This window comes from Vitis riparia, chromosome 12 (assembly GCF_004353265.1).
Source record: "Vitis riparia cultivar Riparia Gloire de Montpellier isolate 1030 chromosome 12, EGFV_Vit.rip_1.0, whole genome shotgun sequence".
NCBI classification, from domain to species: Eukaryota; Viridiplantae; Streptophyta; class Magnoliopsida; order Vitales; family Vitaceae; genus Vitis; species Vitis riparia.
In genome coordinates this window covers 6,764,696-6,836,784 of record NC_048442.1, presented here as the reverse complement: position 1 = coordinate 6,836,784, position 72,089 = coordinate 6,764,696, and the positions used below count along the sequence as shown (strand labels likewise).

The 72,089-nt window shown below is 32.9% G+C and overlaps 5 protein-coding genes across 9 annotated transcripts in view; 3 read left to right on the top strand and 2 right to left on the bottom strand.

The window, feature by feature from the left end:
* The window catches only part of LOC117927150 (3-isopropylmalate dehydrogenase, chloroplastic-like), a 20,187-nt gene extending 15,582 nt beyond the window's left edge, over positions 1 to 4,605 (bottom strand). Inside the window, exons 1-4 of the mRNA XM_034846568.1 lie at positions 4,515 to 4,605; positions 4,110 to 4,352; positions 3,381 to 3,510; positions 3,166 to 3,277 (exon numbers count right to left, since the gene is read on the bottom strand). Of these exons, the coding sequence (XP_034702459.1) occupies positions 3,166 to 3,277; positions 3,381 to 3,510; positions 4,110 to 4,352; positions 4,515 to 4,533 (504 nt within the window). The 5' untranslated portion in view covers positions 4,534 to 4,605. The remainder of the gene's footprint in view (positions 1 to 3,165; positions 3,278 to 3,380; positions 3,511 to 4,109; positions 4,353 to 4,514) is intronic.
* A 21,297-nt stretch (positions 4,606 to 25,902) lies between these two features.
* LOC117927231 (transmembrane protein 87B) lies at positions 25,903 to 32,630 on the bottom strand. Its single transcript, XM_034846682.1, has 5 exons — positions 32,336 to 32,630; positions 30,196 to 31,132; positions 29,930 to 30,025; positions 27,238 to 27,374; positions 25,903 to 26,366 (listed from the first exon to the last, which is right to left on the bottom strand). Exons 1-5 carry the CDS (start codon positions 32,560 to 32,562, stop codon positions 26,225 to 26,227), a joined length of 1,539 nt encoding a protein of 512 aa, XP_034702573.1. The 5' UTR covers positions 32,563 to 32,630; the 3' UTR covers positions 25,903 to 26,224.
* A 1,096-nt stretch (positions 32,631 to 33,726) lies between these two features.
* On the top strand, positions 33,727 to 41,354 carry LOC117927346. 5 transcript variants are annotated; one of them, XM_034846836.1, is made up of 5 exons: positions 33,727 to 33,835; positions 38,675 to 38,854; positions 38,971 to 39,480; positions 40,068 to 40,257; positions 40,939 to 41,354. In XM_034846836.1, the coding sequence occupies exons 2-5, from the start codon at positions 38,808 to 38,810 to the stop codon at positions 41,140 to 41,142; spliced, it is 951 nt and encodes a 316-aa protein (XP_034702727.1). In that variant the 5' UTR covers positions 33,727 to 33,835; positions 38,675 to 38,807; the 3' UTR covers positions 41,143 to 41,354. The 5 variants fall into 5 exon arrangements, with proteins under 5 accessions (XP_034702727.1, XP_034702725.1, XP_034702728.1 ...); XM_034846834.1 differs by having other exon boundaries at positions 38,665 to 38,854; XM_034846837.1 differs by having other exon boundaries at positions 33,728 to 33,835; positions 38,665 to 38,885.
* Positions 41,355 to 46,730: 5,376 nt separating this feature from the next.
* On the top strand, positions 46,731 to 53,405 carry LOC117926268 (uncharacterized protein C227.17c). Its single transcript, XM_034845354.1, has 3 exons — positions 46,731 to 46,897; positions 49,432 to 49,550; positions 53,110 to 53,405. Exons 1-3 carry the CDS (start codon positions 46,807 to 46,809, stop codon positions 53,221 to 53,223), a joined length of 324 nt encoding a protein of 107 aa, XP_034701245.1. The 5' UTR covers positions 46,731 to 46,806; the 3' UTR covers positions 53,224 to 53,405.
* Positions 53,406 to 65,102: 11,697 nt separating this feature from the next.
* LOC117927087 (anthocyanidin 3-O-glucosyltransferase 2-like) lies at positions 65,103 to 66,620 on the top strand. Its single transcript, XM_034846492.1, has one exon. The coding sequence runs from the start codon at positions 65,118 to 65,120 to the stop codon at positions 66,489 to 66,491; it is 1,374 nt and encodes a 457-aa protein (XP_034702383.1). The 5' UTR covers positions 65,103 to 65,117; the 3' UTR covers positions 66,492 to 66,620.
* The last annotated feature ends 5,469 nt before the right edge of the window (positions 66,621 to 72,089 follow it).

Here is a 72,089-nt window from a genome sequence, read left to right as displayed (position 1 = left end):
TAAGTAAATTTTATTTTTTTTTATAAGTAAAAGTATTGTATAAAAACCACCAAAGCAATGGAAAAAGAAAAACAAGAAAGAACACACACCCCACTCCCTAGCTGAAAGCCAAGGTCAAAGGAGCAACCCAACACACACCCTTAACGGGTTCCCACCCAACCAACAAAATCAACTAAGGTCGAGGGACCATCTTTTATAGACAATTTCGTCTCCGACCAAAGAAAATATACAAACGAATACTTAAGCCTTTGAATAGACAACTCTTCTTCCTCGAAGGCAATTTTGTTCCTTGCCTTCCAAACCATCCAAAAAAGACACAAAGGACTTGCTCTCCAAACACCCTTCCTCTTTTTTCCCACAAAAGATCCATTCCACCCCAAAAGCGTCTCCTTAACAGTGGCTGGCAGCACCCATTGCACCCCAAACATAGAGAAAAGCAACGCCCAAAGAGTCATTGTCTTTACACAGTGGAGGAGAATGTGATTTATTGATTCTTCATGCCTTTGACATAGGTAACATCTGTTCACTAAAGCCCATCCTCTCTTTTGAAGTTGATCCAAGGTAAGAGCCTTCCCCCAAGTTGCTTCCCACCCAAAAAAACTCACTCTAGGCTGCAAATAGACTTTCCAAATGGCTAACGAAGGGAAAGAGGCTAGAGGGCCTAATACTAATGATTTGTAAAGAGACTTAACTGAAAACTTCCCACATTTAGTCTCTCTCCAAATCACCCTATCATCCACCGCTTGCTGAACTCTCTTCCCATATAAGGCTAGAAAAAATCTGCAAACCTCATCCAACTCCCAGTCATTAAACAGTCTAGAAAAAAGCGGGCTCCAACTCCCCTCACCCTCATTGCTACACCACACATCTTTAACTCAAGCATCCTTGAAAACAGCCAAAGCAAATAAGGAGGGAAAAGAAACACAAAGAGGTTTGTTCCCACACCAAAAATCTTTCCAGAATTTTACCCTTTGCCCATTCCCCACAACAAAAAATAGTCTACTTCTTACAACATCCCAATCCTTCCTAAGAGATTTCCACAACACCCCCCTTGCTTCCTTAGAACACCATCCCCCTTGTTCCTCCCCATACTTTCCCCTCATCACTTGATTCCAAAAAGCCTATCTGTCAATAGCAAATCTCCAACTTCACTTACACAAGAGAGCCTTATTGAGGATAGAAAGGCACTTTAACCCCAACCCCCCATTACTCTTCTCAAGGCAAACCAAGCTCCACCGAACAAGATGAGGCTTCTTTTCAAGGGCCCCACCTCCCCACAAAAAATCCCTCTAAATCTGCTCTAACCTCAATCTGACTTTTTGGGCATAGAAACCATAGACATATAGTAAATGGGCATACTCGCCAATGTCCTCTGAATCAACGTGATCCTACCTCCTTTGGAAATGTATTGGCTCTTCCATCTAAGTAAATGGACATATAAGTAAATATTGCACATATCACTGGACTCATGGGCATGGTATAGAGGACTGCACAAGTCTCAAGCACATGGTTGAAATCTATTAAGAAAGGAGGCAGCTTCAGCAGTTTCGATTCAAAGGTCAAGGTTGACTTCAAGAATCCCACCGGCCTCAAAAGTCTCCTAACCAATTTGTCAACAAGGAGCAGAGGAGGTTAATTGCAATTACACATGGCGGCGACCCAAGAAGCAAAGTTACCAAGATCAAACAAGTTAATTAAGTTCGCATGAAAGTTTGTCTTGTGGGAATCCATCAACCATGTTCTAACAAATTGATTTTTTAGGAAGCACCCTTTGCAATGTCAACTTTCCACACAACAATACATTGGTGGTCACATTGCCAATGGCCAACTGCAAAGTTCAAAAAAAATCCTAATAAATGCCTGAAGTTCAATTAATATTTTGTTTATGTCGACATATCAAAGGATGGGAATTCCAGTGGAGCAGTTGAAATCTAGCAATAGTTTGCTTGTAGATTTTAATGGGGAGTCAGTGATGGCAAGAGGAGAAGCGATTTTTCTTGTGATAGTTGGCCCAACAACTTTGATGGTCGAAATTTTGGGCGTAGATATCACTTTTGACCTTATAGTGTAATCCTGCATGAAGTTATATAGATAGCAGTGGCAGAGACAAATATTTCGGTTAGAGGGGCATATTTCAGGGCAGAGATAAATATTTTCATTAGAGAGGGCATGTTTCAAGGCAAGGTTCAAATATGCAAGACAAATATTTTGGTTAGAGGGGGCATATTTCAGGGCATGGTTGAAATAAGCACAATAAGGGAGCATATTTCAGGGTGGAGACAAATATTTTGGTTAGAGGGGGTATATTTCAAGGCAAGGTTGAAATATGCACAACAACAACAACAACAACAATAACAACAATAATAATAATATGTAAGTGTTGGCAAAAGCAAAAGGCAATAGGACTCCTTTTAGTCTAAAGCAAAAGGTGATATCATAAGAAACATTATATTGTTTAGAGAAATTCATCTTTTCTAATTACATATTCTAATTTTCCAAACATCTAAAAATCAAAATAAAAAATAGATAAACATCCTAGAGAAGCTTTAGGCATCATAAATATAGTCATCATTGAAATTAAAATTGTAATCACTTTCATCAAGACTAGATTGATAGCCCTCCATCTCATCATCACTATGATTGATAGTATGATGTTTCCTCTCATACAATATTTTAATCTAATCTTAGATTGAATCAAATTACAGTCTAATTATGTTCAATGCTAACTCATGGATATAAGAGGTCATCTTGTGTACTAGTTTATACATAGAAGTATCAAATGGAAAGGGCATCTTTCAATTGTAATTGGCTACTGGTTAATACTCAAGGCTTTAAAGCTCCTACAGTCTTAATTCTCTAATCATTGCTATTGATCATGGTATTTTCCATATGCAGCTTACCTAAGATTGATTTTTAAGAAATTAAAAGAGTACACCCCAAGTCCTCCAAACCCATTTGGAGTTGACCGGATCCAATCCCACAACCATATTAAGTATTGATATTCTCAGTTCATAGCATAAGCCTTACAACTTGGCATCAATGTATAATAAAAACCTCGAATTAATGTTATGCATTTTTACAAACAATTTACAGTAAAATACATATCATTTACACATGAAGCGAAACATCAGAGATTGTATTCTACTGCATTATAACAAACATTACCTGTGGTAGTACAGATGCTGGCCTCAAATTTGCAAAGACCTTAAGACCAGATCGTAGCTGAAGCAATCCAGTCTCTGGCTTCAAATGCTTTTCATTACTGTCCCATTTGTACCTTGACCCACCAAACAAATACACAAATAAGGAATACCCACACATTAAAATTTTCTGAAAATAAATACTAACTGAATAGAACAAGGTTGATGAAAAATTATTACCCCCCAATGGCTCCAAGAAGAACTGCGTCAGATTGCTTAGCCACCAAAAGGGTCTCCTCCGGTAGTGGAACTCCAGTCAAATCCAAGGCACATCCACCCACAGGCATCTCTTGGAACCCAAATTCGATACCTAATATTGTTTTTTAATTTAAAAGAAAAATAAACTCATCAATATTAATTTTTTTTCCTAGGACCTCGAGAGAACAAAAATGGCAGTAGCAATAACAAAAATAGTAAGTAAAAATAAAAATTCACAAGGCTACCTTCTTTTCGTTCTTTTATTTTCTTTTGTTTTATATTGCTCCATTAAAGAAAAAAATCAAACAGAGAGGAAAAGTGAATATAAAGATGTGTTAAAAAACAAAAGGAAAAATCACTCAATTCAGCGAAGCACAAACTTTTCTTTTCATTTCCTCCATTTTTCTCATCAATCATAAGGGAGTGAAAAGAAAATGAAGTTGGGATTTTTTAAAAACATTCCATCCGAGTAAAACGATCTTCTTTGTATTTTCTTCCGTTTTCTCGGCAACCTACCGAAGGACAACAACAGCAGAGACGAAAATCGAACTAAATTAGAATATGGTACACATTCCCATTCAATTGATCGTAATGCGACCTTTTGTCTTATTTTCCATCGTTTTCCCGGAAACCAAATAGAGAAAAAAAATGTGGTAAAAGAAAAGGCCAATAAAATCAAATGTGTGGTATTGAGAAAAAGGCATGAGATACCTTCAAGAGAGCCAGCAAGCTTGAGAACGTTCTTAGCAACAGAGATGACTTCAGGGCCGATGCCATCGCCGGGAAGGAGAGTGATGGAGTATCGCTTTGGGGGTGTTGCGGCGGAGCAGCGGATAGTAGCCAATCTGATAGAAGAGGGTTTGGAGAGTGATTTTGATTGAAAGTGAGGTTTGAATGGCCTCGCGCTCAGTTGCAGAGAAGCCGCCATTGGCGTAGTCTGTACCTTCTTCTGCCCTACACTCAACAAAAACGTTACAAGCCAGCAACTAAAAGGAGAAGTCTATGGTACCCACGCGGCAGTACCGAACTTTGATTTATTACCGTTGGATTTGTAGATTTAATCATGACCATCCATTCATTTGAATTTGAAAATGAAAAAGGGAAGAACTTGCTTACGGCGGAACCGGTTTCTCATCAGGGGCTTCTTCCTTCAGCAACAACACTGGAGGGATTGTCAACTATGACTCCGACGGATTATCCCTCCTTAATTTCGCCGAAGAAATCATCACCGGTTAGAAAATCTTCGTCATCAAGCCTGACCAGCGGGCACTCCCTAAACCATTCTTTTTTTTTCTTTTTTTTTTTTTACATGATAAAAATTTTAATTTAAAAGAAGCTAAATTTTCCGATAAAATTATTTAATAATAAAAATATTTATTTATAAAATGGATAAATATGAAATCAAAAGGTTACATAACTTTTAAAAGAAATTTATTAAATTTGAAGGTCGTAAATCAATTAAAATAAATATTTTATAATTTTGATTTTGTTGTATTAAATATTTAATAATAAAATGTTTTAATTTAAAAGCACTTTGAACAATGCAATATTCATATTTTGGACTCATCACTACTACCATCATGGGAAAATGACCACTTACGAACTACATTTGTTAAAACTATATTTGAATCAGTTTGATTACTTTTAAGTACTATCAATTCTTCACTGTCTTATTTTACTAAAAAGTATAATGATACGAATTGAGTTGAGACATTATAGACCCCTTCAAAGACCAATGGTTTTCCATTTTGGTTTGGGACCACTCGAGAGAGTTTTTTTTCCCATTTTTTGAAGTGAAGAGGGGGACCCCTTTTCTGCCAGGAAGAAGCTGCATTGGACATGTAGCGGCAAAGGGGGATGGTCGACCATGAGGGTGGTTGAAGATGCCATGCTTGTTGATGGAGGAATAGTAGAGCTAGTAATGGTTTGTTGCGGAAGATAGAAACAGGGGAGGAGCTAGATATCTGTTGGAAGTTTGCTGGTGAAGACGGAAAGCAGGGGTTTCAGGAAGACAGGAGGGAGTTTTGAACTGAGGGAAAGAGGGTCTTTACAGAGGAAACGAAGAGCAAAGGAAGGTGGGGTCCCAGATCATCAGGTAAGGCCACCTTGAGCTTGAATGGTTTCGCTTTCTGGATGCACTGTTTCATTTCTCTGTTGATTTCTGAGCATCGTTTGTTGTTGGTTTTGGTTGAACATATTTGTTTGCATGTAATGCTCTGTTTTTGTCTTCTTGGATACTCTTTGTTTTTCCCCTGTAAATGGTTGGTTCTTTTTTGAGTTGATGGTGGATGCATTTGAGAGGGTTGTGTACTGTAGTCTAGATGATTACCTTGATGCGAATGGAGCTGCTGATCTTTGTGTGGACCTAGGTAGCAGGGAAGCCATATCATCCGTGTATGGTTATTAGATGAAAAAAGGAAGCGGAAACGTGGATCACTAGTTAAGGTTCTCCAAGAACATCACCCAAGGAAAGCTCAGCTGATTCCAAAACTTGTTCTGCGTAAGAGAAGATCATTCAGCGGACGGGCAAGCAAATTTGGAAGAGGCAACCAACTTCATTGCCCAGGTTGTCATCATGTGCTGCCTGGGTCAGATCGGAAATGGCCAAGTTCACGTTCTTGGCTGCTATTCCTTACCCCACCTTTCCTAATCCCCATACCCGTTTCCTGCTTGCATGCACAGGAGCCATGCGTGCATGGCCACCCCCCACTCCCTTCACATCTTTCTCCATCCTTCCCATTTCTCATTCGCATGCTTTCTCTTTCTACACCACATGCCATCTCCAACCCGTTTTCTTCACTCACTAAACCCATAAGATCTCGCCACTTTTCATCTCTCATTCCATTTATGCCAATCTATGTTTTTCATTTCTCGATACCTATTCCACTAACTTCCCAACATCCATGCCATTCATGAATAACACCACTGAACCCATGTTTCTCTCACTAACCCGTTTGCCATATCCATTAACCCACCCATTTCATACCCTCTTACCTACACCGTTCTCACTTCCATTCCCTACTCATCTCAATACCCATTAACCCATTCCACCAATGGAAACTCCATGCGCATGGTACCACGTGAGAATGGTGGATAGGTAAGAAGGTGGCTGCGTTATGGAGTGGAGTTTTTTTTTTTTTTTTTCATGAAGAAAAATAGGTTTGTGGTGCTCTCAGGAAGTGCATGGTGGGTTTGTTTGAGACTTGCATGAAAAGTGGGTTTTGGGTGGCATTATTGTAATACGGGGGTAGTCTTGTGGCATTCTTTAGTATATTGGCAGCATAGGGAATGGGTTGATTTCCACTTTGGACACGTGGAGAAGTCTTGCAAATGAAGATCATCACAAGCCTTTTCTTTCACTATTTCTTTATATTTTGATATTAGGACAATTTTCTAACATTTCAATTTCCGAAATTTAGTTTTTTTTTTCTTTTCGAAATGCCATTCTCAAAATGATTTTCCAAGACCCCGATTTTTGAAATTTAATCTTTTGAAATTCTCTTCTCAAAATTCACATTTTTTTAAAAAAAATAAAATAAAATAAAATAATTTCTCAAAATCCTAATTTTCCAATATTTTTATTTTTATTTTTATTTATTTATTTATTATTATTATTATTATGATATTTATTTATTCATTCATTTATTTTTAAATTCCATTCTCAGAATAATTTTTCAAAATTTCTTTTTTTTTTAATTAATTTAATTTTCCGAAATACCATTTTCAAATAATCTTTCAAGATTCCATCTTCTAAATTTAATTTTCAATCTCAAAAATTCCATTATTCACATTCATTTGTTTAAATATTATTCTCGTCATTATTATTATTATTTCATATTTATTTATTTATTTCTCTTAAAAATTCTAAATCATTAAAGTTCAATTCTTCAAAAAAATATGACTTCCAAATTTAATTTTCAATCAAAATTTTTTTTTTCACTATTCACGTTCATTTGTTTAAATATTATTTTCGTTATTATTATTATTATTCTATATTTATTTACTTATTTCTCTTAAAAATTCCAAATCATTAAAGTTCAATTCTTCAAAAAAATCTGACTTCCAAATTTAATTTTCAATCTAAATTTTTTTTTTCACTATTCACGTTCATTCGTTTAAATTTTATTTTCGTTATTATTATTATTATTTCATATTTATTTATTTATTTCTCTTAAAAATTCCAAATCATTAAAGTTCAATTCTTCAAAAAAAAAAAATGACTTTCAAATTTAATTTTCAATCTAAAATTTTTTTCATTATTCACGTTCATTCGTTTAAATATTATTTTCGTTATTATTATTATTATTATTATTATTATTCCATATTTTTTTTATTTATTTCTCTTAAAAATTCCAAATTATTAAAGTTCAATTTTTCAAAATTCCGTCTTCCAAATTTAATTTTCAATCTAAAATTTTTTTTCATTATTCACGTTCATTCGTTTAAATATTATTTTCGTTATTATTATTATTATTCCATATTTGTTTATTTATTTCTCTTAAAAATTCCAATCATTAAAGTTCAATTTTTCAAAATTCTGTTTTCCAAATTTAATTTTCAATCTAAAAAATTTTACTATTCACGTTCATTCGCTTAAATATTATTTCCGTTATTATTATTATTATTTTATTCATTTATTTATTTACTTATTCATTTATTTAAAATTCCGTCTTTAAATAATTCTTCAAATTTTCGATTTCCAAATTTAGTTATCTGAAATTCCAATTTTCCTATCTCCGAACTTAATTTTCAATTTCCAATATTCCAATTCTCACATTTATTTACTCATTTATTATTATCATTTCTAAAAATTCCGCCTTCGAACGATTTCCAAGATTTCCAATTTTTATAATTCAACTTTCATAGTTCCAAACTCTTAAATAATTTTCAAAATCCCAATTTCTTTCAAACTTAATTTCTAAAATTCTCATTCTTACATTTAATTCCTAAAAAGCCAATTTTCAAATAATCTCTAAGAGAGATCGGCGATTTTTCCTTGATATATTCGCATGGTCAACGTGGGTCATCAGTGTCCCCGCTACAGTGCACCTCCCCAAACAAATTGCTTCCGAGGGGATTTGAACCCCAAACCAAAAGGTTTGGGGGTCAGTCTCTTACATTTAATTCCTAAAAAGCCAATTTTCAAATAATCTCTAAGAGAGATCGGCGATTTTTCCTTGATATATTTGCATGGTCAACGTGGGTCATCAGTGTCCCCGCTACAGTGCACCTCCCCAAACAAATTGCTTCCGAGGGGATTTGAACCCCAAACCAAAAGGTTTGGGGGTCAGTCTTCTTGCTATCTGGGCTAACTCGCCCTTATGATATAAAGTGCATTAAACATATATATACTTAAAGTCATTATATTAAGAAAATGTTAAAAGAATATTTTAAAGAGCAAATTAATTATAATTATTTTATAATTAAAAGAAAAATTTTCTTTTAATTAATTACCAAAAATATAAAAATTATATAATTTTCTTCATAATGTTTTTAATATCATTAATAATTAATTAAATATTAAAAAATTATATATATATATATATATATATATATATATATATATATATATATATATATATATATATATATATATATATATTATAATTTATTTTATATTATTTAATACAATTGAATTAAATGGATCATATTTTAATATTAATATATATTTTAAAATTAGACATATTATAATCAAATATCATAATATTATATGTAATTTAATAATAAATGTACACTTATAAAATTCATATTTTTATCAATGCATACGATATTATTATCAAATATGATAAATCATGTTATACATATATCAAAATTTTCAATAAAATAACTTTAAAATGTCTATTATACTTCTAATTATATTATTATGAGGTTTTCTTTACATTTTCATGAGTTTTTAACAATTTTAAGCACCAATATTTTTTTCCAAAATATCCGTTGATATATCTCCAATATATCCGATATATCCGTAAAATCGAAGTACCGATATATCCGTGATTACCAATATTTTCATCCTTGGCACTAACTCCATTTTTATGATAGTGCATTGCTCGTTCGTGGCCCAGGTACGCATCCACTCCTATTCTGGTCATTCTTTATGCATGTTTTGATTCTCATATGTGCATAATCGATTTGAGTATCCATTGATTTTCCTATTGATTGCCACGTCAGCTTCATTTTATTAGTAGAGACCCGATTTTTAGGGACTTAAAGGGGTGTCACGGCCTTTACCGTACCTTCCCGATGAGTAACCTGACCCCCGAGCCCGATCCGGTTTTTCATAGACCACCTTTTCCAAAATAAGGAGTCGCACTTAGGGTTTTCTTTCTTATTTTGTTTACCCTTTTAAAAATAAAACAAAAATAAGTGGGCGACTTCAAGTCATTTTCTAATAAATAAAATCATTTTCAAAATAAAAATCGAGCTTGCCATTGAGTGGAAAGCGCATGAGCCGAAATGCGGGGTCCATGAACGTATACATTTTTTAAATTTCAATATACATGACAAGGAATTATAAAGTTTTCCGGTTGAAAGACCTACTTGGGCACATCTACAAGACACTAAGTAAACAAGCATAGCTATTTTAATAAAATATAATGTGTTTAAGACAACATTTCTATTTATTAAGGAAAATTTTTCTCGTTTTCTATGTTAGATGGGGTTGTAGAATACATTTTGTCAATCACATGCAAAGATCAAAGTATATGGAGTCAAATTCAATCTTCATTCATGAGGAGTCTACACTCACAAGGTACAAGTTGGTAATTGAATTAGTGTTTGATAATGAAAATAGTGAGAAAGTCATAATATTAAATAAAATTCATATTCATGCAAAAAAAAAAAAAAACAAAAGAAAAAAAGTATAGAATACAATCAAGAGTTTATTTTTTATCTATATGATGAGCAAATGAAGTCATTGATTTTTTACATCATAGTACTATCCATTGGTTCTCATATGAAGAACTTGATCCTAAAAATCCAGATGTAAAGTGGTTCATGGTAACCTATATTGAAAATATTTATAGTTATACATAATATTTTGAAAGGAAAATCATATGACTAAATACTAAATACTTAGAAACTTTACTCAATATATGGATAAATGACATATGGTGTAGGCAAGTTATGCTATGACTCTTACTTGGTTTATAAAGTAATTTGGTGAATGTAACCCGAGCCATCCATAATATAAGCTTATTTCTAGACCATTATAGAATGTATCAATCATTTCTTATAATATGATTTATTTTTTGAATTACTCTCATAAATAATATTTTACATGTCTTAATAAAACTTATAAAAAAATTACATTTTGAGAAAACTCATTTATCTCATGTCTTGTTCCACTTCTATGTTGTGATTTAGTAATGAAGACATGTCCTTTATATTAACATCATAAAATTCAAAATATTTTCAATCAACTTATCAATTGAAAATAATTGTAAAGTGAATAATGAATGAATTCAATGAGGAGTTTGACCATACATTTTCCTCATTGGAATCTTCAATGTGGATCTTTGCATTGTGAGTGTTATTGAACTCTGGACATTTTTGAAGAGTGAGTCCTACTTTCTTACATTTTCCACAGTGCCTTGGTTTCTAAAATTTGTCTTTTAAGATACCTTGATTACCGTTGGTCTTCACAATGTTAGGATCTCTTAAACATGGTAACTTGTAGCTTTTTAATTTTCCCATGCAACTTATTTGACTAAATTTTTACAAAGTTCTTTTATTTGACAAGTGAACCTTTAAATTTCACATCTAACGTCTTTAAAAACTTTTTTTGATTGAGATGCAAAATAAGATATATGTGAGCACATAAATCTATGTGCACCATATCATATAATATTAGCCGCATCACCTTGACTTTCATTGCCATGTTTAACTTGGACCATTTCCTTTGCTAACTTAGACCACCTTTTCATAATACAACTTCAATTATTTCTTTAAGGTGTTCTATCTTCATTACAACAATCATGTGGGGACATGAAAAACCAACTAACTCAAACAACATACAAGTACATTTCTTAGACCAATCACCATTACCATAGCATACTTTTCAAAACTTGTCCAAGACTTCTAAATTTGGTCAATGCATGGACATGATAATCTTCATGATTTTCTATACTAAGAGGGAAAAAAAACTTCATCTCACCCCTAAATTTGAGAAAAAAAATCGTCATGTGAAAACAATCTCCGCATGTTTCTTAATTGCATAAAGTTTGGTTTTTATAACATATGAAGAATGTTGTGTCTCAAACTTTGCATTATCTTGATTAATTATGATGAATACATGAGAGTACTCTATTAAAATGCTTCATAAACTCAAACAGCTTCAAATGAGTTTTACAGAAATGATTCAAGTATGCATTCATGCTTTCACACCTTTGTGTTCTTCTCATACCTGCAAAAAATGTCTCCTTAGATAAGCCTTTAACCATCTGGAATGCTTAGCATATATGTTTGTCACCCACTTATGTCTATGAAGATTCTACATTTCCACCATGTTACTCCATGCACATTCAAATTCTTCAACGATGCCTTCCATAAACATGCACCTAGAAAGCTTATTAGTTAAGTCTTTGACATAGACATTAGTGAATGCATTACATTGAATATGTCAAGCACATAATTGATGACAAGACTCTAGAAATATTCTCTTAATAGCTTAAGGCATTCCTTTGTCCTCATTGGTAATAATGAAAAAATGCTTCTTGTTATTCATTACATTTAGATGTCTCCGAAATTCATGTATAAGTGTTAACACTCTCATCTACCAATAATGCACATCCAATCACTAGAGTTTGATGGTGATGGTTAATGCCAACTAGTATAACCAACAATTTTCTATAAGCATTAGTTTGATAAGAGTTAAACCATTTTCCATTTTCCATATTCCATTTTCCATACATCTGCAAGTGTTAAACCATTTAAAATCTTCTATGAAACTAGCATGGACTCTTCGTCAAACTCAATATTCGCATTGCCATTATATTGGTAATCAAAATCTTCATTGTTCAAATCGATAATGAATTCCTTTACTTTGCCTTTGCCCATCATATCCATGAAGGAATTCAAATATAAAAGAAAGAGTAGTTAGAATATTACATTATTTAATCATACTTGTTATCAATTTGGTATTTAAACAATTCAATATTTTTATATCATTTTCTTTTTTTTTCTTTTTCTTTTTTTGTATTTAAGAATTATAAAACAACATTTATTGCTTGTGAGAGAAGAAGATACAACGAAAGTGAAGAAAGATACAAAAAAAAAAAAAAATAAATAAGGGAAATGATGTTAAAAATATAAAAAATGGTATGAATAATGTGAAGAAAGATTCCATCGTTCATACCTTATTTCACATTCTTCATACATTTTCTCATATTTTTCATACCTTGTCTCACATTATTTGTACATTCTTTCGCATTCTTCATATCATGTCTCACATTATTTTCTCTTGATTAAGTTTTTCCTATTATCTATCTGCACTTGTCAATAATTAAAAATTATAATTCAAGTTTAATTATCTTCCTTGAATATTTAATTTAAACTTAATTATCTTTAGTTATTTCAAATACCAACTTATTTTGGCCCTTTTAACCAAATAACCCATTTTATTTTTACCTTACACTATCAAAGAACCATGTTTTTAACAAAAACGTTGATTAAAAAAAAGGGTAAGGAAGTACTTAGGCGTGGAACCCAAATATATATATATAAAAACAAAACAAAACATAAAAAAGGGAAAAGGGAAGAAAGAAACAAATAAATAAATATCTAATTATTATGATTATAAATCATTAATAATTGAAGAAAAATAATTGGTAACTCCATGATGTTTGTTTTTTATTTATTTAATTCTAAATATAACTTAAAATTGAATATTATTTAATAGTGTTAAATATTAAATTTTTATTTTTATAATATTTTATTTTAATTAATTATTAAAAAGTACATAAAATCAACATGTTACTTTTTTCATTTTTTAAAAGAAGGGAGAATTGTGTTTTGGGCCCAAAAATTAACATTTGGTCTATAGATGTTACAAAATTAATAGAAAGGCTATGAGATATTAACTGACCAATATACCCTTCAATATTTCCAAGTCAGATGGTTGTAAATTAAAATGGGTTTCACAGGTGTTAAACTTGAAATGCCATGTCACCTGACTAAAAAAATCTGAAATAAAGGGCAAAAAGGGTCATCACCCTCCTAACTCTTTCTCTCCTTCCGTAAACACCATGCTCAAAGATGATGCCAATTGTGAATGTCTCCCAATCGGTTTCTTCAGCAACGAGGATTGTGAGTAACTCAGAAAAGCCTTTGCATGTATTTTATCATCATCATTTCCAAATCGAAATGACGGTGGGTGTGGATTATTTTTTCTCACATTTTGATTTGATCATGTGGGTTCATTTGATGATGTGGTGGATGTTTGTTTATTGGATCAGTACAAGATTTGAGGAAAGACATTCGTTTTGATCTCGTGTTGGGGTGTTCTTCAAAATTTTGAACTTAATAATAGAGTGTTTTTGGGTGCAAGGTGGGGTATAAATGAAGCTTTGATCATATCCATCTTGGCTTATAGGAATGAAGCACAACCTAAGTAAATTGAAGAAACTTACAGTTAATCTTTTGGAAAAAAATCTCCTAAAAAATGGCATTTCACCTGTTTGAAAATTCTTCACTTTATAATTTGGTTGTTGGGTTTATAGTCTAGAGAATAAATGGGTATGGCGCAGACGGTGAGTTGTGGGGATTAGTTAGTGCACTTATGATGAATAGGAAACTAAATTGGGTTTCATTTTCCCCCTTTTCACTGAGCCATGACATTGGGAAGTGGTTAACCCGCCCATATGCACTCGTTAAGTTGTAGCGAAGTCGAATTCCTACAACTGTACAAGGCATTTACACCAAGTGTACAAGGCCAATGTACCAAATGTACAAGGGAGTATATCTTAAGGGTTTTCAAGTGATTTTGAAGAACTTAATCATTTACTTTTTTCGATCATGGGGGACATTCCTCACATATATTGCTTGACAACAAACTCATTGCACGCATTTTATTTGATGTCTACCATGTTAATTCATTCTATTAGCTCCCCTACTAATGATCTATGTGAACCGAAACGAGGGTTAACTTTTTCCTCATTTTCCCTTATCCATGAGAATGGAACCATTGTTTACCCACCCATATGCACTTGTTAGGTTGTCCCTATGTTGGATTTCGTTACTGTACAAAGCATTTATAGTAAGTGTACAATGCAAATGTGCTAACTGTAAAAGTGTGTACAAGGCTACCTATCTTGAAGGATTTCAATTTTTTTTTCAAAAAATTGCTTGCTCATTTTTTTTTTTCATAGGGGGACATTCCTCATGGTCATTCCTCATTTCCCTTCGTACACATTCATTGGAATGTGCTAGCACACTTATGATGAATAGGAACCTAAATTGGGTTTCATTTTTCCCCTTTTCACTCAGCCATTTCATTGGAATGTGGTTAACCCGCCCATATACACTCATTCAGTTGTAGCTATGTCAGATTTCTCCAACTGTACAAGATATTTACACCAAGTGTATAAGGCCAATGTACTAAATGTACAAGGGTGTACAAGGGTGTGTATCTTAAGGTATTTCAAGTGATTTTGAAGAACTTAGTCATTTACTTTTTCCAATAGTGGGGGACATTCCTCACACATATTGCTTGACAACATACCATTGCGGCATCACCTAATGGTAGATGTAGCTTATGTTCCTAAAAGTTAAAAGAGACATCATTTATTGGATCCTAATTAGTAGAGCAACCTTACAAAAATATTTGTATGACTGGATCTTTTTGTCATACAATCTTTGGTGATTTTGAGATCTGTTAAGAGTGTGCATGCAGATAGTTTAAAATTTCCTTTTTTTTCTTTTTTTTTTATAGGAGCAGATAGTTTTAAAACTTATCCAACCATATTAGTTTTGGTGACATGTGATCATTTGGGACATACTGGTTAGTGTGTCTAAGTTATTAGAAAGTTATGTCATATGCTTATTGACAATTCAATAATGGAGCAATGATGTCATGTTTTACCATGCCTCATTGAGCGTTGAATTTTACATAGCCTCCAAAATTAAGTTCTTGTAGTTGTAAAGTTTCCATTAGTGTTTACATAACCATGCATGCCTTCATGAAGTTCCTAGAGTTTACACCTGCAAAGGCAATGGTTTGTGTGTAACTTAGTGTGCTGTTGTTCAACTTGTGCCTAGAATCATGAATTTTAAAATAAGTTGTTTGTAGGTTTAGCATATCACCTTGATGCTTTGGTTGGTTATTTCTAGATTAATGGTTAGACCAAGCTTGGTTTACAAGCTAGACCATATTGTAGCATCGCACCATGCCCAAATTGTCTTAATTGAGCTTATTTAAGGGTGGTATAAAGTACTGAAAACTTCCAAAACATTGTAATGTACCTTTGATTAATTAAAACTATATTCTTTCAAACCTCCCTTCTTCCTATGTTCATCTTCCTTAGCTTCCATGTTACATAATGTTGCCTAGCATGACAAACTAATTTTGAGTGATTTAGTAACTTCAAAATGCCTTGATTTATCTAAGTGCTATATGTGTGCTTAAAAAAGGCCAAGAAAACACCCAAATTGTGACAGTAGGCCATATTAATTTATTATGACTAAGTTATTCCTACAGTTTCAAGGCACCTTAGAGGATGCGAGATTGACATTACCTTCTTTGTTTTGTTCCTTTTCAGATTGAAATTTTGCTTGGAAAGACGGAGAACTTTGATGAGTTGATGGCTACTGCAGCAGAGGAAAGGGAAATTGGAGACTACAAGGAACAAAACTAAATTAAGATGTTCTGATCATACTTGTTTTAGGAGTTTTTAATTAAAGATTAAAAAAATAGTATCAATTGATATAAAAAATTCAGTATGTTTTTTTCATTATTACCATAGCTTCAGTCTTCACATTTGCATTATTAATAAAGCTTCAGTCCCACATAATGGACATGTTGATTGATTACTTGCTGTATTTAGAATCTTGAAAATTTATCTGAATACATTCTATAATCATACTATAACTGGATATAATTGGAAGGACCCCTTCCATATACGATTGTATAATTGAAGTAACTCGTAGCCATCGTGTGAGGGTAGTGATAACTTTGGAATGGTGCCTTGTATTAACCCCTTCACCGGCCCTGCGTCAGGCCTTTCTGACATGGATCCAAGGCCAATCATGTCCCAACCATAGAACTGGTCTGATCCTAGTACTGTGCATACGCTGTTGCCCACAACCAGAAAAATAAATAGTCATTTTTAGTTCTTATTTCTGTGTCATCACAACCATGGTAAATCAATCATCACTTCATGAGGCAAGACCACATTCTAACAATTTGTAACAAAAGCATGTAATAAATTATTGCATAGCATCTGTCTTACATGGAATGGTTATAACTTAAAAAGCCATCTCATTTCAACAGCCATTGACCTTCATCACATTTTTCAATTACTAGTTCATTATTTAACCTAATAAAATGCAAAACCAAAGGCATAAAATACTTACTCAATCGGACAGCGACCGAAACTCGACCGGTTGTCAACCGGGAAATAGGGCACTCCAACCGAGAAGAGGAAGCTACTGGATGAGAGAGAGGGTTTGTGGCACATTCCTCGACCGAAACTTGACCGGTCAAGGGTAACCGGTCAAGCCGATTGCTCATATTATGTGTGACATGGCAAGTATAATATACTTAAAATGCGTTGCAATCAATTTAAACCTAATTACGGACTGCAACGTAAACACTCACTTATTTGGCTGGCATGGTACGTCTGGCATGACAAAACAGAACATCTTGAAGTCTACATCCACTATTTCTTTCTTGTAGGCAACAAGCCATAGAACAACCTTCACCTTAAACAATCAAACAAAGTACATTCAAACTTCCCATCTTATGTACAATGCAACAAAGATTACGGAACTACAAGCTACTTTACCAAATTTTGTTGTATTCCACTCATACAGCTCTTTTTCCTTCCAGGTTGAGAATCCAAGAGTTGGATTCTTTTGTTATGCAAGTCATACACATAAAGCATCCAATAGTTTTTGACAAGAACCGGTAAGTAGACCTGCATGATGCCACTTACAATGGATTCCAATATATATTGGGTCAATGAGATTACAAGTGTACAAACATAAAACAATGCATTTCAGCTCACCTCATTAACATTCTAATACGAAACATCTAAGGAATACAAATATGGCTCAAAACGGGCAATTACTGCATCGTGCGTCAAATGTTTAGTGTTGGAGCGCATGACCATTTCCTGCATATCATATGTAAAAAGTTAAAGCTTTAAAAGATATCCAAACTTGTGGATATGTTATAACAACAAATCATTCAAATGTAGTGTCCATGATCATTACAGCTATGTATGGCGAAAGAAACAGTTTGGTCCTTGATACATCGTCGAATTGCAACATTCTACAATATGCATCCACAACCTAAGAGAAGAAATGATTAATATGTAAGTAATATTCAGATTGACTAATGACAAGATGTTACATGAATATTAAACTAAAAATAATGCAAACTAATGGAGAAATTGATATATTAACATCATTGCCAATCCAATTGTCTCCTTGGAAAGAGGCAAGGTTGCCTCTGCTTAAACTCGTGTCATGCATTGAAACAAGATCCTCGTTGTCAACAAAACCATATATGTTAGGGTAATACCAATTTTTGCAGGTTCATACATTTGAAAATGGAGTATTATATGCTTTAACATACCTCGGGTCTAAGTCCCCATCAAATACAATTGCAGTTGCTTGTTTCAGGTCCATCTTGATGGCAGACTGTCGGGTTTGTCGCTACACTATGAATGATGACAACAGATTAGGAGCCATCCAATGCACTCTTCGTCGCCTCCCACTCCTATCAGATGGGGCCACAATCATAGAACGCAAAGGAAAGTGGTCATAGACGAGTACTTCTTCATCAGCTGTTAGTTTGGAGTAACAATAGATTAGTTAAATGAAGGGCAATATAATATGAGTTATTATGTACGCATTGATGCAGTAATGAATGTCCCCCAAAATGTTACCAATAACTGTGGGATGCCGAATTGGAGTGTCTGGTACGTCTTCAGTGCTATGGCATGCCATGTTATCTCGGGCATAGTGTGAATGTTGTTCGAGTTGGGGAAAGTCATCGGCTGCATAGCCTAAGTGACCAGCTACAGGCAAAGGTACACTTCTTTCTCTTTGGGCATCCAATCTATGCATCAGACCACACATGATGCCAAGCTGCTATTGAATGCCCTTTTGATATGCATTTATTACGTGTTCTGCTGCATAGTACTTCTCCAATATTTCCTGTGACATGTTAACGAATTTCCAGAAGATAAATTACTCTAAAACTATTCAAGAAAATATTTTATAACCAGTGATTTACAATATTCCAGTAAGTAAACCTAATTCTAATGGCATTCAGACGTATTTAATTTGTAAAATAACAAACAGTATGCGTACATGACTACTTGTCGAGCCACTCTCAGCCTCCACATGTGTACGGGGCGGTGATGAATCGTCAAACCCCTACAGTTGAGAACATGACGCTTGTTAAGAACACATAAACCTTGAAAGTATTCAATTTGCATGTCATCAAATTACATAACAAACTGCATGTAGAATAAATGACTACCTCGCCATGTCCAAAACTACCAAATTCACTGATCTTAGCAGCTAAGCGCTCCTTTATCAACTCATCTGACCATGCGGAGAGGAGGGCACTGTCATGGAAACATGAATGAAAACAATCTTGAATTTAATTACGTAATGGAGCTGCACCATGGAAATAAACATATGTGCATTCGTTACTTACTGCTAGTGATGTTAACAATTAAAAAGTGACCAAGTAATGAATGTAAAAAAAGAGCAATACCTGGAGAAAAAGGATGCAACCATGTACCCAGACACTGTTCCGTTGCATAAATAGTCTTATACCCTCAACAAGCTGGTCAACAACAAATTGGCCCCAATTAACATCGTTTTTGAAACCATCTTCATGGATGGTATGCCACAAATTTCGGCATCCATCTATCGTTGAGGTGGGCGCCAATATCGTCGCACATGCGTAGTCAAGGAAGCATCTACATAACTCTTCCCCGACAGGTAAGTTGAGGAGTCTATCCTCACATGTGTTGAGTGTACCGAACGGATAATTAGATGGGGTTGATGCAATTTGTAGAATCCATCCGGTTGTCGGGAGGCCAAAGACAAGGCTCACATTAGCAGCTGTCAGATCATAGCTTTTGTCGGATGATGTCTATGGGTCTGAAGCCAACGTTAAAATGGTCGATCAGCCATAGACATATATTATGTCGTATCTCCTTGCAATTTAAGTTTAAAAGAGCTCCAAGCTGAAGGTCTCGAACCACTTCCAATTTCTCAACTGGGAGCCTGTTGCATAGTTTTAGGAATCTTGAAGATGAATAACGTGTGAACAATCTGGTGGCCTGCATTAAAATTGTTGGAGATCATTAGTATCTTACACATGAATTTTAGTAATTAACAAAAAAAATAAAAAAATCAATATGAATACATAAACGTGGTAAAAAAAGCAATACAATTGAATTAACTAACAAACAAATTAATGTGGATGAATAATTTACTAGTGGATGTTTATGTAGAATCTTTAACACCCAAAACAAGTAACTGCCTTAAGTAGGTTAAAATATCAAGTTCCCAAAATAAGTGATGAAAATTAAAAAACAAGAAAGAATGCATTACCTCCGCAGTGGCCATTGAATAATGAAATTATTGTTGTAAGCTTGAACCTTGGAAAAACCGATAACTTCAAATGGGTGCTATAGTAGTTATCGCTCACCTGGAGAAACAAATAATAAAGGAAAAGGTCATTTGACCATTCGTACCATTAATCGGTTGGATAAATTTGGTAATGGTATACCATATTCAGATTTATAAGGTAAAAATAAATGAAATAAATAACAATATGGCAATTTAGGAAAGCGCTTACAGTTTGGAAGCAAACATGTGTATGAACTACTATCCTACCGACAATTGACCATATAAATTACTAGATAATAACTGGAATGGTTACAAAGTGCATAACAAGTATATCTCATTGAAAGACAATTTTTATTACGTGTTAGGAATTCATGACACATTCAAATAAGTGCAACCAGAACATGATGCGATAAGAAGCAAAAACAAAAAAGTGGAAATAACAAAGGGGAAGTTTCCCTTTATTGAAAAAAAAAACAAAAATTGTGAACCCCAATAAGTGAATAAATTAATAATAAACCGTCATCCTCATTTAGGCTCCAAACAAGAAATGCTTGATAATGTAGACACACTGATGAAATTAAATAACAAGTGAAAAGAAACCACATTCAAATTGCACTTTCAATTAATTTAGTTAATCAAAGCAACTCTAAATCATGAAAATAACAAAATAGGGCATCGTGCCTATAACGAGGCCAATACATAAGAATGAAAATCAACAACCCCTTACCATATACCCTATAATAGAATGTATGGGATGATACAAAATATTGGAATCGTACAAGCACAAAAAAAGCACATGTCACGACAACGAATTATTATATTTAGAGCGGTTGTGACCTATGCCATTGCATCGAGAGCAATGAATTGCTCTCTTATGACTAAACTGTGACTCAATGCGTCTTTGTCGGGGTCTTCCTGGAGGACGTCTCACATGAGGGGTTGGAGAGCAAGAAAGAAGTTGTCTGCGCAATCTTGCAAATTCCCATCGTCACAAACTTTCAGCATATTGTGTGTTGGTAATGGTTGAAACTGACCCGAGTAAATCAAATGTTGTGTGGAGACAGGAAAACATGGGTTGATATACTCATACACGTCGTGTCTCAGTGTGTGGATGACAGCACATACGTGTGAACATGGCAAGCCGGACATTTTCCATGTCATGCAAGTACACGTACGTTGATTCATATCGACAACCAAATAAACCTCCCCAGTAAACACCTTAAACGTCCCCCCTAAATAGGGCAACACACTAATCAGATCAGACCTTATGATATTTGACATTAGTTTCTCTTCAGTTTTCGGTCCGACCACGCTCTTCCACTTTTGTGTACCACGCATATGGGTGTCCTACATGGCTACAAGTTTATCCATGTGCATTAACAATAACGTTTAAATTGTTTGGTGACGTTCATCTCTTAACCACGCATTGAAGGACTCTGCAATGTTAGTTGTCATTTTATCCCATTGTTTTTGAAGAAACTTTGACATTGCCCAATGTTCAAGATTGTTTTCCGCAACCCATTTTGCTAGGTTGTCATTGAAGTGCACAAGTTTTTCAAATGCCTCGTTGTAGTCTATATCCAACCTAGCATATGCAATGCTGTCCAAAAGTAACAAAACATCTTCTTTCCTTTTCTTTCCTCTAATGTTTTGCTTATTCAAGAAGCTAGAAAAGTTTTCCTTCACATGTCGATAGCAATATGCATGATTTCCTGTCTCGAACAACTTGAAACCCTATGCAAGATTCCCTGAAGACATATGATATAATAACAACTTCTTTACCATCTAAGACCCCCTTAATATCTCCAAAAACCAATATCAGTCCTCATAATTTTCTAAACTGACCACACCAAGGGCTAGAGGGAACATTCCATCATCTGTATCATATGCAATGGCGGACAAAAGAGCTCCCTTATATGGACCACTTAGGTGGCAAGAATCAATAGCCAATACCGGTCAACACCCCATGATGAACCCTTGAATTGAAAATGCATGGGCAATGAACAATTGCATGAAGTGACCTTCATGGGAAGTGTACTCTGCAATAGTGGCGGGGTTAATTTCCCTTAACCTATGGCATAAACAAGGGACAAACGTGTAGGACTCACGTGGAGCTCCATATATGCGCTCTTTTGCCTTCTCTTTAAGGTGTCATGCTTGGTTATATGTCAATTGAACTCCATGATCACGTTCAAAATCCTTACAAATTTGACGGGGAAGATAGTCTGGAGTGGTTCTAAACACATCTTCAACAACAATCGCTCCTCTCTTTGAAGAAACCTTGACCTTAGATGAACACTCATCCTGAGCTATATGATTATGATTCACTTGGTAAGTATGAACTTCGCAAGATGACATTTCCCTCTACAGCGTGAGCTGTTATCTTCCAAGGACAACCCTTAACCGAACACTTTACAGACGTATGTGTAGGGGAATTTTTCTTGCACTTGTATTCAAACCTTCCACCTAATGACATCTGGTAAATTGCATTGCGAAACTCCTCAGCATTTTTAAATGTATGTCCCGACCTTAATATTGCTTGACAAAAACGAATCGATTCCAAAGAGGTGTACTCATTATCTGCACAACGCGACGCAAAACCTCTTGATAGCATCATAGTATTACGAATTGCATCACATGATGCATTAGAGGAAGGAAACGTGGCAGGTGAACCTCTGCATTTACATACATTAACATAATTAGACTATGTGATGCGTAAAATTGATATTCATAATATTTTAAATAGACATTCATGTTAAAGTCCATTACCCAAATGCCAACTCTGTATTCAGTATATTTGCTTCAATGGCTTCCACACAGGGTAAGTCTACTAGGTATACATTTGCAAAGTCATCACTATGGGAACCACGTTATCCAAGTCATCCTCATCTTCTAAATCTTGGATGACTCTGGGGTTGAACTTGAGGGTGTAGTGCATCTTCATCGCATCAAAGGAGATGTCGAATTTCTCTAAGATTTTTTTGGTGAATTCTTCAAATGACATTTCTTTATATATGTGAATACCTTTGTTTCTTCCACCCACGTATTCCCATTGCCCATCATTTTTTTGAACAAGTTTGCCTCCCACGAAAATGTAACAATATATCCTATTAATTGCGTCCATCAACCTATACAAACATAGCACAAATTTCATATTATAGAACAAACAATATGCATATTATAGAAAATGGGGTTAATATTTTCTCTCATGTGGGCTTTTGCTTTGAAGTTGACATTATTATTAGTTGTCATGTCCAGTTTATCAACCATCATTTATACATATACTTTTCCTTTTGTTACTTCACTTATTCTGTTTTTTTAACAAGTTGGTTGACTCTTTCTCTGTTTTTGCAGATTGCTATGACCCTCTGGATCCCAATGGGAACATCACACTTATTTTTTACACTCATAAATGGACAGATGATGGCTATGTGGTTAGTGTTTTGGCTCATGCTCAATAGTTAGCTTCAAATTTCTTTGAATTTCATTCTGGTTGAATTGTATGCTGAAAATAATATTGACTTGCATGCGTTTGATATTCAGCATCAATGAATAGTAAACATGGAAGAGGTGTTTGGGCACTAGAATGATTGTTGGAAACCATTTTGGATTTCAATGAGAAATCCCTTAATTGATTTGTTATGTATTGAATCCCTAATTGTTGGTCTGATTTAATAGAATTAAGGGTCATTGAACTGGCTTTGAACCGATTTGTTTCTTTATTTGCCATTTATATTCATGTTAGCTACAAATTTCATGAAGTTGGAAATGATAATCTATCTACACATACTAAGTAGCCCACAATATCTCATACTATAGGGTGACCAGAACTTGGGTTTTATCGAAGAAAGTTAACAAACGAACTATCGTACTGAACTAGACTGCCATAGGAGGAAGTAAATATAATGCTAAAAGATTTGATTTGAACCAAAGGAGGAAAAATATGTCTGCAAAAGGAAAATCAATTTGGATTGACTAATCATATATTAGAATCAAATTGCACGTATAAAACAAAATTCTAAAATGAATATGCAATGCTAAATCAAACAAACATCAGTGAACCAAGTAAAATGCAGGCAAAATCAAAATATATTTTTATGTCATCTTCATCATCACTATTATTGTTCATGCCAATCGGGGGTTGTCATATTGATGGAGAAACAAGTCAATCATGGTGACATCACAGGTTAATAAAAAGAAGTGGGTTTTGCAAGGCTATCAATCATGTAAATTGAACACAAACATAATTATCTAAACAAAAACTGTTGATACCATGACATGCAGCTACAATTAACCCATAGAGATCCTCACTATTTCAAACTGTGAGCCATGTCTTAGAAACACCATAACCCATAATGAAAGATGGCTATCAAGAGATCAAGTTATCCACACAAAATAAAGAGTTGACAATCATAATGCTAAATAAAAAAATACCCATAAAAAATATATATGTTAAACCAAAAAACATCAGTTATGGGGTTTAAGCTTCAAAAAAAAAAAAAAATTGCTTTACCTGATGGTAAGAAAAGCTCCTTCCTCAATTCAAACAACAAGCAACCTCCAGAAAGTCCCACCTAACCTCAAATATCCAACAATGCTCAGCACGGAGGGCACCGTCGGTGGGGATCGATGAAGGAACAATATATGGCAAACTGAAATCGCGAGATAAATTAGGGCAATGTATTTGGGTTGAAATCAAATGGTTCGGATAGCCGAAATGAAGCATAAAATGAAATTGTTGAACCTACTAACCTCAACTATCAACTACTTCACCACGGAGGCCAAATCCAGTGGTGATCATCGACAGCAACAGATCGATAAAGATGAAAAACTCCACTGCCTACACCTAAAATCAGATGGCCGGGAAAGACGAGATCGAGAGATAACAAGATTGACATAGAGGATTAGGGCATTCTTTGGGCGGAAGTGAAGGACAAAGTCGGGAATGTGAAAACGCCTAATGCAGACTCTTATTTGGGGAAAACAAATGGAGAAATTCAACATGGATTTTAGTTTTTTTTTTTTTTAATACCCAACAAAGGGCATTTTCGACAAATTATACATTGTATATCCTTCTTATCAATTTTGAGACTTTATTTGGGTGTTGGGCTTAATTCTGTAACATCTATGGACCAAATGTAAATTTTTGGTCCAATTGGGCCCAAAACACAATTCTCTCTAAAAAAAGTTAAATAATTTGACTTTTTCTATTCAGTAAAAAATTTATAATAAATCATAAAAAATAAAAAAGAAAGCATCATAGAATTTAAAAATAATTTGAGTTTAGTAAATAGTTAAAAAAAACAAACACCCTCTACAAGACCAATTGTTTTTTTTAGCTTTTTACTCAAAACAATTTGTTTTTAAATTTTAGGTTGTTTGTGTTTTTACTTTTTCATAACTTATTATAAACTTTTTGCTAAATAAAAATAAAGTCAAAATATTTAACTTTTTCTAAATGAAAAAAAAAAATAACATATTGATTTTTCTTTACTTTCTAATATTTAATAGAAAGAAAATATTTAAAAAACAAACAACCTAATACTTAATACTATTAAGTTTTAAAGTTCTATTTAGAATTAAGTAAAAAAACAAACACCACCATATGTACCTATCTTAATCTACTTTCTCCTTAGCTTATTAACTTTTGAATAGAATTATGAAATAAACTTATGATATTTCAGACACCAAGAAATCAACCTTTTAACAATGATTTTCTACTGTCCTTCCGAATGGAGGGAAAAAAAGAATAACTGGCTAACATCACAATCATATACATCGGCCTACACCTCACTCAAATCATCAATGTCCAAGATTTTAACACTCTTCTTCACAAGATTTCATTAACCTTTGTCAATAAGAGCTCACTGCAGCCCTTATTCACATATACAATAAACCAAAATTGACGTAGTGAACGATTACATGGCCTCTTCACTTCAACAATTTTTGGCTAAGCTCGATGACTCTTTTGCATGAATCTCATCAGCAAAGGGTACCTAAGAGTGAATTCTCGGTTCTCATTCCCTCTTGTCCTCTTCTTCCTCATCCTCTAAATTATCTTGCTTAGCAAGACTGATATCGCCTTCCGGCTTTCCTCTAGTTAGAGATTGAGTTTCTTCATCATCAAACTCTTCTCCCTTTTCATCTGAGTAGGCATACCTGCAAATAAATGATATTACAAGTCAGCTAGATGAGATGACGGAGCATCACCAGAGATGTTGGATCTAAGTTCGGGATTAAGGTCTGTCTGTGACTATAATGCAGAGAAGAAAACCTTTTTTTTTTTCTTGTAACAAGTAGCAGCCCTTTATGAACAGTAACGTTAACCCTCACCCAAAATCATTCCATAAGCAGGGTGAGAATTAAACCTATGATTCACAAACTGCCAACTACTTCAAAATTTTCAATTTTTGTTTTGATATAAAAGTTCAGATGGCAATATATAAATATATGCATACAGGTTTTGAAATCTGGAGTTACCCTGGCTCAGTCCTTCAGAAAGGGGTGTCTTAGCATCCTACAGACAACAGAGTTTACTATAATGCATTTTGGATTTTCAGCACAGAAGGAAATCCTCAAATAAGATTCTTGAGCTAAGAAGGGAATTTGGTAAGATGGTCAATCTGAGAAAAAGAATATGTTCACTGAGCTTTTATTGGACCAAAGTCTCAACCAACATTGCCATGGATGTGTGATATGTGTTGGTCAGGTGTGTCCAACAAAGTAAGGAAAGAACAAAATCCTAATTCACTATAAATTCCACTAAATAATTTTCTGAACTGACTTTTTTCATGCCAGTTATATTTCTATATGAATAAAGGACCCATGTTAACCATGCTAATCTACAGATGTAATTCACTTTGCCTTGAAAGATATAGAAAAATCGAATATCTCAATAATTTGATTGTACCCATGTGCTTGATTTGCAAAAATGACTAATATGACCCAAAACATGGATTTATATTTTAGTAGTTTACAGTTAAGAAGAACCTCCCTATGACCATGTGAAATTTATAGAAATTTAACGCACCGTTGGGAGCTCTGAGATGGAGCCCAGAGATAGCAGATGACACAGAGCAATCCAAAAGCAAGAATGTCCCAAAAAGCAGTAATGATCCAAGCACTCTGCCACCGCTCATTGAATGGATCCGTTGCCTTAAAGTAGACCTGTAGGAAAGAGCTTATTACAACAACAATGAACAGTCTTCAAGAGTAAAGTGACAAATAAAATCATGTCTTATAATATAATATGAACAGTTAATGAAGAAAAAAGGAGAAATATAGCATATAAAATGCAACTGAAAATAAAAAAATGCATGAACTTTCATGAAGGTGAACACATGTTCCTGCAATAGATGCTTTACCATAATTTTCCACAGGGTTTGCTTCCCTTGTACAGTAGGACAACTTGGAGTTTGTCAAACAGGGTCCAAGAGTGATAACCCAACACCTATCTAAATTGAGTCGCCCAAAGATATACAAGAAGTTCACCTGAGTTTACAACATAATGAATACAAGAGCTACTAGTTTTGCTGTTCCTCACAAGCTAGGATATCTTTTGAAGTAGGTTGTAGCATTTCCAAGATCAGGGAGTTGACAATGGACCCAATACAGCATATCATAGTTTTGAAAAAGGAAAAGCTCCAAACTCCTCTCAAAAATCTCTTTACCTAAAGCAAGAATTATAAAAAGGCTTAACCAACTGAGCTGGATGAGGCAAAGTGAATGAAGACAGTGTGATCTCTACATAAAATCCCAACATCCATATAAAATGAGTTGCCAGATAGGTCAACGTCACCAAGCAGTCAACCTTGGAGTTTGGAAAATAAGGAATCCAAGAGCTAATAGTTCTCCAATCATTGAAATTGTTGGAATTCTATAAAATAGCTAGAATATTCCAATAACCAGAGAGTTGATAATTGACCCATTGTACCACATTGTTAGATTCACTCCCAACACTCCACCCCACCAGCAAAAATAACTCTTTTTCGAGCATCTCCTCACACTCAATTCAGAAGCAAGAAATACAAACGCAGGCCCTGGACATCTAAAACTTCTTCTTAGGACAGAAGCAAACCAATAGAGACCAATGGATCCCAGCATAAAACCCCAAGTCCTATCTGGAATGAGCTGCACCAAGAAGAGGAACTCTTAACACCACCTTGAAAGGAAAGAATGGCAGAGGGTCCTGGAGTATGCAGGTATGGCAGTCTAGTAATTAAGATAGCATGCTAAACCTGTGAGCGATGACTTTGAAAACCATCCTATAGAGATTTCAGCAAACAAAAAACCCATAAGGAGGCCTATCAATGGATCCTAATAGTGAATTGTTCAAAGGGAAGCATTGCAGACCTCCATAATTCATGCAAACTTCCCAAAACCAAGGAGCAAGAGTTGTTTCAAAAGGAACAGATCAGCTGGATTCATCTAGATGTTAGCATCACTGAAGATAAAAGACTACAGATCTTTAAAATGGAGGGAAGAAGAAAAAGGTAGTCTACTATCTCTTTAATAAAATATACGAGGCAATAGTCAGGGAGAAATGATGCATCTTCTCCACATCTGAAGCATGACAGTGGTATTAACCCTTTTCAGAGCAACTCTCCAGGAAAGGGCTTTGACATGCAGAGAGGCTCAAGAAGAGATAGAAATAAAATTTATGATAGCAAATGAAAACATGGAAGGATCAGTGATCCTTCTCCTAGAACACACATCAAGCCAGAAAAGTCTGCACCAGAATCCCAGATTGGCTAATTCAGAAACTGCTATTGCAAGAGAATTTTGTTTCAGCAATTGCATGCCTGGCCAGTTTCTTGGATTCTGGTTTTGGCTTAGCCTTTTGCTTATGGAGAACTCCTCTCTGCACTATTCCTCATTCTATAAAATTCAATTTCTTATACAAACAAAGGTGTATATAGGAGATTGCTCTATGTCCATGATGGATTTTATTGATTGGTTAAGCGCAAAGTAGTGTAAGAGAGTTGCTTTTTGTGTTTCCCTGACTTTAGTTGGCCTTTTGAGGCCTTCATATAGGCAGTGTATACTTTTGTGTGCCTTATGGTGTAGGCACTGTTAATATATTAAACTTTGCCTATCAAAAAAATTTTCTTATACAAACAAAAGGTAAAAAAAATTGATTACACAATCATCTCTTTTGTAACATAAACTATTTACACAGCATTTGTAGAAATGGTTTTGAACTATTTATAAAGCATTTGTATAAATGGTTTTAAACTATTTACACAGCATTTGTATAAATGGTTTTAAGCTATTTACACAGCATTTGTATACATGGCTTCAAACAAAGGACCACAACTGACTAAATCCACTTGAAAACCATTCCATTCTCCATCTATACATCAGCATGTAACAGCATCCCCCAGGTTAGCAAAATACTTAAACGCAAGGAAAAAAAAGAAACAAGTTTCAATAATAAAACTTCATGAACTCAGCTGTTAAAGAAGAAATAAAGGTGAAAACACTAACAAGAAGCAATTAAAGGCCCAAAAGAATATTTTCACCTGAACAAACATTATTTTCTTTCAGATGACATGTGGAGACACATTATATACATCATCCATATCAAACTAGTTTTTGAATAAAGACATTTTTTTCATAAAGACATTTTTTTCACATGGTAAAATATAAATTAAGCACATAAACTACAGTAAAACAATGTTATTGCCAATCAAAACCACAAGTGTCTTCACTGGAGAACATACCTCATATCCTATCCAAACAACTGAAGCAATCACTGCAACTGCTAAAGAATTTGAGAACTTCCTGTAGGTATCCAGCTTAACAGAACTCCTCTTTGCCTGAACACAAATAATTATAGCATCAGAATATGATAATGAATGAAAAATAAAAATAGTAAAAAAGAAAAGGAAAGGATAAAAAGGAAAGAAAAGCTCTGATGTTGTTGCCACTATTTTAACTGATATTAACAACTGGAACTCAAAACTGATAGTAGACGAAGAACTGATACCTGTAGTTGCTCTAATGTCTTTGAAAGGGAAGTGAAAATCCACAATATCAAAAATGCATCCAGGAATGCATCAGGAAGGACTAAGAAGAGCCTTGCTCTTCCTGATACATCATTGATGGTCCCCACATACTCGGTAATATCCAGCAACTCAGTTGCCACAAAATAAGTTATGCCAAGAAGAAGAACCTTTGAGGTAAGACCACCAAGAGTAGGCCGCACAACACCATAACCCATTGAAACAGAGAGTATAAGAAGACGTGAAACTGTTCTCCTTACAGCTCCAACTGTCACAACCCAAGTTGTGATTCCAACTGGCCTTGTTCCCGTGCGGTTAAAATTTTCAAACTCGAAATACCAAAGAATCATCTCAAACAATCCAAGAGCAATAACAACCGTAATGCAGTGCTGAAGTTGCAATATATCCTTCCAAAACCTCATGTACTGGAAAAACCATGTCACGCAAAGCAATACATATGCAAGTGACATATACACGTAAAACTTCATTAATGGGGCTATCCTACCAGGTAAATAGCCATCAGGGTTCTTCCACAACGTCTTTCCATTCATTACTAGTCCCTTGAGTTTTGGATCACATGATATGAAAAACAAGTTATACATTCCAGTCTTTGTAATGGGAACCTCTGAATTAGCCATACTTGTGGATAGAGATTTCCCACTGAACTGCACATTTAAAACAATAGGCCAATTGATATCTGTTGCAGAAGGAATCCTAATGACTTCACCTTGCTTACAGCCTTCCAGCTTAGCAAGATCAGGGGTGCAGCATATAGACCTCTGTCCACCATAAGCAGAACCACCAATATTATCACGATCAGCTGCCTCAAAGATTACAACTTGTATCAACCCGGTACTATGCCCCATGTCTGAGTGCTGGTCAGCAGCTGCCTTGCTCCTCCAGAAGGTGATATTCTCGAAGCTAAGCAATTGAATTTTTTGAAAACATAATTTTTAATGGGCACAAATGATCGCTCTTAGAAAAGCAGGAAAAATGGAAAAGAAAAGGAAACTTAATGACACAAATGATACATCCCCAGAATTTTTAGAAATATAACATACTAAATTTTAACATTTTGTCAAAAGAATTGATAATTATAAATACTCATCATAAACTTATAATGCTATTCTCCATTTATTATTCTTCATCGGATTCAAAAAGGTAGTTTAATAATTCTATCATTCAAAATACAGCAATATTGATATTTGAACATGCCTGCTTGCCATGAAAATTGAATGTTTTCATCTTGTATTCTATATATAGCAATTGAGGTACAAATCCTTTCTTGAAAATGGATCCATTAACCAACAGTGACAAAATTTGAAAGATGGGTATTTCAATATCAAGTAACACCATATGTATATATATAAAATTTACATGGAAAATGAGAGGCATTGTATTTTACAATTCATTTGCAAAGTAACTGGCCCCATTATCCATCAACCCCAAAATGGTTCTCTTATTCACTTTACACATACATTTTTCGTCAGACTTTTCAGTTAGTATTTTAGAGCATTTTCCAGCATTATTTGAGGCCTATGGAGTAGTTTCCTCCATGATTTGAGACCTTCGAAAACAAAATTTTCAAACCCACAAGCCTAATACCATTATTTTGACTTAGCTGGATTTGTTCCAAGGAGAGAAGATTCAATACTTCTTTTCTTCTCCGCAGGTTTCTCACCAACCAAAGGAAAATGTTAATACTTCTTCATCAACAAACCATTTTCCTCCACGATTTGGGATCAAGAAAACAAAACTGTAAACCGAACAAGCTTGTTACTATCATTTGGTATAGCTGAACTTGCTTTAAAAAGGGGGGATATCATATTGCAATAACAACACGAGATCCAGCATTTTCCTAGTAAAGTTTCTTAGCAACCAAGCAGATTTAAAAATTTATAAATCCAACAAGATAACACCGACATTCGCCTTAGCTGCACTTGCCAAAAATAGAAAATAAAAAATAAAAAAATAAAAATTCAATCATTGACATAGCAACACAAGACCCAATATTTCCCTATTTTCATATCTTTATTCCCAACATTCTCGCGATCCAAACAGAAAATCAAGGAATCGAACAATGCAAGCACAGATCTGAGTAAAAAAGGGAGAGGAGAAGAGTACCGGATAAAGGAATGGGCGTGAGAGATGGCAGTTCCGGGAGTGAAGGAAGCGACAATGCCCTCGCTGCCGCCGGAGAGGAGGTAGGAGTTCCCGACTTCCCGGAAGCCTTGGTGGTCGTAGAGGTGAATGGAGGCATTGATGGAAGAGACGAAGGTAAGAAGAAGAAGGAGAAGAAGGGGAGGAAGCCATTGAATCGAGAAGCTGGATCCTCCAATGGATGAATCCATGGGATTTCCTCAATTCTGGTGGAGAGGGAGGTGGGAGAGTGTGAAATCAGCAATGGTGAATGCCTTTGTGCACTCCCTCCGTGAGAGCGACTCGGTTTGAATTGTGAGTTATAAGGTTGGTACTCCTCCACGCGCCAACAGAGCGCGTCCACGTATTGGAAAAAACTGATAATATATTTATTAATCAAACACTTAATAAAGTGTATAAATAATCAAGAGCATAAAAAATTTGTAACTAAGAGGATTATTATTTTTGTTTTTATTTACAAAAGGTTATTGGGCTTGGAAACAAGATCAATGGGAACTCCGATCCATGCCCTACAATGACCAAGACAAAGGGTCATGATCTTGCGAGAGTGAGTTAACTCCAAAAATCCGAGCTTGAATTTTGAAAATGGACAAATTTTCATAAAAATAAAATCAAAATTATTGTTAAAAAACAAAGGTAATAAATCAAAAAAGTTATAACAACTCGAGTTTTATTTATTTTTAAATTATTGAAGTATTAAAAAAAATTCTATTTCAAAATTTAAAAATGATTTTTAGAGGCATAAAGTAATTTCATATCTATTATTATATTTTATACAAAAAAATTATTATTTTTTATTTTTTAAAAATAGAAAATAACTTATGATAATAGCACTTTTATGAAAATGTTTTTTTTTTTTAATAATTTGGTTAGACTATGTTTTGTTATTTAATATCAGACAAAAAAATAAGTAAAATAAATATAAGATTACCAACAATTGGAGAAGGCGTTGGCAGATCGTGGCGGTTATTAACTTCCACCGTTGTTAGGAATTTCGGAAACTTTCGGTTCAAACTTCCAAGGGTTTAGCCAACAACCGTAGCAAAGCTTGAGACAAACCTTTCAACTACCAGGACCATGCGCCAACAACTGCAAGTATGCTTCATAACTTCCCTTTCTTTTTGTCTCTTTCGCTAGTATTTTTCTTTTTAAAAAACCTAACTCATGAATATTAAAAATAAAACCAACTTAAACTTTATTAAAATTTTAAAAGGTTGAAATTCTTGTAGAATTTGATCAAGAGATTTATGAGGTAAATCTTAAAGCGGACCGGTTACAGCCCATTAGTTAAAACTTGGGCCGGCCCATGTCTAGCCTATTATTCCTCGACTGAACCCACCTAGCCCCAATTTCTCTTTCGCTGCGTTTCGGTCGAGCACGACGGCATTCACTCTCTGCTCACACAAAAGCATTCGATTGATACCTTCTCCAAACGCTGCGTTTCGGTCGATATCTGAGTTTAAGGTACTGTTTCAATCTGTATTCCCAATTCAGTCAATCGACTTCTAGGTTAAATACATCGTTTGGATGCTGAGAAATAGTGAGAAAATTAAAGAAAATTTTGAATCGTAAATCTTTCACCATTAGAGCTCGAGAATACAAAAAAATTTACTTTATCTAAAAATCACTTGATCCTGAAGTTTAGTTTTTTTTTTTTTTTTCAAACTTTTTATTAGTTTTGGATTGTTGACAGCATGTAAAGTGAGAGAGATAACATAGTGATCAAAATGTGGTTTTCTTTTATTATTTCTTCATTTTCCTGGTAACCAAACAGAGGGTACCAATAAGTCGGGAATATAGAAGCATGCCACTTTACCAGAAATTTACAGAGGGCCTTTTTCTTTTTTTCTTTTTGGAACCAAAATATGAGAAATGAGTCGTCTTTTTTTTTTTTTAATTGTTGTATTTTCCTGGAAACAAAATAGAGGGTTAGGGTTTCTCTTTTAATGCCTTTAACCTGTTAGTGCTATTGTTGAAAATTTTGAATTCTATGATTTCATCATGGACTAAAGCTCAAGCTAGAATTTTTATAAACTTAATAATTATATAGGAACAATCAAGGATGAAAATATTATATATAAAAAATATTGATAAATATTTTTTTATAAATAAATAAAAGTACATATTTTAAAATTATTAAATATAATTTACATAAATATGATAAGGAAGAAAAACGTTGATAGATAAAGATATATTTGTAAATTTGATATTTGAATTTTAAGAATAATAAATATGAATTTTTGGAAGTATATAAAGTTAGAATTGAGTTAAGAAATATTTAATTTTATTATAGTTTTTAGTATCAAAATGAAGAACGATATGGTTCCATTATATTATTAGATGAAGGAGTCCATCTTGTTGAAGATAATATTTATTTAAAAATTTTTAAAATGTTTTTATTAAAACATATTTTATTATATTTTAAATAAAAATTAAATTAATTTATATAAAATATTTTATTTGAGATTTAATTTCTAAAATTTTATTAAAAATATGTCATAACAATTTTTTTATTAATATTAATTTATTTAAATAATTAAAATTATTAATAATTTATCTTATTTTTTAATTCATAAAATATGAGCAATAAAAACTGAAATTTCAATCATGGTAGTGATTTAATCCAAATAAAGATAAATAATTAATAATTATTTATATAGAGCGAGGGAAAGTGTTCTCATGATTTTTATTTTTTATTTTTAATCTCTACTAAATCTAAAAATCAAAAGCCACTCACTTCTCTTACTCGGGCATCAAGAAGCCCTTTTCTGAAGTTGCCCTCCAGACGAGAGACTCCCTAAAAAGGCCCTATTTTCCTCTCCCACTCTCAATCCGCGCAGGTACTAATCTAATCATGTTAATTTTTTTTATTTTTTTGCAACCCCCGAAAATCCATACCCCATTCGATTTCCGGGAAAATTCATCCTCGTTTGATGTCCGAGAAAATCCATGCAAAACCCCCAAGGAAAACCCAAAAAAATGCTTTTCTTTTGCTCCCTGTGTTTTCTGGATCTGTTCCAGGGGTCTCTTTGCTTTTGTGCCATTGGATTTAACTTTCACGAACCATCCACGATTTTTGAGCCAGGCTGAAAAACACAACCTTTGCCTGCAAATCATGATCAGATTACCAAATAGCATCTTCTGTTTTTTTTTTTTTAAAAAAAAAAAATTGGACAGATTTTGTATCCTGTGCGCGGGCTGGACTGGTAGGAAATATCGGGAAATTTCCCGAATAATCGGTAAAAATACCGACCGAAATATCGGCGACTTTTTCAGCCATTTGTTGAAATCCTCCTCCTGCTGCTCCGCACGTCACTCCACTCGCGATTTATCGGTTCTAAACCAATATGTCACCGATTTTGTTGATTTTTTTGCCGATATTCCTCCTGTTCGATAATCTGTGTTGAATTTCGTTTTGAGGCCGCCCGATATCTGATGTATCAGTGAAATATCGCCGATAAAATCCGATTTTTCAATCCATGGTATCCACTATGTAATATGCATATATACTCTTCAACATTGACAATTAAAATGCATATCAAGACTCATCTAAACCTACTTGGTGCATTGTTTGATTAGAAGATCATGTCTGACCATTCACATAATCATTTTTCCTAGGAGCTAGCAAAGAGAAAACGCCATAAAGGGTCAACATTTTTGGAATAAAGTCCTTATTGGACAACTTACTGACTTGTTGTTTAGAGTCCATCTGCTACTTGTGATATGTATGGTGGGGGGGAATAAAACCAGGAAAGAGGAGGAATCTAGATCAAGATCGTGCTTTACATTTTAGATAGTGATTCATTCTTTAGCACCTTAGGAATCAAGTTATTAGAATTGATGAATATTTGCTGCAATTCTTTGAGCTCTCTATAGATTGTTATGGGATAGGTCTTATCACATCTCGCATTCTAGATTCATCCTTAACAACTCTTTCCTCTTTGCTCACAACTTTGAATTACATCTTAATGAGTCTTTGATGGTTGTTTTGGTGTCAATTATGATATTTTCTCCACCGGTTGTTTAAGTGGTAGAATTTCTTTCATTGAGTGAAAAATCTTCTTGCACCTATTTCTACAAGTGTACAAGTATTCTCATAGGCATCATATTAGGCTCTTTAATAAAAACACCACGGTTTTCCAAGCATAATATGAACAACTGTTATCAGAAAAACATCATACCATGTCGATAATTCAAAATTATTATTAAAATTAAATGTTACTAGACAATGAGAGCTCACCGAAATAGAGTTGTCATTTATCCATGGTATTTGTTAGGGGTTTGGATTTTTTTATTTATTTTAAATTTAGTTTGTCAACAAGTTCTTGTAAAACTATGTTGAAAGTACTACCTCCATCAATAATTGTAGTGCATAGTCTCCCTTGGCAAGTAGCACAAGTTTGGAAAATGCTAGTATGCTGTCAATCCTCCTCTTCATTTGCTCTTGGTATGTTCACCAATAGTTGCATAAAAAAATTGTAACCGTCAATCATGGTTGAATAAGTTGCTCTACTCCTCAAGCAAGCCAAGAACTTTCGCTTTGATACCAATATTAAGGTAGAACAAACCTAGGATGGTGTCTACAATCAAATAGGTAGGCTAGGGCTTTAGTCTTTAGGATTTAGGGAGAGAAACAAGGAATAAAAATTATGGCAGGGGGAAAAGGTTAAATAGCATATGGTAAAAGAAGGATAAAGAGGAAAAGATACAAACCTTAGGGTCTCACTAAGGCCTTTTGGGAGTCTCACCTAGCAAAAAAGCAATGGAGTCTCATTGTTGAAAATTGTTGGGTGTGCAATAAAATAAAATCACAAAAATGAAAACAAAAGTGTTGATCATTAATCCTTAATTTCATTTTACATCAATTAACCTTGTTTTATAGGCTTTAGAAAACCTTAAAGACAAAATAAAAATATGAAAAGGCAAATTTAATCTAAGTTGTAACTTATTGAGACTCATTTCTTTCCTAAAACTATTAAATCTTCTAAAAGAAATTAAAAAAAGTTAAGAAACTTGCTTTTGAAAATTAGAAACTTACTTTTATAGGAACTTTTTGTATTAAAGTTTGCAATAAAGAAGACTTTTAGATTCTAAGAACCCAAAATATAAACCTTTAAAAGAAATTAATTTAGAAAGAAAAAAAAAAGAAAGTTTAGAACTTCTCTTAAGGAGAATGCTAAAACTTTTCAAATTTTAAATAAAACTCAAATGTAAACCTTTAGGATTTTATTTTTTATTTTCTTTCATTCCTTTTTTGAGTAGGCCTTAGAGATTTATTTTCATCCCCTCTACATTTTGAAAAGGCTCAAGATTTTAGTATCATTCACCAAACAAGATCACTTCTAAATTCAATTTAGATTGGGATAGATACCATGGTAGAAAGTTGTGGTATCGGATCTTGACTTAGGGGGTTATGAGACAGATTGGTCGCATTAAAATTTTCAAAAAATTCTAAATTATAATGAAAATATTTGGAAAATAAATATAATAAGATGGACTTAGCAACTTAATAAAAGAACATGTACCATATTTGTTATTGTTAAAATAATCATATAAGCAAAAGTTGGAATTGTGTTTTGTTAATATTATGAATTTAAAACTCTACTACTATATGTGCCATTATTTTCTGATAAATAATTATACTCAATTCTAGTTTGAGTGACATAGAGGCTCAAAGTCATTGTTGTTAGTCCTACAGTTAGTATATAAATCAGGGTGGTAATTCCCATGCTAAGGATATTGTTGAGAGACTTGTTCACAACTCAGCTGTGTCGTAATGTCACAGTGTTACAACTTGAGATTCATTTTGCAATTTGTTCATAACTTGGCTGAACCACCTGTTTTGATTGAAAAATGTTGTACTGTGTCAAACTCGCCATTCCTAATACAACTTGATATGACTACTCTGCATGTTCTTTAAATCATTAACCATGTTATGCATAGACTAGATATTTCATTGAAAGAAACTGAATTAAGATAATGTATTTAGAATCTGAGTAAAACTCCATATAAAATCCTTGTTTGTTTCATAATGCAGTTGGAATAGATCTTATCCATTAAATTTTACTGAACCATGTATTTGGAAATCGTCAAAGCACAACTTTTATATCCTTTGTTGAAGTACTATTCTATTATTTATTCCTTTTTTTTTCAGGTTTAATTTATTAGGATATGTTACCCTTTTTTCTTTTCCCTGTTGGTACTTATGTTGTTTAAATTTATCATATTTTTTTCTATTTTATTGAATTTTCACTGTTTGATTTTTAAATTTTGTCTCTTCTTTTTTCTTGTAGAAACTTTCAGATGACATTCTAAATTTGGGGTTCCTTCCATTTGTGTCACATTAGTGCTTTCTAGCCTTCTCCTAAATTTTATGGGATTCAGTTGTCATTGAGCATCTAGCATTTGATGGAGCTGCATAATTTATTTAAGAAAAATGCTTAATGAACATTTGAATCTGGATAATTGGAAAGTGATTATAAGGTGTGTGTCTTGTGACGAAGCCAAGCATCAAGTAAAGGTTCATGAACTTGCTTTCCTATGAGCCTCTGATCACCAATAGCCTTTCCTCTAACCTAATTTTCTCTATCAATCTTTAGAAAGATGCAGACTCTGCAACGTCTGAAAATATACAATTGCCTTCATGCAGTCAGAACCACCAGTTTCAACCCCATTGGCCACCATCTTAAAACCTACTCCACCAAGTCCAAAAGCGCCGGTGATGATGAATGGAACAATGCCTGGGAATCCGCTTGGCTTCCTGAAGACATCTCTGCCAAGAACAGAGCTCCCTGGGAGACTGATGTCAACTTCTCATCTTCAGAGTCTGCTATTGTTCTTCCGTCTGATGTTGATGCTGAGACAAAGGCATTTGTTGAGGACATGACTGAGAATTGGAATGAGAGGAGAAAAGGTCAGCAAAAGCAAGAGGAGAAGCGTGATTCACTTTATAATCTTGAGAATATGAAGAAAGATTACAGGTTGAAGAAGCAGAGGCTGCACGCTGGGTTGTGGATGAAAGAGATTGAGAAGCAGGAGGAAGCCAAGTTGGGGGATTTGGTTGCAGGTGGCGGAGATGACATCGATAGATTGCTTGATAGCTACTCTGAGTATGTTTCTATTTTCTTTTGCTCTTGCAGATCATTCACTAGATTGGTGTTTTGTCTCTGCATTGAAATCAAAATCATTTATTTTTAATTTTATAGTCGAACTCATTAATCACAATAAAAGAATTTTTAAGGGATCTCCTGCCAATGCAATATAAATGTTATAAAAATTGAAACAGAATGACTTCAAATGCTCTCCAGAACAAGATGGAATGGTTTTGATCCCCAAAAGGTCTAAGAAATTAGGGGTTCTCAATATGCCAATCAGAACTGGCTGTTCTTTTCCTATGTATGTCCTTTAAATTATATATTGTAGGTTAATAATTAGGATGCAAACTTCTACTAGTTTATGATGGTGATCTATCAAATTATTGTGCTGGAATTTCTGGGAAGAATTGAAAGCTACTGAGTTTTTCTCTGTCATCAATGATCAGCCATGATAAATTGCTTGAACAGGAACACTTTTTTTTTCTTTTTTTTTTTTTAATATTATCACAGTTATAACATCTTTGTAATTTGTTGGATGTGGCAAATTTGGAATTGGAATTATAAGAATAAACTTGTTGGGCACAATGACTTCAATGACACAGGATTTTTGATGCTGGCAACAATGATTTCAATAACTCGAATATTCCGAGCTCTTCTGAGTTTAAAAACAAGCCTGATGGTTGGGAAACAATATCAAAGGCCCAAGATGGGAATATATGGGAGATGTCACAGAGGGAAGAAGATATCCTCCTTCAAGAATTCGATCGTAGAATCGCATACTGCAAATTCCAGGTGCATCAATATCATTGCTTACATTTTTCCAGTTGTGTGGTCAATAATTTTCATCCAGTTTCTTGCGAGAAAATTGATTAGTTAGTTACAAGTGTTACGTCAACAAAGGATACAGACACCTATAATGTTCACATTGCTCGCTGAGGATCCATCCCACTCCATGTTGAGTGGGACACATTGCCTGATTGTTCTGGCCATATTACATGTTATTTGTTCTTTGATCTTGATAATCTCTTTTTAGGTGTGATAAGGTGCCCAGAATATGATTACTAGAGCAGTGACCTGTGTATGCTAGTCTGAAAAGATTCAGAAACCATAGTTTTATCTGTTAAAAAAACTATCCCCAATTATTGAAAGAATATTTATTGAAGTGGATCATCATTCACCCATGCAGTTTCATTGGTTTTTCTGAATTTCAGTAACTGTGTAATGTTCCCTATATGTTATATGTTATAGATCTTTTTAGGTTGCATATAGAGACCAAGCCTCTCAAATCTGAATGTTCTGCTAAGATCCATTCAATGCAGGACAATATTCAGGGATTGTAATTATGGACTTTTGGATTTATAGCTTGATGAAGACATGGTTTTAACTGATTTGATTACCAAAAAATTTGTACCCCACCATCGTCACTGCTGGATTTCTTTCATAAATGTTACATTAATTGAGATTGGTATGCAGATAGCGAGTTTCATTAAGACGCACATATTCAGCCGGAGGAGACCCATCGATGGATGGAAATACATGATAGAGGAGCTGGGGCCAAATGCGAGGAAAGGGAAGGGCAGTGTTTCAAGGTTACCTAGCATATCAGATGCATCAACTCAACCTTTCAAGGAGGAGAGGACCACCAGCGGCAGTCTCACCTCCTTTAAGGGGAGGTAGCTTGTCTCCAACTTTTTCCCGGTAATCCTCTCTTGTATTTATGGATGACCACACTTAAAAATTTTGACGACTTATATATCAGTTAAGGCTAGTTTTTACATATCAATTTTATGACTTTATATTAAGAACAAAATTTAATGGCACGCATATTGTGCGTATCAGGCTTAGTTTTAATGAATTTTAACGGGAAATGAAGAATAAGCTTGATTTTATTTGCATTTTTCATTTTTAAGTTAATGGGTCAATGTTGGGTTTTTCCTCGATTTGACTTATACATAATTGATGGTTTAATATGATCATAGTTTGAAAAGGCGCAAGGCGTAACATAAGGTGCGTGCTAAAGCGAAGTGAAACATAATCTAAGTATGCATATCAATTTTATAAAATATGATTCAAAATTTAATCCGGTCAGTAAAAAATTTAAGATTTTAAATATTTAAAAATGACATTTAAAAAAAAAGGTAATAAAATTATATAAATTTCAATATATAATTAAAAATTTCAAGAATAAGAGTGTTTAAAAATGAAAAGAAAAACAGATAAGGGGAGCCCATGTCTTGCCAAGCAAGACATTATAGGTATGAAGTGGTTGGGTTTTGAGCCCAAGGGCACTTTATGCACGCGTTTTAAAACTTTGAATATGATATCCTAATATTAATATTTAGAATGATGTGATTTGTAGCCTCACTAGGTGTTTTGTTTACCTTATATATCAGGACTTCATATATATTGTGAGCTACTTCTTTGAAGATCTAGACTATCAATAATATGTAAATGGTAAAGGATATTTGTTAAATTATTAACATATTTTATGCATTTCTAAAAACCATAAAGCCAAAAAAATGTTTTCCTATGTTACTTTCATTTTTTATTTTTGAAAAATGGAAAAAAAAAATTACATGATGTTAATTTAGTCATTCTTCATATGATAAATTAAATAAATAAAAAGGCGAAAGTTGTGCTTTGGGCTTCCCATCCCAACATAATAGCATTTTCAAAACCCAACAATGGGAAATATGAGAATCATCTTTTAATATGAAAAGTATTATTATTTTTGTGCACTTTGAGTCTGTTCCATCTTTTGTGCTCAAATTGTCCCTTCGTTTTTCCAACTCAGTATCATCCCAACCTCCATGTCACCCTCTCTCATTTGGAAACTTTTTCTCATCTTTCTTCACTTCCGACAATCCAAAATTTCTTTCATTTCAATTCAAAAACTCAAATCCAAAACTTCAAGGCGTGTCAAAACGCACCTTGGAAGTTCAAGAGAATCTGATAAAAACAAAAATGAGCTTAGGGTGAGAGAGTAGGTACCCAAAAATCGAAACCCTAACCTCCAAATGCGTCTTAAACTCGCAAACTATGTCCAAGATAGCTCTATCAACAAGAAATAGTACCAAACATCTCTCCTAGACCATTGAATCGACAAAACCCTTGAAGAACCAAAGAAAACAATGTAGAAAATGAAGCACGGGAGACTCTTAAAGTATTGGGTCTTGACAAATCGGTCAATTGGTCCTCAATCGGGAAGAAAAGTCTATCGGAAGAGAGAGAATGTTTGTTCCATCTTTCGATCGGATATCAACCGATTACCTTTGGTATTTTGGTGACTATACCTTAGGTACTACTTTAATAATCCTTAGGTACTAGCTTAATCTACTTTAAGTACTACTTTCATTGACCTTAGGTACTATCTTAGTTAAACTTACGTACTACTTGTGTGAAAAACTCGGAACTTCATTTGTAGATATTACTTACTTCATTTATGACCCTTAGAGCATGCTAATATGTAATTAATTAGTGTGGTCAATTGGTTCACCTTTGGTATTTTGGTGATTGTACCTTAGGTACTACCTTAATAAGCCTTAGGTACCATCTTAATTTACTTTAAGTACTGACTTAACCGACCTTAGTAAAACTTGGGTACTACCTACCACACTAATTAATCATATAATAACATGCTCTAAAGGTCACAAATGACGTAAGTAAAATCCACAAATAAAGTTCCGATGCTTTAGATAGGTAGTACCCAAGTTTTTCTAAGGTAGTACTTAAGGTTGGTTAAGGTAGTACCTAAGATAGATTAAGATAGTACTTAAGGGCTATTGAGATAATACATAAGGTACATTCACCAAAATACCAAAGGTGAACCAATTGATCACATTAATTAATCACATGATAACATGCTCTAAGGGTCATAAATGAAGTAAGTAATATCCACAAATGAAGTTCCGATGCTTTAGATAGGTAGTACCCAAGTTTTACTAAGGTAGTATCTAAGGTTGGTTAAGGTAGTACCTAAGATAGATTAAAGTAGTACGTAAGGGCTATTATGGTAGTACTTAAAGTTCAGTCACCAAAATACAAAAGGTGAACCAATTGACCACACTAATTAATCACATAATGACATGCTCTAAGGGTCACAAATGAAGTAAGTAATATCCACAAATGAAGTTCTGAACCTTCACACAAGTAGTACACAAGTTTAACTAAGGTAGTACCTAAGGTTGGTTAAGGTAGTACCTAAAGTAGATTAAGGTAGTACCTAAGGGCTATTAAGGTAGTACCTAAGGTACTGTCACCAAAATACCAAAGGTGATTAGTCGAAGTTTGATCGAAAGATGGAACAAACATTCTATCTCTTCTAGTAGACTTTTCTTCCCGATCGAGGACTGGTCAAGGATCGGTCGATTGGTTCGTTGGGACCCAATACTTCGAGAGTCTCACGCGCTTCATTTTTCTACACTGTTTCCTTTGGTTCTTCAAGGGCTTTGCTGATCCAGTGGTCTAGTTGAGATGTTTGGTGCTATTTCTTGCCGATAGAACTATCTTGGACACAGATTTGTGAGTTTAGGACTCATTTGGAGGTTAGGGTTTCGATTTTTGGGTACCTACTCTGTCCACTTGATCTCCATTTCGTTTTTCCCGAATTCTCTTGGACTTTCAAGTGCGTTTTGACACTGCCTTGGAGTTTTGGATTTGGGTTTCTGAACTTAAATGAGAGAAATTTTAGGTTGTTGGAAGTGAAGAAAGATGAGAGAAAGCTTCCAAGTGAGAGAGAGTGACATGAAGGTTGAGATGATGTTGAGTTGGAGAAATGGAGGGGCAATTTGGGCACAGAAGATGGAGCCGACTCAGAGTGCACAAAAATGATAATACTTTTCATATTAGAAGTTGATTATCATATTTCCCATTATTGGGTTTTGAAAATGCTATTATATTGGGAGGGGAAGCTCAAAGCATAACTTTCCCAAAAAAAAAAGGAAATGAAATGATTGTCTTTTAATCAAGGCGAGAGAGACATTTAATATATATATATATGTATATAATATAATGCTCTCTATTTGATTTTTTTGTTAAACAAATAGGTTCAAAACCATGCAATGCTTAATACAAAATATTTAATAATTTTTAAAAATAATTTAAAATTCAAAACCGATTCAACTAGTATTAGAAAGTTATGTAGCTCAAAACCGATCGAATTAATAGTAAAAAGTCACTGACCTAAATCCATTTTGAATGACTGTTAATTTCCTTTATATAATCATAATTTTGTGAATTTTTTCTCTAGGTAAATAAGCTTCAAATTAAACAAAACATATTATGTTGGATTTACTAATAAGTCTAGTAATTTTTAAAAATAATTTAAAACTCAAATAATGAACCAATAAATACCAAAAATTTATGGATGCAAAAATTGGTACTCTATTGCTTTTCTTTTTCATCAAATCATTTTTTTTCTCACTAGTGAATTTCAAATTAAGCGAGACTTTTATTGGATTTATTAATACAATAAGTAATTTAAAACTAAAAAGTATATATAATCGCAAAAAAAAGTAATAGACAATTAAATGAATAAGTGCAAAATAAAAGATTCATTAAATATATAGTTATGACTTTATTGTTTCTCTTGTACACATAATTATATTTTACGAATTTTCTCAATAAATTGATTTTAAATTAAATGAAACACATAAAAAAAATTTAATGAATTAAATTATCATTAAATTGGATTTCAAAATTGTAACAGTGTAGTTCAACAAATTTTGGGTTTGATAAGTGATAGGTTCTACCCATCAAACATGTGGCATGCAACTCAACTCAAAAGGTTATATGTGATGAAATTTAATTGCTATGAAATTAAGTCTTCAAAAAGGAATCAAATCAAACAATTAAAGTACTAATTAACCCATCAAATTATGGGAATTTTAAATTGAATTCTTTAACTTTACTTATAAATACGTGTGACTTCTTTTGAGGGGAGGAGAGTGAAAACAACTTCATATAGGAAAAAAGATTTTACAAAGAAAAAAAGACTTCATAAAATTTTCTTACAAGTTGGAGAAATCAAAGTGCTATACATATGTTTTTTGTCTTTCAATAAAGTCATTTAGAAATAAATTATTCTAAACCTTCGATTAATCTTCAAAACAAAGAAAGTGTTTTCATTGTTTTCTTTCAAATTGTGATCAAAGTAAATGATTTAGAGAAAAAAAAAAATCTTTTGTAAAAAATATTATCACTAAATCTATACTCCACAATTATTTTTAGTACAAAAGTTTTATTTGTATAATTTTTTTCTATTATTTTCCTTGTTTTGTAAGACTTTACAAAATTTATGCACACAAACACATAATTAACACTTTTAATTCTTTAATAAATATTTTAATTTTTAAGAATAATTTGAAATTCAAACAACTAAATAATTAATTATAATCCAACTAAAAAATTTCAGAAAAACTTAGGTTACGTATACCTTAAAAAATTAAACTTTATTTGTTTTTAAATTCATTTAGAATACAATATTAATAGTAATTATTAATTTTAAATTATTGTTTTTTAACAAAATAAATCAATTATGCTTACGAGGATTTTAATATTTATATTTTTTTTTATAATATTTTTTTAAAATATATAATTTATGATTTTATTATATATTACTATTCATATTTTATTAAAAATATACATTTTTAATAAAAAAAATTATTTTTATTTTAATAAGATATGAATTAAATTTGGTTTATATTATATAAATTGAATTTAAAATTTTTTATAAAATCAAAATAAAAAAATTATTTTTAAAAACCACTTATCCAATAGTTTTTTATTTTTTGAAAAATGTTTTAAAATATCTCTTCTTAAAGACCATTTGAAATCCTATTTATAAACAAGATTTCATCTTCATCGAAGTATTTTTAATTCCATTTTCGTACTTACTTGGATTATTTAAACATGACAATGAAAAAAAAAAGAATGAGATATATATTCTTAATTTTCATTCTCGAATACCAAACATGATCTTAAGGTGATTGAAACACTATTTTTCATTCAATTACGTAGTCAAACACATTTCAACTATGAAAATTTATTTTTTACTAGCCTTAAACTCTTAATTAAAATCATTGAAAAAAAAAATGTTTTTTTTAACAAATTGTTTTGATTTAAAAAAATAAAATAAAATCGAGAGACAAATTTTACTTTCAAGCCAAACGGAGGGATACTTTACGGTGACGTGCCACGTGAGACGGCAATGGATAAAAAATCCAACGGCCCAATTTATATGGGAAAAGCCGCAGTTAAATAAGAGTGAAGGAGTTCAAAACGACAGCGTATGCCAGAAAACGACGCCGTAGCATCCTCCTCTGTGGAACGACCGGCATAGCCATGACTTCGGAGGGCGAGGGCCAAGCCGCCACCGTTCCTAAGAGGCGCCTGTCCTGCAAGACCTGCATCGACAATCTCTGGTTTTGTTACTGTATGCTTTTTTACTTTTTATTTCCATAAATCGTCTCACTTCAGTTCGTTCTTTACTTTCATTTCCACATCAACATTTGTATTCACAGTTGAAAATTTCGATCCTGTTTTCTTTAATTGATTTGTGAGAATGATAGGGTTTTGGTAATGTTGGGTTTTTGCTATTATTGGAAGTCATGTATGGAATTGAACAATTTAGAATGGGTGAAATCTTAGGATTGCAATCGAAGAATTTGATACTTCTTTTGTTAAATTTTGATGTTGAATGTTATTCTGTTGGTTTCAGAATCAAGAGTGGAGTATTTTAGTAATGCAGTTGTCGTTGTTGTTGTTTGTATTTTAGGCTTCTCCCAATTGGGTGGATTGGGGCATTAATATTTGCCATGAAATCCTGCAATGTAGAAGATTAAGGTTCGTTTTTTGGTGTTTTGGGTTTAGGAAACTTTGATTTTGGTGCTTAGAATTTATTAATGAAGAAGAAAAATGTGTAGAAATTGCTCGGTACATGTGGTTTGCACTGAGATATAGGAAAAACATCAGATTGGAGGGGAACAGAAGAAGTTTGCAATATAGGGGTCTCAAAAGAAAAATTCTGCTCGGTACAATGCTTTGAGTCTTTTGAATTCAGAGTGGAGATGCAGATGTCTTAGAACATTACATTGCCCCTCTTTCCAGAGTGTCTGAAAAATCATGTGGCACCATCTTCTCCTCGTGTTTAACCCTAATTAAAAGACAACTTTTGGAACACTGTAAGGAGAGGAAAAAAAGTGAAGAGTCTTGAAGCTCCTCTCTGTGTGTAGAAATACGTATTGTACCCATTTGGGATCCCAAAATTTGGGATTCAATCAAGTGGGAATTGGACTTAAAATTCAACTCAATTTCTTGTTTCACCTATTTAGGTTCAGTTGGATCTTGGATGCATGAATTTTGTCTTCTGGTTTGCTCCATCTAATGCTATATTTTCTGTTAACATCACATACTCTTGGACTCGTCATCCTGCTCAGTATTAGGCTCACATCATTCTTCCATAAGAAACAATTTGCATGAGTCATATATTCTCATAGATTCTTTGGTCCTAGGCTGTTTGCAGGTCTAATCCTCCCTCTAATATTAAGTATGTTGTGGTTCTTGTGGAAACCCTAGCTCTTGTACCAGAAATAAAGCAGCATGAATGTCTACTTTTAGCAATTCTTAATATAAACTTAAGGCAATGCACAATTAAACTACAAAGAAGTTAGAAACTGGATGATCTATTGCCAACCACTACCATTATCTCCAAAAATAACAAGTAAAAATAATGAAAATTTGAGAATTGAAAGAGTGAAGAATAGGTTTTGTACGCAAAATTGTTCCCAGATCCAACTGTTGCTAATTATCTAACATGAGAAGTAATGTCCTTTGCCACAATTTTCTACTGAATAATACTTCAACACAAATCATTTCCTCAAATTATTCCATAAATAACACTTTTGCAGCCTTTTGTAAGGTGAACCCCACCTCTCCAGAAAGGGAGAAAAAAATTATGGGGTACCTGGAAATCACTAAGAAGATAAGTCATGACTGTACAAGGAAAACATGTTTCGCCTGCTTTTCTTATTTTGCATGCTTTTATGGTTTTTTTCTTTCATGCCCTTAACCACCGTTTTCTGGTTTGTCTTTATTAGCTAATCTTTAAAGTAGTTAGCTCTATCAAGCCCCTTGTTTGGATATAGACTTACTGGGGACTTTTAGCATTATTATGTGTGGATGCATATTTCTAGTCATATACATGTATTAATGCCTTATGGTCAATCCCTGATCTCACAAGTAACTAGAATTATTTTGTAAAAACCAATTTTGATGGTGTTATCATGGTACACTTGTAATTTATATAGGCAGTTGACAAGTTCATAGTAATTAAAGGTTTATTAGATTTTGCTATAAAGGGACAAGGCATCTTCATATATGTCCTCTATGAAATAGAGTTACTGGTCTAAGTAAATACTCTTTCCTCCTTCGGGAAGAAGGATACATACTGATCAGTTGAAGAATATTCATCTCCTATAATCTGAAGTGGTAATTGAATGCCTGACAAGGTAGAATGAGAACAAGCTAGCAAGTTTGGAATTTAATGCATGTACATGAAAGAGAGTGGTCGCTATATGTATCAAGGAATGTGAAAAGCCTTGGCAGTTACAGCAATTTGTAGAACTAAAATCAAAGATACTACAATTTTATTGAAGCACATCCAATTGGGCTGTCTAGTTACCTTTGCATTTTCTGAATATTCAGTTGATATTACTTTGTAAAAGAATGTCCCCCTTGGTATTCTCTTGAGAAACTTCCATTTGTGTTATAGTGTTTTTAAATGGGAACCACATTCAAGAGCATTTTGGTAAGAAAAACAGGGGATGTGTGCAGTGCGTTGGCCTGTTCTGGTTTTTTGGAATGCTGTGCTGTTCTTTTGACTGTTTCTAACTCTCTTTTCTGGCCTATTATTTGTTCCCTTGCATATGCTTTTAGCAATAAAGTTGATGAGCATTTATCTTCTGACAGCTCCAGTTCATCAAATGCAGCAGTATTATCGGCTCGGCGTTCTTGATAACTGCGCTGATAAATGGAGTTCTCTTCTTGACTGTTTAAGTCTGAAAACAAAACGATCTTCTGAGGTGCAGGTGGGTTGTTAAACTTAATTTACTTTAAAACATAGGTTTTTTTTTTTTTTTTTCTGTTTCTCTCATTGTGTTAAGGCTACCTACAATCTTAGAAATAAGGAATCTAGAAAAATGTTTGCATGGATTAATTATCTTGATCCATTTCTTAATTCTTGGTTGTTTAGGTTTGAAAACAATAAATGCTCCGGCAGTAGAAATTTTTCTGGCCTCCATTTCATGTTGATCTAGATTCCAATTTGGGAACCTCCCTTTTTCCTTGTGGTTAACTTCATGGTAGAGTTCTAATTCGATATTTTCCTTGGTTCTCTTTCTTTTATGGTTCTACCTCAACCTTTACCTCTGCACATATGTGGCAGAAACTGGTGGTTGGGAGTGGCCACAAGGAATTGCATCGTAAAAGGAATAGTTTCAATATTGTCACCAAGAAAATTGGTAGCTGTTGCTTTCCCCTAACAGCATTACTTCATGCTATTTACTTTGTGTTGTCAGCATGGTAACAAGTTGGGAGTTCTGTATGGGTTTTGACAGTGGATGCTTTGAATTTGAAAATTAATTGGAATAATTTGTTAAAGAAAAGGAAACCATGACATTTATAGCATCTGTTTGGAATTTAGGAAATCAAGCTTCATGCTTGAAAAAATTGTGAGGAGAAGCAGGTGCTTGTAGCTATGGGTCGGGCCAAGAAGGGCCCTGAACCTTCTAAGTTGCTGAGGCATAAGAATACCCATCTAGATGAAGGCCCTCTCTGGTACACTCTGCAAAGGAGCCTCAAAGTCAATTCAAAGCCCTCGTCGAAGCAATGTGAAGTTAAGAGGCGTCTCCAGAAGCTTCTGCTGCTCAAGATCAATCTTCGTCCTTGGAAGTGGATACGAATCCAGGTTCTTCTCCCTAAATTTTTTCTTTAGGGTTGGGGCTTCTTCTCCTTTCTCTCAGGGGGATCCTGGTTCAGTGGAACTGATAGAAAGGGAGGTCAAGGGAAGTTTCTAGATAGGTGGAATCCATGGTGATGGTCATTGTATGGGAGAGAGGTCTGTTGAAGGTGATTTTACAAGATGGGAGGATGATGGAGTTTCCAGAAAATGTTAAGAGGGACCTGGCAGGCTGGGTGGATGTGGGGATAAGGGGAAAGTTTGCTTTTGCAGAAGGAAATCTTGAAGTTAGCCATGATGACATGACCTTTTCTGATTCCGGGTGGTTCAAAATAGCAATTGGTTGCTTCTCTAGCAGATTTGTGGCAATGCCAGAGACTGGGTTCGAAAAGGAGATCCTAGCCCTGCTTAGGAGAATGGAGTCAAGAAGAGGGGCTCCGACTTTGGGTTCAGCAAAGAGAAGGAAATCCACCAATGTGTCCACAACTACAAGAGTGCTTTGTAAGCTGGAAAGCTCAGTGAATTACATCGGTGGACCAAAGAAAGTGAATGGTGCCATCAAGAATGAGAGGGAGATAGTATCAGTTGGTCAATGAAGCTTAAAATCCTATCTTGGAATGTCAGAGGGTTAAATGACGAGAAGAAACGAAAAATAATGAAGTATCTTATCAAAATGAAAAAAGCAGACTTAGTGTGTTTGTAAGAAACCAAGGTGCACGAGATGATCCTGAACTTGGTCAAGAGCTTAGGATAGGTGGGTTCTTAGGGTGGGGTGCTATGGAAGCTAGGGGAGGAGCAGGTTGTGTTGTAGTTTTTTTAGGGTAACAGGACATCATTTTGAATTGATTGAAATGGAAAAAGGAGTGTTTTCAGTATCATGTTGATTCTGAAATTGTTGAGGATAATTTTACATGGGTGTTCACCAAGGTTTACTGGCCAACTCAGGGGAGAGACTGAGAAAAGTTCTGGGAAAGTTGGGGAATATCAAAGGGCTATGTGATTGGTGTTAAAAAGGGGATTGATTTTATTGTAGTCAGAAACATGCGGGAAAGAAGGAATTGTGTAAGGCTGTCTTCAGTTGTGAGATGCTTTTATGAGGTGATAGGGGAGTTGAATTTGTGCATTCTTATCTAATAGGGGGTCCATATGCGTGGAGTGGAGGCATGGATAATCAACTTTCATGAAGATTGGATAGCTTCCTGGTATTGAGAGATTGGGAGAACCATTTTAGTAATTTGTTGCAAAGTTGTTTTCAGAGTTTTCAGAGTCTAGTTTCTGATCACTCTCTTATTTTGTCGGATGAAGGAGGGATGAGAAAAGGAAAAACACCTTCAGATTTGAAAATAGGTGGCTAAAAATGGAAGAGTTTAAAGAGCAGTAAAATTGTGGTGGATGAGTTATAACTTCAGGGGATTGTTCAGCTTCATTCTTGCCTGCAAGTTAAAAGCTCTAAAAAGAGATTTAAAAGCGTGGAACAAAAAGGTATTTGGGAAGGGGCTTCTAGGAAATAAAAAGTTTTAGCCCAATTGGTTATTGAGGCTTAAAGAGAAAGAAGCAATCCTATCAACAGAGGAAGTGGGGGCTTGGAAAAAGGATGCCGAAGAATTCAGCAAGTGGGCTTTGTTAGAAAAAAAATTGCTTGAGGTGAATGGGTAAGGCCCTCAGAAGATTCTGAAATGGAGAGAGAGAGAGAGACGGGGGAGACCGGGGGGGGGGGGGGGGGGGGGGGGGGGGGGGGGGGGGGGGGGGTTTAAATGCTTTTAAGAATCTCCTATTAGAAACGGGAGATTGGGGACCTAGTTTCAATGAGATGTGTTTAGAGTCTATTCAAAGGGAGGAGGCAAGGTGCTTGAGAGAGATCTTTTTCAGAGGAGGTCTTTGAGGATTTGATAGGATAATCCAAATATTGTTGTATTCTCTTTTTTGTTTGTCACGGCAGAGCAGTGGCTGTGAAGATTAAAAAGATAAAAGAGAGCTTCCCTTTGAGAATTTGCTTGGCGTCATGGATATTGGGCTCCATGATTTTGGCCATTTGGGCCTTATGTTTAGGAGAAGCTAGCTGAGTTGCACAATGCCCTAAAGCAACACTCAGCATATGCAAACCTTGTGAGCCAGGATCTCAGGCCTATATGCTCAGTCTATTAACAACACCAAAAAATCAGCCTGTTGTAAGAGAATGCGCATTCTGAACTTCTGATGAATCTTACACGTGACCAGAGGACACAGGAGATTCATCTTTCTTCTTAATCTGGTCAAAGCAGGTTTGGCACAAGCCTTGTCTGAGTATCCATAACCACCCAAAGAAGCCTCCAGCTCCAGCCATCTCACCTAGACCTTTAATATTCCAACTAGGTGATGAAAAGTCAGGTCCATCATTGAGATGCATAGGGTGCATATCCCTGAGTTCTGTGTCTCAAGTAGTACCCTCTAGTTTCTCTCGGAAAGGAGGGAGCCAACCACGACCACTGCAGTGGTTTCCAACATTTTGGTCACCTGAGAAAACCCCAGGCATTTACCTGATGATGGCAGTGGTTTCCAAATTGTAGCTGAATAAGATACATTCACTTCAACTGTGGCAGAGAATGGCCATTGTCATCGATATTTTTACTTCACAGTTGCTTCATTTTGTAGCTCTTGGTTATGTCTTTTGCTGGATCCTGGAGGTAACAGACCTGATGTTTGAAATGCAGGAAATTCTGGAAAATCGTGAGAAAGACAAGCCTCACATCTGGACTTTTAGGACTTCAGAAGAATCCTCATCTCACTGGAAGGAAGTGTTTGGCCATTTAGACGACATGGAGTGACCAAACCCCAAATTTATTTTATTTTCTTTTTCTTTTTCCTTGGGCAGAGAAGGGACTGATTCTGTAGCCATCTCTTAATTGGGCAACCCATTATTTTCGGCTTTATTTTTCTACTCTATTTCATTCCATTTTCATTGTTCTGATTTATAACGTTTAAATATTAGTATTTTTTTTTCCCTCAAGTTGGTAAAAATGTTTAAACTATTCTTACCTCTATTATAAATATTGTTAAAATATAATTTTGAAGAAAAAAAAAGTTAATATTAGAATATTACTAACTGATTTATTTCTAATTTAATTTAAATCATTTTATCAAATATGATAAAAAATAATTCACTAAACTTTTCAAAATGAGTTTATTTAAGTGTGAAAAGATGGTAGGAACTAATATGTAGTTCATGTCCAATAAGAAAGGGAATAAAAAAAATTAGGGTTTTAGTAGAAATTTTTTTTTTTAAAAAAAAATGAAGCAAAGGCTAAAAAGGGGAATACCCATAAATTGTATTTTTTTTTTATAAAAAGTTGAAATGCTAATATTTTTTTCTTAAGTCGATTTTACAATCGGATTGTTACTTATTTTAAAAATATTAAAATTATCCTTATATCTTATATAATCATCGATAAATATAATTTCTAAGAAAAAAATATTGAGTTTTAATAATTACTTTTACTTCTATTTCTTCCTCTCCCTAAACATAGAAATTAACTACAATTTTAAACACGGCATAAAACTCTTCTAAGTTTAATATTTTTTATACTCCCTTGAAAGTCTTCCATTTATAACTTTCCATATAACTCATATTCTCTAAATTCCTCGACAAAATAAATAAAATATGTTATATTATTTTACGTATACAAATACATTATTTGTTCTACCGTAGCAAAATGAGAATATAATTATGATAAAAGGCTATTTATGTAATTTTACATGTTATGTTTTTTTTCAAAAAGGTCCCACTAAGAAAATGTATTTATATAGAACCAATCAGTCATTGAATTGGATGCAAGACATTAGAAATATATATATATATAATTACAAAATTTATTAATATTTTATTTTTTATATTTGATATTATATTATCACAAAACAATAATAAGGATTAATATAATTGTATTCATATATTTAATTTTATTAAATATAACATATATAATATTTAAATGTGAGAAAGTATTCAAGATGAAAAAAAAAATTATATTATTTAATTTTATCTATATATCAAAAGTTATATATTTTATTATTTTAAATGTTAAGCTAGATATTTATGTTTATTTAAGTTTTATAAATAATGAAAGTTTAAAAAAGTTGCATATATTATTTTTTATGCCAAAGCTCAAAAAGAATCAGCAATAGCATGGTGGTTTGAATCTGATGCGAAGCATAGACGACCTAAAAGGGCTACTACCCGGGCCAGAAAGGCTTCTAGTTAATGATTGAATCGGTCTGATTGGCCGGTCTAGTCCACTTCAGCATCGAAATAGATTAGACACTATCACAATTACAAGAATGATAATTTCAAGGCGGAGGGAAGGGATGTGGTAGAATGCTACGAGTGTCACAAGCTTAGCCACTATCAATCTAAATGTTATACCAAGCTACCCTAAGACAAAGAGAAGTGGCAGAAATCGAATTTTGCAGAGTAGAAAGAAGAAGGAACCTTGTTGATAGTGTTCCATGAGAATGAGAACAAGATTGAACCAAGTGTCTCATTTGTGAACACAAGCTACAATAAACATATGTGTGGCAGTAAGTCTTTTTTTTTTTTTTTTCTCATTTAAATGAAGACTTTAATACCAATGTGAGTTTTGGTGATTGTTTTACTATGAGGGTTGTCGAAAAAGGTGACATTAAGATAAAAACCAAAAATGGTTTTGTGGAAACAATTTCTAATGTCTCTTATGTTCCTGATTTGAAAAGTAACTTGTCGAGTGCTAGTCAATTGCAAGAAAAGGGTTATGTTATTACTATTTAGAAAGGAGCTTGTGAGATATATTACCCTTTAAGAAGAGTAGTAGCGATTGTTCAAATGATTTCAAATAGATTATTTTCATTACAAATAAAAAATGTCCAAACTTACTTAAAGACTAAGGTGACTGATTCGTCATGACTTTGGCATTTTTGATATGGTCACTTGAATTTAGTGGATTAACAACTTTCTAACGGAAGAATATGGTGATAGGTCTTCCCTAAATTACTATTCCTTCTCAAGTTTGTGAAGAATGTGTTATTATAAAAAAAAAAAATATCATACTCAATACCCAGAAGGAAAGTCATAGAGAGCAAAGAATGTCCTAAAGTTGGTTCATTCTGTCATTTGTGATTTGAATGATCCAACTTTAAATGAGGGAAAAAGATATTTAATTACTTTTATTAATGATTATAGTTTCTTGGTTTTTCTTTTTGCAGGAGAAATAAAAATCCTTTAGTGCATTTAAAAGCTTTAAGGCACATATTGAAAATGAAACGGGGAGAGCCATCAAAACTTTGTGTGCTGATTGTGGTAAAGAATATTGTTCAAAAGAATTTGAAGTTCTCTGTGATAAGATAGGCATTAGAAGGAAACTTACAACTACCTACTCACCTCAACAAAATGGTGTATCAGAGAGAAAAAATAGAACCATACTTAATGTGGTAAGAAGCTTGATAACAAAAGGGAACATTCTAAAGAGTTTTTAGCCTAAGGTAGTAAATTGGAGCATTCATGTGTTGAATAGAAATCTTATTTTTTCTATTCAAAACATGAAACCCGAGGAAGCTTGGAGTGGGAGAAAACCAATAGTAGAGCACTTTAGAATTTTGGTTGCATTGCTTATGCACATGTTCTAGATGAAAAAAGAAAGAAACTTGATCATAAGGGTGAAAGGTGTGTCTTTCTTGGCATAAGTGAAGCTCCCAAAGCATATACCTAAATTATTCAATCTACTCACAAAGAAGATCGTGACCAATAGAGATGCCATTTTTTATGAAGATGAAACATGTAATTAGACTAAAAATGGTCTAAGGTAGCAGCAAACAACAACTACATTTGATGAAGATGGCGATGAAAATAGGATTCAAACACAAGTGCAATCCTCTAATGCTGAACATGTAATTGATCATCAAATACAATCCTCTGATGAAAATCAAGTAGCAAATGATCCAATTGATAATGAGCTACGCCTAAGAAAACAATCGACTTGGATGATAGATTATGGAAGTGGAGAAATGACTTGTATGATGATGACTAAATTGCTCACTTTGCTTTATTTGCAGATTATAATCCTTTTACATTTCAAGAAGCTGTCAAAGATTCAAAGTGACAACAAGCCATGGATGAGGAGATTAGGCTTATAGAGAAAAACAATAGTTGGGAACTAGTTGAACTTCCAAAAAAGCAAAAATCCACTGGTATTAAATGAGTTTACAAAACAAAGCTAAAGAAAGATGAAAGAGTTGACAAGTATAAAGCCTGTTTAGTTGCAAAGGGGTACAAATAAGAATATGGTGCTGATTACAAAGAGGTGTTTGCTCCAATCACAAGGTTTGATACTATTAGTTTAATATTATCAATAGCTGCCCACAATTTATGGTCTATCTACCAGTTGGATGTGAAATTGACATTTTACATGGAGAATTAGGAAAAGAGGTGTACATCAATCAACCTCCTAGATATGTGAAGCAAGGTCATGAGAATCAGGTATATAAGTTAAAGAAAACATTATATGAACTAAAATAGGCACTGAGAGCTTGGCATAGTCATATAAATGCTTATTTTGCTAAAGAAGATTTTCTTAAATATCCTTATGAGCATACGCTCTATAGTAAATATAGAAATGATAAGAAAATTTTAATTATGTGCTTATATGTTGATGATCTCAGTTATACTAGTAGTGATAGAATCATGCTTAATGATTTCAAGAAATCCATGATGAGTGAATTTGAAATGTTAGATTTAGGTTTGATGCATTATATCCTTGACATTGAAGTAGTGCAGTTAGCTAATGGTGTTTTCACTTCACAAAAAAAAAAAAAAAAATGTTTTGGAAATTCTAGACAGATTTAAAATGGAGAATTGCAATTTAGTTTCCACTCTAATTGAACTTGGTTTGAAGCTCACAAAGAAAGGAGTAGGAAAAAAGGTTGATGCTACTCTGAACAAGCAAATTGTTAGAGTTTTATGTATTTGACATCAACAAAGCTAGATAATATGCACGTCGTTAGTTTAATTAGTAAATACATGAAGAATCCAATTGAAGTACATCTCTTAGTTGCAAAGAGAATTTTTCGCTATCTGAAAGACATTATAGATTTTGGAACTCTGTATAAAAATGGTGGAAATTCAAGTTTGATTGGGTTTTCAGATAGTGATTATGCTAGAGATCTTGATGATAGAAGGAGTGCTTTCGGATCTATGTTTATATTCAATTTTGGGGTTGTCACATGGTCATCCACAAAGCAAAAGGTAGTGACTTTGTCAACTATTGAAGTTGAATTTGATATTGCTACATCAAGTTCATGTCAAGCTATTTGGTTACAAAGGTTACTTGAAGTTATACATGATTAACAACAAGGTCCAATTTTAATTTATTGTGATAATCTTTCAATAATAAATCTATCAAAAAATCCCAATTCTACATGGGAAGAGCAAACATATTGATGTGAGAAGTTACTTCCTGCATGATTTATGCAAGGATTGTGTTATTGATTTGGTGTTTTATAAAAATGAAGATTAGATTGCAGATATATTGACTAAGCCCCTCAAGCCTACCATTTTTGTGAAGCTTTGGAGCATACTTGGAGTTTGTTCTTCAAAGGATGTTGTCTAAGGGAGGACATTGCAAGTTGTTGAAGTTTTATTCCTAAACTGATTTCTACATATATTAGTTTAAGGGAGAGTGTTAAGTATGGTCATGTAGCAGGTCATTTAACCAGTCTCCAACAATATTGGTTTGTTTTTGTTGAGTTTTTTGGCTATGTTATTGTGTTCTAGTATTTGGGAAGTTGTTGTTGTTTTTTTTTTTTTTTTTTTTTTAATGTATTTGTATTTGTTTATTATCCTCTGGTTTTTGGGTTGTAGTTGTAGCAAATAAATAGAAATTGGTAAAAAATAATATTAGTAAAAAAATAATCATAATCACTCATTTGTCGCAATGAAAAACAATAGTAATAATTCATTTCCTCAGTGAGACGTTGAGTTCCTCTGTGCTTTAAGCAAATTCTCATGAGCCAAAACATGTCATTGTTTTCCTCTTTTGCATAGTAAGTTCTTTAGTTCAATCAAGTAATAAAAGAGCAAAACCCAACATGGGAATGATGGAATCTCCCAATTTTTTAGATACCATATCATCCACCCATGCAACTTATATGCATCATCGATGTTTGAAACTCAATTCAAGCCATGCATATTCATCTTCACAATTGGTTGGGGTGTGATGTTGAGTTCATGATATGAGGGTGCTGGAATTATCATATGAAATCTAATTCTTACTATCTTTTCGTAAATCTTGAACTTGTACTTTCAACAAACAAAATTGCCACCTAAGAAAATAAAAAAAATATAACTGTTGTCGTTCAATAAAAATTTTTGCAAGAAATTTGACAAAATGTGCTAAAATAAAAATAATTAAATGAAAATGACCAATAAATATATTATATTATTTTGTGTATACAAATATATTATTTGTTCTATCATAACAAATCTTAATATGTCAAATCTATATACTTTTCTTTTAAACAGAAAGATAATTATGATAAAAGCTATTTATGTAATTTTATATATTATGTTTTTTTTTCCAAAAAAAAAAGGTCCCATTAAAAATTTTTACTTTCGCATATAATTTTTCTATTTTGGTTACTTTGTCTTAATCTTTTTACATATATTTTAAAATAAAAAACCTACAAATCAAGATTAAATCTCAATTCTTGCATCATGCAAAAGCAAGAAGTTACCTAAATTAATTTCTTTGCAAGTTTCAAATTGCAAATACCTTACTAGAGATATATTTCATTTATTTTTTAATTTTTTTTTTCAAAATAAAAACATGAAACAACCCATTCATATATTATTAAATGAGTTATTTTTTGCCCTAAAAGTATGAAATAGTAATAATAATAATAATAATAATCATTCATTTGCCTCCATGAAAAACAATAATAATCCCTCATTTGCCTCAATAAAATATGGAACTCATCCATGTTTTAAGCAAAATCTCAAGAGCCTAAATGATGTCGTTGCTTTCCTCTCTCGCACAATAAGCTTTCTAGTTCAATTAAGTATTAAAAAAGCAAAACCCAATATAGGAATGATGAAATCTCCTCACTTTTTGGAAACCATACCATCCACCTATGCAACTTGGGCATCATTAATATTTGGAACACAATTCAAGCCATTCATATTGATCTTTATAGCTAGTTAGGGTGTGATGTTAAAAATGAGTCGTACAGGAATAAATGAGACATACATACAATTAAATGAGCCAAATTTCAATGAAATTGAGCAAAACAGAAATAAATAAGATTGATGTATGAACAAATAGGATGAACATATAGACAATGAGACAAATGTACAAATATATAGAACTAACTACTACGAAATAAGATAGACATGTGAATTAATTGAACCAAATTTAAAAGAGATAGGACTAGGCTATAATGAAGTGATAGAAGTCAATTTTCAATAAAATTATTGAAGGTGAAAAAAAAATAAATTCAAGGTATAATCAAATAGTATCAAAGAATAGAAAAAAAGTGAGATGAATTAAAATGCCACAAAATGTATGAATAAATGAGAATAAAGTATAATTAAAAGAGAGATTAATTTCATTAATCACTCTTGCAATTTTGGTTAAATACACCTAATCTTCATAGATTTGAAATTTCATCAAATACCTCTTTTATCTTTTCATTAATCTCCCATCTCACTCAAAATAAGGGAGGTTTTTGATGAAATTTAAAACTTATGAGAGTTAAGTATATTTAGCCAAAGAAATGAGACCTATAAATAAATAATTATTATGAAAGTAATATAAATAAATTAGAGTCAATTTTGAATTAAATTTGTTCAAGATAGAAGGAAATGAAAATAATCTTCAAGAATTCCAATATGGTTATGTCTTAAAACTGCTTATTAGAGCAGTTCAATGTTTAGGAGGTGATTTGATGAAGAAGAATGAGTATCAATTGTTATCAATTTCATTCCCATTGATCTCCAAAGTGATATGTAAAGCAATTTCACATCAATGTGTTTGCTTTCATTTTTTAAATTCCACTTTTATATATAGAAAACTACTCTCTAGAGCAATTCACTATTTTGGGAACAATATGATCAACTCAATAGTAGGTGTTATAAATACCTGCTATATTTTAACACTTCCTTTAGACTTTTTAATATTAGTTTGCTATGACATAGTGCTTTAACTTTATTCATAGGTAATTCCACCCCTAAGAGTTGAATTCCACTCCATTTATGTCATTCTGCCATAGGGACTATTGAAATGCGCTTTTTAAAAAACCATTTTTTGTGCTCTTATTTGTTTGCATAATACAATGGCCTAATTCGCTTCGACTTTAAAAAAAAAATTCATTTTGGATAATATATAATATTAATAAATCCATTTATTACAATAATATCATACTTTACTAAATAAGAGTAAAATAATTAGGGATGACTTATTTATGGAAGAAAATGCTTGTGAATCCATTGTAGCAATAGTGATATCAATGTGAAGCGGATACACATGCTACATATAGGACATAAATTGCTAATTATATCTTATAAGTTATATGTTTAACTTCACAATAATCTATGTAAACAATTGTAATTGATTTGTCAAACAGAAGACGTAAACTAATCAATGGTCGATGTTGATCTAGTTTCATGAAAAAAAGATATGTGATCTTGTAGATACAATTTGAGAGTTACATAAATACTTCAAATCATTATAAATAATGGTGAAATAAGTATAAATAAATAAATAAATACAATAAAGGTTATTACTCGAGTCATACTATGTTCTAGAATATGAGCATGATACTCCTCATTTGATATGTCAACTTGTATATGTAAATTGAGGGACTCATTTTGTAAGGTGATATTGCTATTCAAATTTTGTATTTGATTACGTCTTTGGCCATTTTCAAATTGTGTGACATGCACTCTTACATTTACCACATCTTTTGGTTTATGTAGCTTGGCCTTTAAGCCACCTAGGTTCCCTTTATTCTTCATATTATTTAGATCCCTAAAAAGGTAATTCTCTAGGTTCATAGAATGAGTGTTTGTGTTTATGCCCATTTTTGAGGATATATGATCTTCCCTTTCAAATGTAATATTGAAAATCTCATTATCTTCTAAATGTGCCATTTTGATTATAACAATTATATGTGAACATGAGAATCTATTAGACTCAAACTTTATGTATGTGCATTTCAAACTCTATCCCAACACTCACTCTTGTTTCTTGACTTTAAACTAATGAACTAAAAGGGTGGGTGGCATTAAGCACTAAACCTATATGGATAACCCTAGATCATAGGTGCATGCTCTTTAGTTATCTAGGTTCACTAGATCTACACAACAAAAGTGATAATAATTCAAAAACTATAGATCTAGGGCTTAAAAAATATACCTTTGATCTAGATGTTCCTAGACCAAAATCTAAATGAAGAAGAGGATCATGTAGGTCTCAAATACTTTGCAATCTTCTACCTAATAACCTCTCACTTGGACTTTGACATGTAACAATGGTGACATTCTCTCTATAAAAATGGAGGCCAAGGTTCTTTGTTTTGGAAGATAGAATGGATAAAGCCACAAGCCTTAAACTCATAAAGGGGTTTATTGAAACCAAAACATGTGCTCTAATGACACATATATGATATGATTTATGCAATATAAAAAGCTCACATCATCCAACTTAACTCAAATTGATGTTAAAACCTTAATTATGGATCTAACATGTATTTTGAGTTTAATTTCAAGTTTGAAAGAGAAAAAGAATACAAGTTGCTAAAGTCACTTTCATCCAAAGTAGAGCATAAGATCAATTATGCTTGAAGAGAGATTCAATACTAATAAGGCAGATTCAACAATATGACATACCTTGAATTTGACATGATTTTTGAAGCACTTTCCAAGATTTTTTTTGGGGCAAGCTATATATGGTTTTGAAGCTTAAGAGTTCAACATTTCAAATGGTGCACAAATCAAAACTAAAACAAATAAGTTATGGCCATTAGAAGGCAACTAGGTAGAGTTGAAAGACCATTTTCAAGTTGAAATGGTGATTTCATAAATTCAACTTAATTTCAAAATTTATTTTGAAATTTTGCTCAATTTTGAAATCACACACTACTATGGAATTTCACCTCCTCTGCCTCAAGAATTGCATCTTTGGCACTCTATTAGCCCTAAGTGAACCTTACATGATTAGAAATTTATATTTTAGTAATTTTAGAACAAAAAGAGGGAGAAATTCAAATGATTATTTTGATATCTAATTGATAACTTGTATTAATATTTATTTATGAAGATATCCATTTTTTTCTAGATGAATTAGATATAACTATTTTTCCAAGCAAGATGGATTGTGATCATATTATATTGTTTTATTGGTTTTTTCCCACACACTGCTTTTCACATGTTTTATTGATTAAGAGTATGCAAATTACATGTTCTAGATTTCAAGAATTTTTTTAGATGAGTTGTAGATATTGAAAATCAATTTATAGGATGTTTGGTTGAGATGAGTGACATTGATCAACAAGTTGTAAACTCTGTTTGAGAATATTAGGAGATTTATGTAATCATTATTTTGTCAAAAAAATTGCTAGAGAAGGGGAGATTGTTAGTGGATTAGATTATTTAGATTAAGTTGACAATTTTATTCCATCCATCTTGGTTTTAGGACTATATGTACTTTCTTGTGATTTACATATATTTTGAAGATTCAAGGTTGCTAACAAAATCAATCTAGAATTAAATAGATATGTATGATTGAGTTAATTGAAAATAATAATATAAAAGACATAGGATGGACTTATATACACAAAAATTGAGAATAAAATTAATTTTGAAAGAATTTTAAATTGAGATTTAAAAAAGAAAATATTTCTAAATATTTTTAATTGAAAAAAATAAAATCTTTTTAAGATTCTTAAATTTCCTAAATTGTTTTTTTTTTTTTAAACATCTTTCCAAATCCCTCAATGGTCTTTGACCTCATGGGTTTCACATCCTCAAAGTTTTTGGGAGACTTTGTGGGTGGTTTTCCATGTAAATGGTTGTCTCTTTGTGCCATTGAACTTTTTTATTTTATCTATAATTCTTAAAGAAAAATTTAAAAAGAAAAATTTGAGCTAAAAAAAAAAGAGCTACCTATTTGCCTCTAGGTATTTCATAAGCAAGTTCTAAACTTTCATAATATAAATCATATTTTTATTCTTTGTTTTAAGTTAAAATGAGAGAAATCTAGAACCACCTACCTTTGTGTCAATCTTCAACCTAGACTTTGATCTCATTACTCTGTATCTTTAGTGTGGTCCCATTGCATTGTACCTTATTAATGTTATTGCTTTATACTTTGGTCCCATTATTTAATACCTTGGTCTCCTTTGTTTGTAATCTAGTTTCATATATTTGTCATTTCTTTTAATACTAAAATTTTATTGGACAACTGAAAGGGTCCAAATTTGAATTTGAATTTGTTTTAATACATTGAACGAGCCAAGGAAGAAAATATCGCCGAAATTAGGCGATATTTCGGCGAAATATCGGTGTGTGTCGGTGGGTGCCGACACGACATATAGCAGAGATATATCGCCGGTCAACGCTCGGTTAACACAGGCGATCAACGGTCAAAATGGACCTTTTTTCTTCCTGCTGTTGGGGGGATTTGAACCCCCAACAAAAGGTTTACACTTCAGGCCTAGCTCCACCAGGGCAAACAAACCCTTTGATAAATATTACACACTAAAGAAATATATATCAAAACTTAGGATATAAATAAAATATTAAAAAAACACTTTAAATAACAAATTAATTATAACTATTTTATAATTAAATGAAATTTTTTCATTTAATTGATTAGTAAAAAATATCATAATTTTATTCATAGTGTTTTTAATATTATTAATATATTAATATTTTATATATTTATCATCATTTATTTTATAATATATCATAATTTTAATATTAAATAGATTTTAAAATTAAACATATTATAATCACAATATTATCATCAAATAATTTTTTATATAATTCAATAATCAATATACACTTATCAAATTTATATATATATATATATATATATATATATCAATTTATTCGAAAAAATAACTTTAAAATGTCTATTATGTTTTTAATTTCATTTTTAAAAGTTTTTTTTATTTTATATTTTTATAAGTTTTGATCAATTTTAGGTTTACGGATATTTTGTGTTAAAATATCCATCGAAATATATTATAATCAAATATCACAATATAATGATCAAATAATATTTAATATAATTTAATAATCAATATACACTTATCAAATTTATATTTTTTATTGACACGTACAATATTATATATACATTAATTTATTTAATAAAATAACTTTAAAATATCTATTATACTTTAATTTCACTTCTAAAAGTTTTATTTTATATTTTTATAAGTTTTGGTCAATTTTAGGTCTACCAATATTTTATGTCAAAATATCCACCGATATATCTCCGATATATCCGATATATCCGTAAAATCGAAATACCGATATATCCGTAATTACCGATATTTTCATCCTTGGAACGAGCTAAAAGACCTGACATCGGTTCCTTTGCCCTCCAATACTATCCAGCCACTAGTATAAGAGCGTGACACCACCGCAAAGCCCTCGAAACATCCCTTTTTTCTGTGTCTTTGCAGTAACTGCTAGTTAGTGATGGAGCAAACTGAGCTGGTCTTCATCCCATTTCCTGGCATCGGCTACCTTGCGTCTGCACTGGAGATCGCAAAGCTGATTACTAAGCGAGACCCCCGATTCTCAATCACGATTTTCATCATGAAGTTTCCGTTTGGGTCCACTGATGGTATGGACACGGACTATGATTCCATACGTTTCGTCACACTTCCTCCTGTAGAGGTCAGCTCCGAAACGACCCTGTCTGGTCACTTCATCTCTGAATTCGTCAAAGTTCACATACCACTCGTCCGAGACGCCGTCCACGAGCTCACTCGCTCCAACTCGGTTCGGCTCTCTGGGTTCATTATTGATATGCTCTGCACCCACATGATTGACGTGGCCGATGAGTTTGGGCTGCCTTCCTATCTCTTCTTCTCTTCCGGCGCTGCTGTTCTTGGCTTCCTGTTACATGTTCAGTTCCTTCATGATTATGAGGGCTTGGATATTAATGAGTTCAAAGACTCGGATGCTGAGTTGGATGTTCCGACTTTTGTTAACTCAGTTCCGGGTAAGGTCTTCCCTGCTTGGATGTTTGACAAGGAAAGCGGAGGGGCTGAGATGCTTCTGTATCACACGAGGAGATTCAGAGAAGTCAAGGGCATTCTGGTAAATACGTTTATTGAGCTTGAATCACATGCCATTCAATCACTTTCTGGCAGTACAGTACCCGAGGTGTATCCCGTTGGACCCATGAGTTGGCTTGACGATCAGCCTCCATCGTCTGTGATTTTCCTGTGCTTCGGGAGCAGGGGAAGCTTTGGTGCGGATCAAATCAAGGAGATAGCATATGGGTTAGAGCACAGCGGGCATCGCTTCTTGTGGTCCCTTAGCCAACCTCCCCAAAAGGGTAAAATGGAATTTCCAGGCGGCTATGAAAATATTGAGGAAGTTCTACCAGAAGGATTTTTACATCGGACGGCTAGAATTGGAAAGGTGATTGGATGGGCTCCACAAATAGCGGTTTTAGCCCACTCAGCTGTTGGAGGATTTGTATCTCATTGTGGATGGAATTCTTTGCTAGAAAGCATATGGTATGGTGTTCCAGTAGCCACTTGGCCAATATATGCAGAACAACAAATCAACGCATTTCAAATGGTGAAAGATTTGAGGTTGGCGGTAGAAATTAAAATTGATTACAATAAGGATCGTGATCATATTGTAAGTGCTCATGAGATTGAAAATGGATTAAGGAACCTAATGAATACCAATAGTGAGGTGAGGCAGAAGAAGAAAGAAATGCAAAAAATAAGTAGAAAAGTCATGATAGATGGTGGATCCTCACACTTTTCTTTAGGCCATTTTATTGAAGACATGATGGACAGCAAAGTGATGAAAGGGAAAGATGCATTGTAGGCTCCAATTAACTTATCATCTGCTTTATTTCAATGGTCAAATAATTTGTTAAGCAATTTGACTTTTCAAACTAGGAAATGTGTTCTCTCTTTCTTATTTAGTGAAGACGTTTACAAGGGCATGGATTTAGTTGTATGTCAATCTCATTGATCAATGAATACATAATTGGATATTTTCCTATGGGGAGCTGGACTAATAATAAAATCAACCATATGCTTAAAAATCTACAAAACCTATTGAATGTGTTTGATTGGAATAAATAAACATGAGAAGTTTTATAAGAATTTGTTCAATTGAATCACTAATAGGGAGAACCCTCTATTTGAGATACAAATTGATAGAAATTTAATTAATTTTTAGGCAATATGTATCTTATTTTCTACAAGCACGATGCCTTAATAACAAATTAATGGTCTCAAACTATTTGATGCGTTGGTTGAATTTAAGAAATTAACTATAGGAAAGAGTAATATCTCATCAATGCAGATCAAGGCATCCAGGCATGGAAGAGATTAATATATAGACTCAAAAGATTCTAACTATAGCCTTTTGAATTAGGAGGTAGTTGTTTTGAGTCTTGTAAGAAAGAAAATAAAGACGAGGAAGATGATTGGAGTGGAGATGACGATTTAGAATTAAAGTTTTTTTAGCTTTGATTATGGAAAGAGTTGATAGCAAATGATTTCTTTTTTCTTTTAATATGAAAATGATTACCTATATTAATGAAAAATAAATACATATGGATATTGATATTTCAAATAGTTTCTCAACCATTTAAAGATTAAATTGGACGGGATATATTGTAATGAGTTGCTTCCAACTATGTGATTTTATTTGCTTGGAACCCAAAGAATTCACAGTTTAAAATGCGTTCATAAAATTAGGAAGAGTATATACATATGTGTTATTCATTGTGAGATATTACAATTACTCCTTATGCAGATATGACGTTCTCCAACTATGTAGATATTATCTGTTCTGAACCTAAAGAACTTCATGACTTTAAAATGCATCTATAAAATTAAAAGAAGTACATACTTATCCAATGTGTGGGATATCACAATTGCTTCCCATGCAAATACAATATTCTCATTATGAGAGTCCATTTGTGTGTTTATGTATGTGTGTGTGTGGGTGTGTGTTGTATAAGATTGCAAGGTCAAAGAAACTTTTACAATAGAGTCGAAGAACAACTTTGATATCAATTGTAATGACTTACTCCCAACTATATAGATATGTCTACTTTAGGCCCTAGAGGCCCTCATAACTTTAAAATGTATTAACAAAATTAAGAGAAACTCATATATATATATATATATATATATATATATATATATATATATATATAGTGTTAGAAACTTTTTCCCTAATTTTATGTGAAATAAATATCACATGTATTTCCTCATAATGTTGATTCCAAGTAGATGCGCAAAGAAACCACTTGGTATTAAAAAGAAAAAAAAAAAATACATGGATGGGAATATGTATTAATTCACTTTTGACTCTTGTTGTAACACCCCATAGTTATTGTTAGGGGCAAAACTATAAATTAGAATAAAATACAAATTAATTAATTAAATAAATTTAATAAGGTATAAATGTTTTTTTGCATTAAAAGTCTAAGGTATAAACTAGATTTTCTTTGTCTTTTCAATTTAAAAAACCCCTATTACACATAGACTAGAAAGATTGGAAGGATAATGTAGGACAAAAAATTTGGAGGTTTAGGATTTGAAAATCAAATTTTTAGGTAAGATTTTAACACTTAGGTTAGTATTTTCGATTCATTAATTAGTTTTGAGCACTTTAAATATTATTTGAAAAATCTCAATCTAGATTAAGGTTAGTTTATTTAAATTTTAAATAAAAAAGATTGAGAATTTTTGAATATATGTTGATTTATTGAAAGAGATAAGAAATTTTGAATATTCGTTTAGTTTATTAAAAAAATGGATAAAAATAAATCTTGGATCTTGAAAAAAAAAAATGTTTTGCATGAGCTTAGGATATTGAAAAAAAATATATATGGATTTGGGATGGTAAATGTGGAACAACATGAAAGAAAAAAAATATACAAAAATTCTTCAAAACTGTCCACCAAAAGATGAATAAAATTTCAAAACTCTTTAATTGGTTTTAAACCTAAATTTGAACATATTAAAGGAAAAGATAATATATTAGCAGATTGGTTAAGTAGACAAATAATTAATAATGTTAACAATATTAATGATTGATTTTATGATTACAAGAACATGGCTCAAAGAAAACCTACTAAAGCTAGAACCTTCCAGTATGGAACCATATGTCTGAACGAAGTGTTGAATCCAAATCTGAGATTTAACTCTTTATTTTCTCAAAACCTTTTTGAAGAACATAAGGTTATTGTAGATAATTTTTGGTCTTTAAAACCACAAATCTTTTCAATATAAAACCACAACAATTGTTTATACAAACATGGAAAATGTATTAAATAAAAATCATAATGTAACATCTCATCAAATTAACAAAGTAGAGGCACAAAAGGATAACATAATTAATGACTGCTCAGAACAATTAAGAAATGCAAATAGATTAAAAAACCTTATATTAGAAGCAGAAAAAATAGGAATTATAGGAGAAGACCCATAAAAACATTGGAATAAAAATAAAACAACCTATAAAATACCAATTAAAACCCAGATTTAACAATAAAAACGGTAGATATAACATGTAATCTTATAGATACAAAGGAATTCAAAATTCAAATAGAAGAACTATTACAGAATAACCTCATAAAACCAAGTTTCAATCCCCATAGATCCTCAACTTTTTTAGTTAGAAACCATAATGAAGAAAAACAAGGAAAAGCTAGGATGGTTATTAATTATAAAAGATTGAATGATAATACATATGATGATGCCTATAAAATTCCAAACAAAGATTCTTTAATTAATTCTATTCAAGGATGTAAATATTTTTCTCAGTTAGATTGTAAAAGCGGATTTTGGCAAATTAGATTAGAAGAAGATAGTAAACCATGGACAACGTTTTCATGTCCTTGTGGATTATATGAATGGAATGTAATGTCGTTTGGACTAAAAAATGCTCCTCAAATATTCCAACGAATGATGGATAATATTTTTGGTAAATATTCTTTTGTTCTTGTATATATTGATGATATTCTTGTTTTTTAATATACTCTTCAGGAACACATAAAGCATTTAGAATTGATTTTTGAAAAACTAATTAGTCATGGATTAATAGTAAGCAAAAAGAAATTGAAATTATTTAAGACTCAAATAGAATTTTAGGATTAGAATTAGAGGATGGACAAATAAAATTGCAAAAACATATAGTACAAAAAATAAATAATTTTCCAAATAAACTCGAAGACTTAAAAACCCTTCAAAGTTTTTTAAGATTATTAAATTATGCTAGGCCATATATTAAAAACCTTAGCAAATTAGCTAGACCCCTTTATAGTAAAACAAAAAACACAGGGTAGAGATATTTTAACCAAGAAGATATTAAACTTGTACAGAAAATAAAAGAACTTGTGAAACATCTCCCAACCTTACATTTACCCTTAGAAAATGAATATAAAATAGTTCAAACTAATGCTAGTCAAACAGGATGGGGATGTATACTTTTAGCAGTAACTAATATAGGAGAAAAAAAACTTTGTAGATATTGTAGTGGAACTTTTAATGATTATCAAAAGAACCTTAGTTCTATAGATCTAGAAATTGAAGCAACAATATTAGTCTTAGAAAAATTTCAATTATTTTTGAACTAAGAACAATTTACTTTAAGAGCCGATTGTGAGAATATTAAAAAATTCTTTGAAAACAAAAATTCTTCAAAACTGTCCACCAAAAGATGGATAAAATTTCAAAACTCTTTAATTGGTTTTAAACCTAAATTTGAACATATTAAAGGAAAAGATAATATATTAGCAGATTGGTTAAGTAGACAAATAATTAATAATGTTAATAATATTAATGATTGATTTTATGATTACAGCAACATGGCTCAAAGAAAACCTACTAAAGCTAAAACCTTCCAATATGGAACCATATGTTTGAACGAAGTGTTGAATCCAAATATGAGGTTTAACTCTTTATTTTCTCAATACCTTTTTGAAGAATATAAGGTTATTGTAGATAATTTTTGGTCTTTAAAACCACAAAGCTTCTCAAACCAAAATTTAGAATATGCTTATGGAAAAACCGTGTCAGCTTTAGCCCAACATCTACAAAACCTTCAAAACCAACTGATTGCTTTAGAAACCCAAAAATTTCAAAACATCAAAATCCAAGAAAATCGAGCAAAACTGATAGAAGATTTGAAAACCAGTACAGTGTCAACCAATCAAACCAGTTGTTCAAATAGTCAACTTGAAGTAATTAGTTTAATTAAGAAATCAGCTCTTCTGATTGAACAATATGAAAAACTTCTTGTTAAAAACCTAATTGGAGTTGATAACTACTCTTTAGTCGAAACTTTTTTCCTACAAACTCAATATAACAAAGTGTTTAAAAATCAAGAACTTTTGTATAAACATTTTAGAACCAAAAACGTTGGGATAAAAATAGGGTATATGACATATCATGACCTTGAATTTTTCTTTGTTATATATTTAGCTTATGTAAATATGTCTGTTATAAATAGAGAAATTTTTTATTTAGTATCGCAGCTCATGGATTAGGGAATTTTAAAAAATGTTTTTTTGAACCATATATCTCAAATCCATGAAAATTTCCCAGAAAAATTGAAAGATATTTTAACTTATCTTTTTTAAAACCGAAAAACAGATAGATATTTCTTTTGAAACCATTCCACCTTTATTTCAAACTGATGGATCATTAGTACTAACCTATCATCATGTATATATAAAACATAATAAAGAACCACTCATCCCTTAACAAGAACCAGAATGGGAAATGACCCGTTCAAATGAATTTCCACAAATTTTTTATTCGCTTTAGAACTTTTCAAATCTATGATCTTTGACCAACCCAGAATAAATTATTTCATCTTATTGGTGAAACAAAAACCATGTCTATATGGAGAGTCAAACCTTTAGAACACATTATTGTTCCAAAACCTTTTATTATTTCTGAAGAACAGGATTTTATAACCATAATCAGTGTAGATATACTAGAACCATCTTCCTACCTCAGCGATGACGCATTATTTTGGGAAAACTTGGACGATGAAAGTTATCATAATCTGCAAAATGCAATGGAAGGATGATGTCAGCAACGATGACAATGAAGCAGTAAATGCGTCTCCAACTACACAAATTTAATAGAGCAGTAGAAGTTCAAAAAGAAGGCCATGTACAAGCCACGTATTCGTCATGTGACAGAAATAAGAAGAAAAGGACAAGAGAAAGAGACAAGAAGGAAGAGAAGGAAGTGATAGACGGATGAATAAACAAAAGTCAAAAGTCTCAGAAGACTTTTACCATTTTTGTATTTATTTTGTAGTTATTTTATACCAAACCTCTGAACACCTTGTAAATATTTTTCCTATCGTCCAACCACTTAAATTTAATTCTCACTTTTCACTTGTAAATGCTTTGCCTATAAATTAGTGGTAGTAAAAGAAAAGAAG

What these genes read in the sequence shown, in the direction of transcription:
- LOC117927231 (XM_034846682.1), bottom strand. Translation starts at nt 32,562, where the DNA reads ATGGATTCATCCATTGGAGGATCCAGCTTCTCGATTCAATGGCTTCCT. An exon ending in TTGTTTGGATAGGATATGAG is followed by an intron (nt 27,375 to 29,929) that starts GTATGTTCTCCA and finishes TCTTTCCTACAG; the next exon opens with GTCTACTTTAAGGCAACGGA. An exon ending in CCATCTCAGAGCTCCCAACG is followed by an intron (nt 26,367 to 27,237) that starts GTGCGTTAAATT and finishes ATTTATTTGCAG; the next exon opens with GTATGCCTACTCAGATGAAA.
- LOC117927346 (XM_034846836.1), top strand. Translation starts at nt 38,808, where the DNA reads ATGCTTAATGAACATTTGAATCTGGATAATTGGAAAGTGATTATAAG. An exon ending in AATTGGAAAGTGATTATAAG is followed by an intron (nt 38,855 to 38,970) that starts GTGTGTGTCTTG and finishes ATCAATCTTTAG; the next exon opens with AAAGATGCAGACTCTGCAAC. An exon ending in TTGCTTGATAGCTACTCTGA is followed by an intron (nt 39,481 to 40,067) that starts GTATGTTTCTAT and finishes TCAATGACACAG; the next exon opens with GATTTTTGATGCTGGCAACA.
- LOC117926268 (XM_034845354.1), top strand. Translation starts at nt 46,807, where the DNA reads ATGACTTCGGAGGGCGAGGGCCAAGCCGCCACCGTTCCTAAGAGGCGC. An exon ending in CAATCTCTGGTTTTGTTACT is followed by an intron (nt 46,898 to 49,431) that starts GTATGCTTTTTT and finishes ATCTTCTGACAG; the next exon opens with CTCCAGTTCATCAAATGCAG. An exon ending in AACGATCTTCTGAGGTGCAG is followed by an intron (nt 49,551 to 53,109) that starts GTGGGTTGTTAA and finishes TTTGAAATGCAG; the next exon opens with GAAATTCTGGAAAATCGTGA.
- LOC117927087 (XM_034846492.1), top strand. Translation starts at nt 65,118, where the DNA reads ATGGAGCAAACTGAGCTGGTCTTCATCCCATTTCCTGGCATCGGCTAC.